The sequence below is a fragment of the Taurulus bubalis genome (assembly GCF_910589615.1).
Source record: "Taurulus bubalis genome assembly, chromosome: 15".
NCBI classification, from domain to species: domain Eukaryota; kingdom Metazoa; phylum Chordata; class Actinopteri; order Perciformes; family Cottidae; genus Taurulus; species Taurulus bubalis.
This window is the reverse complement of record NC_136603.1, coordinates 16823454-16880776: the sequence shown is the minus strand read 5'-3', so window position 1 is coordinate 16880776 and position 57323 is coordinate 16823454. Positions and strand designations below refer to the sequence as shown.

The 57323-nt window shown below is 41.5% G+C and overlaps 3 protein-coding genes across 3 annotated transcripts; 1 reads left to right on the top strand and 2 right to left on the bottom strand.

The window, feature by feature from the left end:
• Window positions 1-686: 686 nt before the first annotated feature.
• Window positions 687-18744, bottom strand: kpna3 (karyopherin alpha 3 (importin alpha 4)). The gene is made up of 17 exons (XM_079230322.1): window positions 18671-18744; window positions 16186-16230; window positions 12752-12841; window positions 9202-9231; window positions 9058-9110; window positions 8859-8954; window positions 7488-7573; window positions 6436-6522; window positions 6167-6336; window positions 5825-5869; window positions 5581-5712; window positions 5362-5490; window positions 4702-4806; window positions 4351-4422; window positions 3899-4061; window positions 3546-3640; window positions 687-3464 (listed from the first exon to the last, which is right to left on the bottom strand). The coding sequence occupies exons 1-17, from the start codon at window positions 18737-18739 to the stop codon at window positions 3366-3368; spliced, it is 1566 nt and encodes a 521-aa protein (XP_079086448.1). The 5' UTR covers window positions 18740-18744; the 3' UTR covers window positions 687-3365.
• Window positions 18745-19540: 796 nt separating this feature from the next.
• On the bottom strand, window positions 19541-25039 carry spryd7b (SPRY domain containing 7b; the record flags this gene model as incomplete). The annotated part of the gene is given in 7 exon segments (XM_079231278.1): window positions 19541-20446; window positions 22527-22629; window positions 22903-23069; window positions 23429-23545; window positions 24743-24882; window positions 24884-24981; window positions 24983-25039. Coding segments are annotated over 7 exon segments (780 nt in total). The 3' UTR covers window positions 19541-20348.
• Window positions 25040-26364: 1325 nt separating this feature from the next.
• trim13 (tripartite motif containing 13) lies at window positions 26365-27872 on the top strand. The gene has a single exon (XM_079231228.1). It carries the CDS (start codon window positions 26388-26390, stop codon window positions 27579-27581), a length of 1194 nt encoding a protein of 397 aa, XP_079087354.1. The 5' UTR covers window positions 26365-26387; the 3' UTR covers window positions 27582-27872.
• The last annotated feature ends 29451 nt before the right edge of the window (window positions 27873-57323 follow it).

Here is a 57323-nt window from a genome sequence, read left to right as displayed (position 1 = left end):
TACCTCCAAAGATGCAACCAATACAATTGCCACACCATAAACCAGGGGCCTGAGTCTGGATCTAGCAACGTTTGTGTTCCACTTTGAGGCTAATTATCTTATTATTTTTGCACGTTTCGGTTACAGACTTTGCAATAAACCCAAATTCAGCATATGCAGGTTGAATTAATCATAACCCCGGCGTCAACGTGTTCTCCAACACACACACACACCGGAAAAATGTGCAATTTCCAAAACAAACATGTTTGTTACAAAATGAGGTGTTTTTAACCATAATCTTTAGCACCAAATCTGCCAGTGAGTAACCTGTGCAGCCTAATATACTCAGGTTGTCGGGTAAATTCACAAACATCACCTGAAGAAAGACAAGAGCCGAACAGGCCCCGTTATTTGATGCTCACAGATCTCACCTGAAATGTAAAGGATGTGCCACAGAAAAGCAAGTGTATTAAGAGTACTTAACATTTCTGTTTGACAAGATAAGATGGTCAATTGTAATCTTACCCGTGGAGAAGGGAACGCAAACTCATGAGCTCAAGTGGGAAAGGGAGTTCCTCTAACTCGCATAAATACTGGGAAACCATCCCCGCTAAACGCTTCTTTCACATTCCCACTTATACAGTTTGAGTTTGACTAATTGTATGTGTGAATCACAACACTTGAACGCACGGAGGATCCAACGGCTAAACAGCAAGTTTATTTTGGTTAGGATCAGAAACAGAGATCATGTCCTGAGGGTGAGATGAGATGAAAATCCCCTAACTGAAGTATGGCAATGGTGATTCGTGGTGTTCGGAGGGTAAATGAGTGGGAGGAAATGTATGTTACAATGTTCAGTGAATTTAAATCGGAGGGGAGCAGTAACTCTCAGCAGAGAGCAGCATTGACCATTCCCATGGCAAACTCCAAACAGGGAGGCCACATATTACCGTAGCTCCCTTTTCAAAATTCTCCAGTTGATCAAATAATTGTTTCTATTCAATAAAACCTAGTTTTAGTTGAAATGAAAAACAAAAAGGCACAATGATTTTCAACTCAATCTTGTCTTTAATATGCACAAGAGTTGAAAGCATCAATGAGCCACCTTAAAGAGAGAAATTCAATCTAAAATTTATAAAAAGATATAAACAATCAGAGGCCAAAACGCTGTCTGTTGCTTTTTTCCTATTATTTTATTTAAAACAACTTTTCATTAGCAAGTAAAAATCTTGCAACAAACATAAGCTTGTATCCAATTCAGATACAAGGCAACGAAATTGTAAATCTTTAAAGTGGCTCGGTCTAGTCTGCTAGTTCATGACTGTACACCCTCTATAGTTTTGTTCAGTAATAAACAGCTAGTCCCAAAAACAAGCCTGGGCTGCTCTTAACAACCCCAATATTTAAACCCCAGTGTGACACCCCACCCCCCCACCTGTTCGGACCCCCTCTCAGTAGTTAGCAGCCAACAGGAGGATCATAAAGTCTTCCAGACCAGGGCCAGGTTCAAGGTTTGGCACCGTGAACCCGCACCCATACACCAACTGGGACGGCACATCTTAAACAGCCCGTCACCACTACGAAGAGAAGAAAACAGCCTGTTCCAATTTATCAGCATGTCATCACAATACATATGCAAGTCAAAAATAAAAACATTGAAACAAAGAAATATTGCTTCAACAACAAAATAAAACAAAAAAAAACCTCCCCAGCCATCTTTGACAGTAAGGTTATCGTCCATCCAATCACTGTCAGCTGCAGCAGCTTTGTACAGGCTTTATGTAAATATAGTCATATATTCATTAGACGGCAAGGAGAGATTCACATCACATTTTTGTACAATTATTCAAATTGAGTGATGACATGTGACCTCTTCATCGAAAAGTAGTTAGGTACTGTAATCAGGACCTGTACTCGTTATACAAGTCTAGTTTTTAATGAGTCTAGGTCCCTTTCTGCAGGCAGGCATCCAGATGCCTTCTCAGACGTGTGCATAAGACTAAAAACAGACATATGGAAGCTCCATCGACTCAACCAGAAGAAGTTGAAACTCAAAATAGTTGTTGAAAGAGAGAATTTTAAATAATTAAAATAAGCTCAAAAGGTCAGATAAGCAATTTGGGTCGATTTTAGCTTGGCGTTTTTTTTTTTTTTTAGCCCCACCCCCCCTTTTCAAAGTTTCACATTACAGGGGAGTCCCAAGCAAGCACTTCACTGGATCACAGGACGTGACTGAGCTCATGCTGCACAAGTGGATGTCCTGTAGAGTGCTAAACGCTACAGTCGACATGTTCCTCTTCTCTGAAGTCTCTGTTTCGTCACCTAAAAAGGTGCCTCCTCCCGTGACAGGTGTTCACATCCGTAAAAAACTAAATTGTTGCCTCTCTGCTGAACCAGAAGCAGACCATTAGCAGGTTTTACGGTTGTAGGTTTTGAAAGAAATAATTATGGCATTTTCTTCACATTTTTATGATTTTCTTTTTCAAACAAACGTTAAGCTTGATAATTCAACAGATGTCACATTCAAAAAAAGTGACGCCATTGAGTCAGAAGTCCCGTTAGTCGGTTTGCCACGGAGTCCTCTTTTTGCCTTGGAGCCCTTAACGCCCCCCCCGCCCCCCTCAACACCTGCCCCAGGACTCTTCTGGGAGGGCAGCAGGGGTCCGTGGTTAATCATGGCTAAGCTCTGGGATCAACTCTTTAAACTGTGGGAGAGAGGGTTATTGGGGTGCCTGGCCATCGGGAATCTGTGTGACTAAAGTGTGCCAACGTGTGTACTTGTATGTCAGTGTGCGTGTGTGTATGTGAAGTTACACCAGAGGACAATCCAGGGGAGGGAAAGCACAAAAATAAGCCACAAACAAACAGCAGTATTTCTTCCCCATAAGTGATATGATGGCTTCTAACAGAAGTATGCACACAAATTCTAAGTGTCAAAAAGTGTGTATGTGTGTTTGTGTTTGAAAATGCTCTTGTGTTTTAGTCTTTGTGTAGACTTGACATTTGGCAAATAAATCTTGCCAGGAAGGCTTTTTCTTCCTTCTGGTTTTATTTCTGTGATATTTAGATGCCGCACTGGCAGAGAATATCGACAACCCTCCTGATGCAGGTGGCCAGGTGGTGATGGTGCCTGTTGACTGACCAGGACTCCTGTGCAGGGTTGCAGTGTACGGTGAAGGATGACCATTAACAAAACAAAAACAAAACAAAAAAAACACCCCACAGTGCAGAGGTGGGTGGGTAAATCCTTCAGTGGTGAGTTTCCATGTTGAAGTGATGCTAAGTAAATCCTTCGGTACCAGGTTGCCAGGTTGGAGGAGAATGGATGAATGTCTGGGGTGATTACACAGTACCCGTGCAGCTGGTTGAACCAAACATCCTGGCTTTTAGAAATTAAACTCCTTCGTTTGCATGTTGGAAGCTGGATCAAAGTTGAAGGTCCCTCCTTGAGTTGAGTCGGGGATCAAGCTGGGATCTTCATCGATCTGAAAATGGACAGACTTTGTGAGATCACAGGTGTTGACTGAGCAGGAAAAACAAACCAAGATCGCCGGTGATGAACTTACATCTTCTCCTGAAAAGTACTGATCAATAATCTCAAAGGCTAGTTTGTAGATGTCCTCATTTTCATGCTGCTGCAGATTTTCAATCTTCTCCAAACCTGAAAAACCAAAACAATGATGACATTTCATCTCAGTAATAACACGAATACTGGAAACTGCAGGAACATACAAAGTTTAATTATGCAATCGAGAAGGCAGTCAAAATATGGACTTGTAGTTCTTGAGAAAAAACTAAAAATACAATTTAAACCAATTCTCCCAGAATAAAAAAGAAAAATTTAAATGTATGAGAATTAAAACAAATGAAGGGAGCAGACTGAAGCGTGATGCAAGGACACCACCAGCCAGATACAGACCTCCACACTCCTCTATGATCTCGGCGATAGTGCTAGCTTCATCTCCCGCCATGATGAGGATATTCTTCAGGCCGTCCAGGACAACCTGCACCACCTGGGAGTCTTTCACCGACAGCAGGTTACAGAAGGGAGGGATTACGTTCTGCTCCACCAGGAACTCCACCTACACAAACCCACACATACCACATCCATACTTGATTACAACACAGGTACATGGTTACAAGTGTGGAACAAGCCTTGTAATGTCATTACAAAATCAACTTCACCTAGTTTCATCCTTCAATAATGGGGAAGAGTATGAAATGGTGAGGTAAACATTTACTTATTACATTATGGAATATTACACAACATGCTATATAGGGTTTCTGCAGGTTAAATAAAAACACATTTGCAGTAAATTAATTCAAACAAGCCCCAGGTATCTTTATCACTGGTCCCAAAGCACAGCTCACCTGGTCTTTCCTCCCACTGATGGTGAGGTTGCTGATGGCCCACGCCGCCTCCTTCTGTGTACCAAAGTCACCCTGCGGAGAGACAGGCTGTCACTAAGATGCGCATATAGCCGGTCTTTAATAAAGCGGAGGCACAGACAGACAATCTAGGCTACGTTTGAATTCAGTGTTCAATTAATTTCTTCAAGAGTTGTTTTGCTTCTCTGGCTCTGGAATGTGTCAATGCAACTGAATACTCACAATGGATGCCAACAGTCTGTGTTATACCATGTGTTGTGAAAAATGAATATATAATAATAGAGAAGATGAAGCCTCAGGGATTTGTTTTCCGTTCCTCCACCTAGCACAAACCTTGGCCAGTTGGTGAATAATCATGGGAATCAGTCCAGCATCTATCACAGCTTGGACCTGCTGCTGGTTCCCAGCTGTGATGTTGGAAAGGAACCAGACTGCTTCCTGCAAACAGATGAATTACAAATGCTCAGAACCGGCTCCATATCAGATATTCTTCCAAGTGCCCTTTTTTTTCATTATTGGGCCAGTAAACATGGAATAGAGATGTTGATTGAATCCTTTTTGGGATATTTTGTTATTTAAACTCCAGTGTTATCCTCTAATTCCAAATGTATTTTACCCTTGATTGTGGATATAATCTGGCTACAGCCCCTTCACAATTAAATCAGCGTGCTCCCATTCAATCAGGGTACAATATATATATATATATATATATATATATATATTTAATTTGTTTATTACAAACAATGAACAAAATAACCTACCAACTCTACCGTCAGCTAAAGTGAATAAGTAAGGGGATACATACAATAAAAAAAACCTGCAGATACATAGTTCCTGACAGGAAAATGGATAGCTCTCATAAATGTCATGAACCTCACTGCAAATCGACGCCGTAGACACTTTAACTCTCATTTTCATACTAAGCCATAAGAAACTGGGAGACTTACACAATAGAAAACAACAACATGAAGGTTGAGGCTGTGGTTGTGATACCTTGTTGATCTTTTCTTTCGGGTGTGTCAGCAGGTTGGGGAAGTGTGAGAGGACGTCACAGTTGAGCACAACCTGTGTCTGCTCGTCTGTCCCTGTCACAATGTTACCCACTGCCCTCAGAGCTGCCGTCTGCAGTTAAAAGACAAAGACAAAGTTTCATCTCAGTGTAGCTAAAAAGCCATAGACTAATGCATTCAAATCCATAAAACAAAGGCTTACCTGAACTTTGACCTCTTGATGACTGAGGAGAGGCACAAGAAATGGAACGACTCCAGAATCAATGACCATTTGGATCTGCTCGTTGCCTCCGTCCGTCAGATAGGACAGAGCCCACACTGTGTCTACGAGGATCTAAACATGCAGACACACGGAACTCGTAAAACAGCACAAAGCAAGAGATTTTTCTGTCGATAAAAAAAATCTGTAAATACAAAATGACATTCCCCTTCGCTCCGATACTTACATTTATATCGGTGTGATATATTAGCACACAGAGGGCGGGCAAAATCTGTGGGGAAAGAAAAGTAGGTTGTGAGTGGGTTGCATGTAGACAGAGGAATATATGGATCAGATGAAGGCAACAACAGGGCATAGTGAAAAGACCAAAACTAAACCACAGAGAATAGCTGTCAAATCCAGACTTCAAATGTCACATAGAAATTCCCCTGGGTGAGCAATCTGCTTTGGCTGCTGAAAGAAATGCTGCAAAAACTCTGTGTGACTCAGCCTGCAGAGACAGTCAACGCAGAGCAACACATCCATCTGTCTGGCACACAACAGCCTGCACACATGCACAAACACCCACCTCTTGCACGGTTTCCATCGGTGGTGGTGGATCCTTGTTGCGGCAGAGGTTCACAATGACCCAGGTGACGTTGCGGAGGAAGGTGATGGGGACGGATGGGTTGATGAAAGAAAGCAGGGGCTTGACCACGCCCAGGTTGATGACATAATCCCTGCACTGTGGCCCATCACCTGGGCAGGCAAGGGGCAGAGGTCAACACGACTCTGAACAGACGCTTCCAAGCAGTATATACGCAGAAACACGCACTTCAACTACAAGATACCACTTACCTATAATATTTCCTAAAGCCCAAACAGCCTGTTCACATACGTTCTGGTGGGGAGAGTGTAGCAGTCGCAGGAACAGGGGCACTGCATCTGGACACACAAACATCAACGCATCTAAAACTTGTCCAACTCCTACGGGCCAATCTAAAGCTAAGTAGCGCAAAAAGACTTGCAGAGAAAAACTGTCCAGACAAAATTAAAGGATTCCTTCCTTTGCCTTATTCAACGCATTAAATTGCTCCCCAGGCGCTTCACTAGGGGCAGACCACTGATCCTTAAAATACTAAGGATGGGTCAAATGCAGAGAATACATTTCATGTATGTATGTAAAAGTATGTACTATGACAAATAAAGCTTCTTCTTTTTCTTCTAAACCTCGTCTCCGGAGTGGTGAGCATGTACACACAGTGCTTGATTGACATCGTCGTGACTCCCGCAAGTTTTGTTTTACCTCTTTAGGCCAAAGAGGTGAAGCCTACCTCACCGCTCCCTCACTCATTCATTACCTCACTCGATTCCCAGAATATCCACCAAATATTATCTAAACTCAAGTTAAGCTTTGACTAGGATAAATTATTCTACAACATGGAAGTTATTAGACCAAACTAAAGAAGAAAATATATGATGAAGAATTGTTATTTAGATGCTAAAATACATGATCTATGTATAAGTATCAATTACATACTGTGTACCTTGATTTAAGAAATTGCATACAATTCATATTACAGAGTCCAATTTAAATAAAGTCAAATATTTTATCTTTCATGTTGTTTTTAAATCAGTATTAATACATTCAGGGTAAATTTTAACTAACTGAAGAGTGGAGTCCATTAAATCCAATGAAAGAATTGCCACGAGCGCTTGTGATTAGCTGGCTGTTACAGAGACAGTCGTTGGCTTTGTTTCAAAACAAATTATTCAGTTATCTAATAAACACATAATCCCGAAAAATGACTGGCTGCCTCATTGAGTGAAAAACAAACATGCCAGCTCGGCAGATTTCAGACATTATATAAACACAGACTGCAGGAAGACAGAATTCGGGGTCAACTTACTGGATTTAACCACAGCCTGAGTCTGTGCTGATGTCCCAGAGGCAATGTTGGTCAGAGCCCAGGCCGCCTCAAACTGAAGAGAGGGGCTGCAGGACAAAGGAAACTAAACCAGTTAATAAACAAGTCAAAGACATAAAGAAAGCTCATTTAGTTTCCACAAAAGAGAGCGATAGTTATAATGCTTAATATTGATGTCAATCTTCCTGAATTCCCAGCTGCCATTATGTGTGCCACCCTCCCCTCTGGACCTTTCACACTCGTCTTTTTTTGGCCTGCCAGTACCAAACGGGCTGTCGAGAGCAATGTGTCTCAAACCTATTTTAATCAAAAGCTTCTTTCTTATCAGGACAAAACGTTTTTCATTTTTATAAAAAAAGTTTAATCATCACTATCTATATGAAATTCTGGTGAAAACACAGTCCGAGTGGTAAAGAATACGTCAGACACCAGATCAGCGGTCTAGATATCTAGCGGTTTGGCACTGGAACTGGTGCTGTTCTCAAAAAGAAAACTATCATGATATGAATTTAAAAAAAGATTTATGCAACACAATATACTAGAAATCACACAATCGCAGATTATCCTCACACCACCCACCAGCCAAATGCTAGTAAATCATGGCAAAGGGTGTTAAGTGTGTCTGTTCCACTGAATAATTCATCAAGCAACGAACTGTGATTTGGATTTCCTACTGGTGTCTCAAGCGTTGGCATAAGCGGTGAAAAACCGTTAACAGGGTGATGCAACCAGCCATTGTGGACAGAATAGTGGAATTTCCTGGGGCTCATCTTCATGCTGTACTTTGCATCGTGGTTATGTCATTAGGCTGAGCTGGCTTGCTTGGCTTTCTGCCATAATGCTATGGCAACATAGTAGACAATTACTTTCTCTTGATAGAGGCACATGGTTCATACTGCATTTGCACATTAAAAATACAAGTAATGTCCAAAATATAAGATGGCGCTCCATGCGAACAAGATGCTATCAGCTGTTGTTTACCACGGTAGGTCGTTACAACTTCTTCTTTACAAATTCTTCCACCATAACTATTCACCCCCGTCCCCTCTCAGTGAACACAAGGTCCTGGGAATTGGGGAACTCAGAGACAGGAATGCTGTTATATTTGGCTTGGCCTGAGAGGACCAGCTAACTGCCCTGCGTGCTTCCACACACTCTCACATGTAGACACAGTGGGGGGGGGGGCACGCGCACGCGCACACGCACACGCACACACACGCACACACACGCACACGCGCACACACACACACGCGCACACGCACACAGTTGGGGCAAAGGTTTGATGGAGTTCAGTTCATCGCAGCGCAGATAAATAACACTGAAGACAAACACAAACTGTTTGGGAAGACTTACTTGTCGTCCCTTTCCAGGCATTTTACTAAAATGGGCAGGATCCCAGACTTTATCAAGTCGTCGATGGGAGGGTTTCTGTCACTTGAGAGCAGTTTTCTGACAAAGAGCAGGAAAAATAAATCCTCAAGAACTTCATGTACAATTATTTTATTTTTGAAACAGTTGCTGTCTGCGTGAATGTGTTCTTTCAGTCACTCACCTGGCTGCCTGCACAGCACTGAGCTGGATAAGTGCATTATCACTGGTAGCGTTCTGCAGTGACAAGGAGTGACAGTTTAGGAGCCATTGTTGGTACATTTGGGGAAAAGCACATTATTAACAGAAGATTTGACTGAACTCTCACCTGTAAGATGGCATCAAGCGTCACGTTTTGCTGAACAAAGAGAAATGTAGAGGAATATTAGCACGTCAGAGTGAGCATATTCTATCATCAAAGGTGAACCACTCCAACAGTCAATCTTAAGACACCCAACTGCAAAACTGTGCATTTCCCTCATGTCATTAAGGTGTTATAGTGTTACAAATCAGAGGTGTCAAAAGTATTCACATTCATTACTCAAGTAGAAGTATAGATACTAGGGTTTAAAAATACTTCTGTAAAAGTTGAAGTATCAACTCAAGCTTTTAACTTAAGTAAAAGTGTAAAAGTACTGGTTTAAAAACTACTTAAAAGTAAAAGTAATGTAAAGGGAATGTTTTTTTTCCATTAAGGACAAACTCTTAAGCCATGTCTCAGGGGCCTATAGTGCACTACCCCACCTCCCCCAAAACAATCATTTTTATAAAGGCCATATTGACTATAATGTTTTAAAATGTTATGTTGAAAAATGTGGGATGCACTAGGCTACCCGTTTCAGCTGCATATATGCCCATTTAAAATGATCACATTTTATTACAATGCAAATACATTAAAGCATCATATGTGTACTACTGAGCATTAACATGTGTTTCATGGAGCGGAAGACATGATAACTAGTTGCCTATAAGTATTGTAATAGTGCAAAATAGGCGGCGACTCCGACACAAACACTTAAAGCTGTGGTTCTCAAACTTTTTCTGTAAATAACATAATTGTGTGACTCATCTGTGCTTTTATAAATAACAGAATGAAGAAAATTGCAATCACTTTCAAGTAAATCAGATTGCCCCATCAGACAATGTTTTGTGTAAGTTCTATCTGTGCAAAAAATTACTCATATTTAGTTACTACTAAATAGCTCATTGTGGAAAACAATAAGCTTTTAATTTTTTTTGCCAAATAAAACAGAATGAGTCCAGATATGTGAGCCATCACGTTGTATCAGTATTAGTGGCTGCAGTGACCTGCTTTCCTCGACACACATGTTATAAACGGGGTTGTAGATTTGATACGGCCTCTCTCAATTCATGCTCAATATTGAGCTTAGATCTGTTTTTTTATTTTGAGAAACGCAACAGCAGGAAAAGACGAGCTCACAGAGCTCATGGCGTCGCGTCAAATCGCGCATGCACAAGCGTAACCTGTTAACGGCCTTACCGTAACCATTTACCCGAAAGTACAGGCATTTGTCCATGTATTTATTAATGACTTAGTTTTAGATCCGTGTACTTTGTACTTTTGTAATATGTGAAGCCAGCAGCTCATTGTTGGTAGAAGACACAAGCACTTTGGCTCGTTTCACCTGGAGCAGGAGAGCTGCTCCGGGTTCAGAGAGCTGCTCCGGTGGGAGGAGAACTCCGGTTGCTCCTCACAGGAGAGCCACAGGAGAGCCGTTTAAAACACAGATATAGCGGTCTACTTTTCACGCGACATATTTTTCGACGCTCCCTGTCCGCTGGTGTGTGTGCTCAGCGCTCACCTGTGTGCGCGCGCACGTATCTGTGGGCAACGGGGCGGAGAGGTTTTTTGTGTGTGTGTGTTTTTGAACGATGACAAACCGGAGTGAAAACAAACCAAAATGAAATAGGAACGAGGCTATTTTTAAAATGTAGGGAGTAGAAAGTACAGATATTTGCGTGAAAATGTAAGGAGTAGAAGTAAAAAGTCGTCTGAAAAATAAATACTCCAGTAAAGTATAGATACCCAAAATTTATACTTAAGTAAGGCAACAAAGTATTTGTACTTGACACCTCTGTTACAAATACAAATGGTGTATCTAAATTCTGCTCAAATAAACAAAGTAATAAAACATTATTATATTATGAAAAACATGAGCAGATGTTCTAAATACTTTTGCAGCGTCACAAAAAGATGTTATTTAGAAGTCTAAATTGAGACTTGAGCAGCTCTCCCCACAGCACCTTGATGTATGACATGAAAATTAGCAATATGCAAAATAGTTGGTGCCCGTCAATTGAAATGGATGAAGGCGATTACAATGAGCTGCACCCTCTCTTTTCCCGTCAGTTTGTTTGCGTGCGAGTCTGAACGTCCAATAGGACTGCAAGAATAAAGTGTTGAAGTGCCACCCCTCTTCCAGGTTAGCTTGTTTCAGCATCCAGTGATATTTTGATTAAATGACGTCTCTACTGGCTCTAAAACGTGAAAACCTCTTTAACAAACAATGATAGCGTTAGCTTGGAGACTGTGACAGTGCTTCGGTGTTTAGCACACACAACTAATATCAAGAGATAACAATAACTATGTATGAAACAGCTTGGCTGTGTGGCGGCACACAATCATCCGGTTTTTGAGCAGGACTCAGCATTTCCCTTCTCACTATACTGCTCGCCACGAATTTAGACCGTTATTTCATCTTGGCTCACCCTGCAGGCCATTCATCATCATTTCATCTACTAAAAGTATATAGTTAAAAGTCAAGGGCTTTGGAGATTAATACATCTTGGGCAGCATATTGCTACACTCTTCCCACATACAGCATAGTAAACTATATGGAGAAACTACAACACTGAAATTACATTATAGCAACGCGAGAGAGAGAGAAAGAAATAAAGAACAGACGTGGACATATTTGTGTATTGCCTACTCTCCAGTAAATACAAATAATTAGAGGGTTGTTGTTTTTTTACACAAATTACAAAACATATCTTTACAAATATTCCTTCAATTATCTGCTATATGTTTAAGATATTAGTCTTTGGTGCCAAACAAATTCCATAGAGGCTGATGGCATTTCATTTCATTTGTGGTGTTCAAATCCAGGGGGGACAAAAAACAAACAAACAAACAGTTTGTGTTTCTTATCCTGACAAACTGGAACATGAAATCTGGAAAAGACTAATTGATTTTCAAAACATAATTTTTCATCCATCTAGATTTGTTCATCACAAAACAGCAATCGGCATGACAGACACAAGTAGGTCAAAGAAAATGACCAAATAAACTCACCCTCATCTTGTAGCTTTTGTAGAGCCTCCTAAGCATCTTAAAATCAGCAAATAAAGTTTACCCAGTTGTCATGGAATTGTAGACTAAATTGATATTGGACATTTTTAAGATCATTTGAAAATGCATTCCATGACAACTGGGTAAACACCATCTCCGTGAAGTGTGTGACGGGATTGAAAGCTCTAGAACAGCCACTTGTCAGCTGCTCTTTCCATGATTGAGAATGAACTTTCAGTCTCATCTAAGGAGAAAATGTTTTTTTGTAATGTGGGTGAAATGGCCCCATGAAGTTTGGAGCGATAATAAATAATAACCGACAACAATAATAACACCAATGCATTGATATATAATTTGCACTCTAAAGGCTTTTATTTGGGAGAAATTCCCATTGAAAACAGAACTTTCCCTGAAGACGCATTTTATTCTTACTGAAGCAGTTGCCGTTTCTGGTGTGCATCCAATGCAGCTTGAATTAAATACACTGCCCACTTGATTTTAACGCTTCTGATCTGTTATCCAGAAAGTCCAGTCTGACTAAATCTCTCACGCTCCAGCACATACTTACTCCTTTGAAGTCTGAGTCGACATCAGAGTCCTCCAGACTCTCCTCCTGCGGGACATTTCTCTTCTTCAGTAGATGTTCGTCTCGTTTGTTCTGACAAGAAAAAAAAGACAGAAAAGCAATGAGGAGGAGATGAAAGTGTTCATTAATGCATTCATGAATTTATAAAGTGACAGTGAATCTAGGCCTACCTCAAAAAACAAATATTCCTCCCCAAACTTTATGGAATGTAGCCTGCATGTTAGAAATTCCGTAAATCAGAGAAATCTGTCTGCAGGCTGGTCCAAATAGCAAACATGCACACGCATATCTTTGAGGGACACTGACCCTTAATCCTCTGACCTGCTGCTAACCACACATTAATTCAGCATGGAAACAAGACGACACATGCACATACAGACGGGGAGAAAGACCCACACGTCCTAATCAATATACAAGGCATCAGAGTCAGCGGTAGGAGGAGATTCCCTTGCCCTACATTCCTGTGCATCATGCTGATGTGCGTCACTGATGACTAATCAGCTAGTGCAGTGCTTCTCTCTGCTCTGATCCAGCTAAAAGGAATGCGCTAGACTTGAGAGCACCTCAGTATTTCATAGCAATGACGTTCTATGTCTTAACATCCCCAGCTCTGTCAGCATTCTCCAAACGTCTGCTGATGGCTGTCCTGCTCTATGTGCTTGTTTACCTTCTCAGACTTTCTCTGAAAGCACAACGCCTCAGAGTTTTGTTTAGATGGCCAGATACCAAGACATGCAAGTGAATCTGGGCACCATCTAACATGGTGTTTACATGCCATCATTTTCTTGGCAGCCCGTCACTTTTGTGCCATGACGAGATGTCAACAACACATTTCTACTGAGGAAAAGGTTCACTTCAAATGATATAATTTTGTGTGGCACCAAGTCCCTGGAAACAGAGGGCTTCCTCTTCCACAACCAGCATATGCCGTTCCTACTCCAGGACACCAACAGGGAACAACTTCAAATTATATCATATGACTCAATAGTGGAGCGCAGCTTCACAGGCCTCACGATTTCATCAATTAAAATTTGACTGTCAATGATTCGAATGCACAAATTCTTGATGATCTCAATGTATTTATTGCATCCTCAATTTTTTATATGACTTTGTGTGCTCCGGCCTCAGTGAAACAGATCAGAGAAAAATGTGTGACCGGAAATAACAAAACACAGTAAACACTCACACTGAGCTGAAATGGAACCAAACTCCCAATTTTGTCACTGCATTGATGCAGAATTGTCCACGTATGCATCTTATAATCTTAGAAACCTCTATAACTCAACTAATGCAGATAAGACATGTGGGTAAAATGTATCAGTCAGGCAACAGATGAGGAAATGCCACTACTTAATTTGGCCTTTGTAATGTATATAACTCTGATGGATGAGCCATACTGATATGTTCTTACTTTATTTCTAAAGAAAGTTATTTTTTAAGGGAAAAAAGGTTGTTGTGATGCGTCTTCCTTCATGTTGACAGATATCACATTCTAACAGAAAAAAATACTTTGAGTGAGGCTAACATGTGACTTATCTATCCATCTGCTACAAACCAAAATCAGCCTCCAACTGAATATTTTAAGCTTGTTTGTGAACAAAAAATGCATTTGTAACAGCAATAAATATCCCACTCTATCTCCAAGTGACTGTAAACGAAGCAAATCACATGCTGAAGTCTTGGTTCAACTCCTTCTGACTCTAGTGACTTGTTTTCATAAGAAAAATTCTGATTATACTCACCAAAATGGCATGACTTGTACTACCAGGGGTTAGGTTTTGTGATGTCTATAGGTCATTGACTTGGGCAATCAGTGATTGCCAAGAATATACACTCAAATAATGTCACAAATCCAACAGTGGTCAGCTGAAGTAGATGTAAACACCCCCTTAAATTCAAGCTGAGAGTTGGTATTTTAATCTGATAGTCCTTGTTGAATGAACAGCGTGAAGGCCCAAACACACTGAACGCGTCTGATATACGCTTTTTGATGAAGTACACCAATTGTTGTATATGGCCGAACACATAAGTGTTATGAGGCAGGTTGCATTGACATTTCTAGTTCAACCTTGTTTTGGTTTTGGAGTGTCAAATGAGGACCTAGCGAACCAAAGCTGTTTTTCTGCAGCCACAGTACCCGTTTGGAAAAAGCTAAAAGGAATCAAAAGCTATGGATTTTTATCTCGGAGGACGATATTTTTTTAAAGAAATAAATTATTAAGGAATCATTAATAACACTGTTGCATAATATTTGCGCTTTCAGGGCTAAGCAAGATAAACGTTGCCAGCAGTAGGTCACATCAGCTATCACTACTTAACGTAAATTACATTTGTCACTTGATGTACGGCCAAGAAAAAAAACTTGGTTGTCGGTTTTGTGTGCCAGGACCGTGTCTGCACTGATTTATGAGCGTCACTCTGTAACACCATTGTAATACTGCATGAGGGTTTTGATAGATTCCAACAACTTTAAAAGAATGATACATAGTCTATCCAGTGGATAGCATGATGCCAATTACACATTATCTAGTTAAATTTTCATTCATGTCATATCAATATTTGATTCTTATCCACTTTAGATTTTTTTAACTAGGACCTTCATTATTTAGGTCAAGTTAAAAGATTAGGTTCTGTCGTATACAAACGTGTGGCCTAAACAAAAACCTTTTCCTTAAAATTCCTGCTGACTCTGTGGTGTTGGTGCATCAATTGAGGCCCGTCAAATGCGGCAGGTAATGTATCGCTTTCTGTGCGTTTAGGCCTTAAAAAAAAAGGACCACAGCAACAAAAGATGTCCCATGCACAAACTGCACATTGTACCATGTCTTTTAAAAGTATGTGCCCCTTTGTTCATGTTTTGCTCCAACAATCAACACAGACAATAGCACTACATCAAAAAAATGGTAGCTCTTCTTTCCTTTCAATTCCATCCTCGTGCTAGAACTATGAGTGCAGCAAATCAACTACAAACACGGTAGCCCGGGTAAAGCCGGATCCTGGCCCAAATTCTGTTGCAAGGCAACATCATTCGTGAACTTGCTCCGTGTTTGCCAAATTGAATACATGCCAGGTAGAATTCCTTGTACCCCGTTTAAGCTAATTTTACTGTTTACCTGTAAATCTTTTAAACAACCTATTTTTCCCCTGTGACAATTTCAATCAGAAGAGAAGCCCCAAAAACCTTTGTTTCCACTATGAAATGTGGAATGTTAAAATAATGAGCCTGTTCACTTAAGGCTTAAATATTATTCACAAACGGCTAGAGTTGCCAGGTGCAATGAACTTAAATGCCCAACCCTGCACTTAAGAGTTTTTAGCTTTTTTCCAACTCGACTGGTCTAGGATTTGAGAAAGATATACAATGCTTTGAATTAGTGTGTGTGTGTGTGTGTGTGTGTGTGTGCATCTTTTCTTACCTTTCTCAACTCAACAGTCACCTCATTTCGATGTCTTCTCATAGTCTGTATTAAAGAAACCAAAAGAAAGAAAATAAGATAACAATTGTTTAATATTTAACATATTCAACCAGTGGAAAATATATACGCAAAATTACCTAATAATTCATCAAATACAATTTTACTGTTTTCCAATAGATTAGACACTTCATTACTAAAACATGTTTTGGGGATCTTGCAAACATTTTAAAATGAAAAAACTATAACAACATGGGGCAAGTAGATGACGTTTATTTTCCATTTTAGACATAAATGGGATGGAATCCTAAAAGCAGACACCACCACCAACACAATTGAAGGCAAGAGTTGAAGAAAACAAAAACACACAGTACAGCCGAGGAAAGACTGCCTGTTGGGTTTGCATTTCATCCTGAACAGTTTGAAATGGTTTAAGATCTTGTGACTGTTTGAAGAGGTTCATGTTGCTTTCCTAAATAGCCCCTTACGTAATCTGGGGCAGTCATAACTCAGGAGGCTGTGGAGCAGCGAGGTGTCTCCCAAACACTCCAAAACAATAATGTCCCTTAAAACTATCAGACAGCAGAACATCAAAATAATAATCATCCAGCTTAGATGTCAAGAGCAGTCCAGTTCACTTTAATTGGCTTAATTTGCCTAATGTGGTTGGTTTATGTACCTAAAATATGAACTGTCCCAAACCAAAGAATATATGCCAATAAAGACTAAATTGCTGAAGCCCATAGAGGCACCGCAGTCAAATAACTCAGTTAATGAAACCAGCAATTCAACAAGAAAGATATGATATTTCAGGGTAAAATGCTTGACCAATCCAAGACATGAACACGTTCTATATTATATCATGGAAAAGAAAGGAGCTTATGGCCTGCATCATGTGAGACTTCACTGCTTTGCAATTCAAAGCTGCTCCTACCTATGTCAGAAAGGAAGAGCAATCTGTTATGCCTGACCTAAATAAATAAAACCCAAACTGGCATGTCCTCCCCTCCTGTAGTCCGACTCATCCATTTAGAAAAACTACAAATCATGCAGAGACTCTTAAGACGACCCAGGTCAGACATCTAAGATGCCTTAAATAGCATTAGGAATGCACTTGGCAAAATATGTCAGTCTGTCATAGTAGCCATGTGCTTGTCCCACTCACTCCAAGTTTCAAAACAACCACCTATGGGGCATCAGTCTGTTCTTTTAAGCATTTGAAGGTGAAACGGCATCCTGACAGATTAGGATTTTCAACATAGCTTTGAGTGATTGTTGGAAAAGGCTCAAAGTATATACATAACCCATAGAACTAATGATTATGTATACTATATATCCTCAACAAGTCTAGATATGTGTTACCCGGTTAGCTTCCTTCACCTCGGCTTGTCTGAGCACAGCCTTTGACAAATGGTTTGGTGATCATAATCAATGGGAATTACAGACAAATGCTGTAAAAAAAATAATCTTTAAATCGGACTTGTTAGTCGAATTTTGCTGCAACAGCCATCATTTCACTGTAACGTGCTAGATTTGACAGCAGGTGCATAGTACACCGGGGTGCCTCCTAGGATACTCTGCGACTTGACAAATCACAAATGTGCTTCACCTTTACGTTAACACAGCAACGTCAAGTTAAAGTGTACCCACTGAGAAATGTGCCAGATAACATTATACCGTTGGACCAAGTTATAATTAATACTGCTAACTCGATGTCGTCCAAGTCTCGCAGATGGATTCAAACAGTACATTCTTGCCCGTAAACTGTGTCATTTTGGGCCGTGTTCCTCACCAAAGCAGACAGCAACACTAAGGTCACCGCATCGCTACCGTTTGGAGGCTCAGCTAGCAGCTCGAGTTAGCTCACCTGGCTCTACAAGCTAGCTGCTTGACAGCGAGCTAACAAGGAGGGGCGGTGTTTGGTTTGGGTGGATGTGGACCGGTCGTTGCATTTCAAGCTAAAACGATGCTTCACGGATGACCACAGACATGTATGTGACGTTACCACGCCGGCGTCGGTCGTAACTTAACCTCAGCTGGTTGTAAAACACAGCAAACGTCAGATCTCGGGTGCCGGTCGGGCCCAGCCGCGCTCGCGACCGGCGTCCATCCGACTAGCTTCCCGGCGCTAGCTGGCAGTGACAGCTAGCTACATCGCCTGCCCTTAAATTCTCAGAATTGAGACGGTCCGACTGTGATGTTACTGACTCTTTATACACACTAACTGTCCATAATTGGGAACCCACTAGTATAAGTCGCACAACAATCACCACAACAGCGTAACTGCGGGGGTTTGGGGGTATTCGCCGTTAACAAGACAAGCCAGTGGACACTTTTGATGGCGAAATATTGACGGTAGCTAACGAGCTAGCTAGCTAGCTGGCAGCTGCAGCCGGGGCCAGGCTCCCCAACGAGGCCCGCGGACTTACGTCTCTCAATGCAACGCTAACTCGGTCTCTTTTACGCTCGCATCGGCGTGTCAGCTCACCTCGACATCGCGCCCTTTATTTTTAAAGCTCTTGATGCGGTGGTTATCCAAGCCGGCGTTTTCTGCCATGGCTGTATGGGGTATAGCGAAATTAGCTCCGGCTTTCGGGATCTCCTCCGTGAGAGACGAGGCTCGGCAGCTCCTGTGCTGCTGCTGTTGGCTCCGGAGGGGAGGGCACGTAACAGCTCGCCGCGTGATAGGAGGAGCTACTGACGGGCTGACCTCTGGGCTGCAGTCCAATAGTCAGAGAAGTAACTCCTAACGCCTAACCACTTTTCCTTGACCTCTGTGGAAAACGTCACGGGGTTAAGGAAAGATGGGAAGAATAATTCATGAGGAGTTAGGAAAAGACAACCGCGGAGTTTAGCAAATCCGACTCCACTTTCACTAAGCGACGTAGTTATGACGCGACGGCAGGCGATGTTAGTGACGTCAGTCTGCAGCGTTGAAACTACAATGGTGTAGTCCATCTCGGACCACAATAAAGCGCATCTTAAATACTCCGTTTATTCTAACAGTGTTGCGTCATCCAGACGACATAAACAACCCGGTTCATGGTTTTACTTTACTAACGAGGTTGGAATAGAAATGAACGAAAAAGTATGAAAGTGAAACCAAGGTATTTTTCACAGCACAAAGCTACTAAACTCTTTTTGTTCAGTTTCAAACATACTGAATTAAATACGTTATCCCACTAACAATGTGTGTCATATGTGTGTCTCAAATCCCTTTATGTTGTAACGGTTTATATAGAGATTATAATCTGATCATACAAATATGCAGACAGGAAGGTTCCTAACCAAAAAGGACTATTCGACTGCAGCCCTGGTCACAACAGTGAGGCACAGAAAGGGACTCAAACCAAAAGTGTGCCTCCAAAACACAAAAGTTTAATGAATCAACAGTATTTGGATTTGCTTGTACAACAACATCATTAGTGCAAATAAAGATAAGCATTTGAAATAGTTAACTGCCACACTTCGGCAGCGGATATGCAATGTCAATACAACACAACAGATTGACATTTCTAACCCACTCATCTCTAATCAGAGACAGCCAGCACGGGCTCTGGTGATCGGATATTTAGGACAAAATACATCAGGGGAGGGAAGAGTGGAGAAATCTAGAGAAGTTATTTAGAAATCAAGACAATACATATGAATGTGGGCCATTTAAGAAATGTTTTCTAACCATCACCTCAGTGAATAGTCAACCTGTCTGTCCCCTGGGATGTGAACTGGACTACTGTTAGAATTCAAACCATCTCAGTGTCAACTAAAATTATAACAGTGACATGAATTCAAAAAAGTGTTGAAATATCCCTACTTTAACGGTATTTTCTAAATACAGAAGGCAACATAAAAGTGAATGGGATATTGTTGACTGATCAGTATCGCCAGCTGATCCTTATTCCGTTTACAAACTCACACCAAAAAGACATATCACTTTGGTCTGTGACTCAAATAAATAAAAATAAATATAGGGTGTATGCTTAAATGTCAGTATGGCATTTGGGAGATAATAAATCAAAAACACAGGAATCTAGCAATGTCACAGGAACAAAGCAAAAGGCATTCAAGCCACACATAGTATTATCCAATCAAGGTCAAACTGAAGTGTCACAGAGGTTGCTATGAGATGTCGGGGAGGGAGACACCGTAGAGGCTGAAGTGCTCCTTTAGAAGATCTGTTGCTCGAAGAGGATCTTCTCAAATCCTTGTGGAGCCGTGTGATAGAAGTCACTAAACTGGCAGTCCAAGATGGCACTGTCATCCACTGGAACAAAATAAGGGAAAGACATAAGCACAAGCTTAGATATTGTATACTTGTTCACCTCTAACTGCTTTTTTTGTATATTAGCATGCAAAAAAGAAAACAGTTTGACATCATCTCTGGTAGTGCGCAGAACCCATTAACTCAGTATATCTCTGAAGTTAATGCAAATACAATGAGTTAGATATTCAAACCCCATGCGTGGCCACATAATGCGTCTATAGTCAGTGTTGATGGGTAAATATAACACAAATTATAATAATTCATAGTTAAAATCAGACATGTACTCAGGGCTCACCGGATAGCTCTTATGATACTTAAATTGAACTGATGACAGAGTCAAGCAAACATTCCAACAATTTTATTCTGCAAAGTTATTTGCTCTGCAGAAATTAAGTCGAGTGTCTTGTGACAGAAGCTATTTGAGCATAATCTCTCCGCATACAATGTTTGTTCAAACTGAAATCGGTTATAAATCGGTCCTCGGGTAGAGACGCAGCATCCCCTCCAGGCCAAAACCTCTCCCAAGCCAACTGGCACAGCAACTCACTGTGACCCAGTTTTGTTTTCCAGTTGTTAACCTAAGGTTTAGTACAAGCAGGCAGAGGTCTCTTTCATAACCTGTAAACTACTGCACATGCCAAACTTGTATTTTCTATGTTTTATAGTCTTGTATTGTTTGGCCCCGAGAGAGGGCGAGCCTTTTCTGTGGACCGGACTCACGCACCTTATTGTATGATTCTGTAACTGGTACCTCTTGTATTTTTATGAGGAAGAATAAATGGTGGAAGTCATGGAACAGAATTATTTTTGCACGTCACAGAGTTTTCTCCCGTGTTTAATCCCTCACGGCTTCCTGGGGCTGCCTAAATAGGCCTGAATCCACTACAGTGCTGTTTAACAAACAGAAAGTGGAGATCCAACGCAAACCCGAAACATCTACTGGAAATCTGAGGTACAGACAGAGCAGATATTTTGAACATTTTAATAAAGGAATGCAATCATTTGTTTCAAACGAGGGATAACAAAGCAATGCTACTGTACCACTGCAGCTCAAAGAACTCATTTGGTGAACGCTGTCAATTTTGGGGTTGACTATCTTACCAATTCAGGATTTTCAATTACCAGCCTCATTACATCTTACCATTTATATTCAATCTAAATATAGACTCAAAGTGCAATGATAGATCAATCTATATTTTATGGCAGCATCAGTATTCAGAAATGCACCGGTAGTCGCAGTATGATAATCCCATAATAGAGTTCAGTTTATATAAATACTTCTTAAATAGTGAATATGCCCTTTAAAACATACATTACATTAATGCATACATACATACATACATACAACACATCAGCAAATAATTGGAAAGTATTATACAAGAGATTACATGTCCTATTATATATAGAGATTATATAAATGTAAACATCCAGGGTGACTTTCTGATCATATGGATATATTTTCTAGCCCAGAAATATTAGAAGTGCTTTACAACAGAGTGTGTCGGCACCAAACAGTTCAAACAAATGAGTCATGAGTTACAGTTTTTACTGCATTAGTGTTGCAGTGGGACCGAAACAGGCGAGACTAAGTACCAAAAGCCTTAATGTTTTCTTTCCAACATAAAATCGGGGGTTGATTTCACAGACTAACTAAACATCGACCTGGAGAAGGTTTAGGCTAGGGTTAGGATTAGGGGGAAGACAGTCAACAAAATCCTCCTTTGACCACAATAAAACCTGCATGTTTTAAATCTCAGAGGAAACACTGTCCCTTCCTGCTAAAGGCTTTTTTTGGACGAGTACACGACACACTCTCGGATGTGTGGAATCAGTTTGTGGTTAAATATGCCAGTGAAAAACTCAATTAAAACAACTAATGAGCCCAAAATGAGCAGTGCAATACAACCCTCTAGTGGAATACAATGGTAACTTCATTAATGGGATTTCTGAGAGAGCAGTTCGCCGGTCAATACAGTCCACATACATTTTTATTTTCAATTAGAAAATTAGTCAAAAATGATCACAAGCTTAAAAAGCCATAGTAAACTAATCAGCATATGGAGCCAACAAATAAACTCACCATAAACAACGGGGTAAACAGTGCCTCGGATCCCTGAGGCAGGACAGTGCATGTTCTTTCCATTCAGATATAAATTCAGCTCCACATGGTCGTATGTGATGCCCTGAGAAACACAAACAAAACTGGAATGAATCACTGAATTAATTTATTTTTCTTTGGAATAGATAGACTGACTTGCCCAACTCACTCCAGTTCCTTCATAATATTAGTGTCTACTCTATGGCAACGTACGCCTTTCAGTTCTCATGTAATTGACAAGACGCGAAAGAGGTTCTCCCCTTCCAGCTTCACTAGCAACCGGCAACACTTCAACCTTTCAAAGATCGGGACATCAAACACAAATTCAGGATCAAGTAAAGTAATAAGTTGCTCTTACCACGATGTCACCCTCCTGAGGGAGGCTGTTGGCGGGGAGGCGATTCTTCTCTTCATTATTGTGGTACACAGACCCATCATGCCTCAGGACCAGGCTGTTGGTGTCTCTGCCCATAGGCACTTGATTAAGATTCACTTTCTGTGTAGCCACACCGATCCCCCACACACCTGGAACACAAAGCACAACGCTGAGTGTCTGCTCCTTTGAAACACTTTCAACCACAAAGACTGAAATGTATAGATAATTATGACAAAGACCAGCTTTAATTAAATCGATGATTTGTATGCGTAGCACATTCGCTGGAGCTGCATGTGTGTAGCAAATTCCTTGTGCTTCCAAAAATGGTCTTTGTAAGTGTACAGAATTACAACAGTGAGCATGCAGTCACAAGATGCCGCCGCTACTAAAAACTGCAGCGTGTCAGCATCAATAACTCCCACGAGTAATGCACCAGAAAACATCAATCTGGCCAGAAAAGAAGGAAGCAGTAGTATGGAGAAAAGTTGGTCGTCAGACAAGCGCTTACCAGTGGACTGGATCTTAAACTCAAAATAACTTTTGTTCTGGTGTAGAGGCGCGTTGGCTAGACAGCCTCCAGTGCCACATATCCTCCGGCCGCTCTTCACTATGACAACATCTGTGCCTGCAAAACAAAAAAGGCAGTCAGACATCTTGTTGGAAAATAATTTAGCAACCATTTTGAAAGTGTATTAATCTGTTGTTAATTAATCAATTGTTTAGTCTATTAGATGCCCATCACTATTTTCCAGCAGCCAAAATGAAACTTCAAACAGGCTTGTTTTGACTCGGCAACAAAATCATCAATTTTCAATCAAAAATGTCAGATAAAAGCAGCGAATCACAAAGGAGAAGCTCGAAACTGAAAATGTTTGATAAATAACAAATGAGAATTGTTGCCGGTTAATTTGATTGCGAATCAATTTACCGACTAATCATTTTAGCACCAAGCCAATTGCTGTTGGTTATTTTGAATAATCTCCATGTGCAATTTGAAAAAAACTGATTTTCCTCAAGGTAGGGGAAGTGTTATACATATTCAATAATCAGTGTTGCAGTTGCTCTTGGTAAAATGTCTATTAATATTGATCAAAAACAATTGAGGAACATCATCCCCCTCAACTCATTAAGGTGGGTTTGTTTTCTAATTGTTATTTCTGGATGCTTGAAGTTGAAGGACAGTGAATAATTTGACACCAGATGAGTGATCAAACGAATCTGTTGCAGCGGTGAACCCCATCTTTAAATCTCAGTTCAAGACTGGGAGCGAGGCTTTCTGACGTCACAGGTAACGTGGAAGCCAAACGTGGGCCAGGAGGAAAATCGTCCAGCGCACCTTCACCAAGAAATGGGCTTCTCGGTGAAGAAGGGGACATCTTGTGTCCATTATCCAAAAGGTGGCGTGAATTTATTTTAGCATACTCCTAATTTATGGCTTTTCAAATGAAGAACGGATCCTTAAAAGTTTAGTCAAAGAAATACGAAATGTTAATTGGGATAGCCGTAACCCGAGTCTTTGGGTTTGGTTACAGGAGCTAACGTGAAGTGTTGAAATGTCACGAGCCTGCAGGAAGTCACGTTACATTCAAAGGAAGGTGTTACAACACGAAGCTAGACCGCTCAAAAGCTTTTAAAATCACGTAGAGCTGCAAAGGTTACAACACTAACTAGCTTAGCAGCTATAGGTTAGCTCATGCTAACGGCGGAAGTAGCGAACCATCATGGCGCGCGCGCGCGCACACACACACACACACACACACAGCCAACACGGCGCGTGCAGACGTCTCCAGCTGTGACAATCAGAGAGACAACACTCGCTCACCCATGTGGTGGGTATCTAACTGGACGATGGGCATTTCTTTGAGGGGAATGTGCCCCGATCCGCCATCTCCGCAGCAGCCTAGACAACACGTAAACATCGCGGCCATACTCGCTCCCGATAACATCCGGAAACAAAGTCGCGCACCCTCGGACCAAAGAGCGCTCTGCAACTAAAACGTCAGGCATGCGCGCGCACAACAGCGCCACGCGGCGGCGGAGGCGAGCGCTGCATAAACCCTGGACCACCCGACTGTATCCAATCACAGGGGCTAAGATAGGCAGTTGCTCCTGATGGCATGGAAACAAGGGAAGAAAATCAAGGTCAAAATTTCCACACGTGACTAAGTAACTATTGGGTATCGATGTTACATAACCACGAGTAAGATGATTTTTTTTAACATTTTTTTTAATGTAATAAATGGTTACTGGGTGAATGCTGAATTGGTGATGCCTGTTAATAATCGATGAGCCTCCACACAGGCTGAAACATAGAGCTGGTATAATGTTGCTGACGTGTTGTGTAGTTTGTCTCTTGGTGTCAAGATGTTGTGCCAATTGGGTGCGCCATTTAAGTTTGATTACATTTCAGTTGACGCAGCTGAGCGCCTTCACTTGCACCTTTTTCTTTTCTTTTTATTACCGTGTTATATAACTAAAACAGAGCCTGAAGTTGGTTAGTGTCAAAACATGTGACGCCAAAACTAAAACCGTTGACAGTTTTTCACGCCGTAATGTTTTGCATAGCAACAGCCCCTCCCCCACCGGACCGGCAGGGATCCTCTGAAAATTACCCAACAGGGACGAGAACGAAAAACCACCCGACGTCCGAAATGAAACGCCCCGAAATTTTTAAAAAAATCACTGGCTTTGTTGTTTTCAGCGAAGCAGCGCGCGCTCCCTTTTACATTTCCCCAAATACAGACGAATCCGCGCGTTTAGATTCTCCGCGCACGCCACCGAAACGGTTAACTCTCAACCCGGAAATGGCGAAGTCTGCACAGCAACAAGCGCCATGATTGCGTCGCGCCGTGCGTCTCAGCAGCTGGTGAGTGATTATTTTGGTCCAGTGGTTGCATGTTACTATGCGCTGGCGAAATCTGTCACAGCCCTACTTCACCACCTCGCCAACAGGAGCCACGCGAACCCCGTCTGTCGATGATTTGTCGCATTGGATTGGTTGGACGGCGGTCATTTAGGGCTCATCTGCGCTCACCTCTGCCTGGCTATTCTGTAACGCAAAGTTATGGGGAGACGGAGGGGGGGGGGGCAGTTTGTTTTACAATCTTAATTCTGTAACGATGTTGACTTGTATCAAGCGGTGTCACGACTCTTTTGACGCCAGCTGGGTACATAATTCGTCCCAAAAAAGAACGTTACGTACCGCTGGGCGGCCAGACGGAATCTTTTGGCGTGGCTCGTGCCAAGCTTTTACGCGGGCACGGGTATGGAAGTCAGTTTCACTTTCGGGATGGGAATACTCCGCGCGCAGCTGGACCATGACTGCAAAACCTGTATCCTTTGCGATGCCACGGCATTGCCGTGTGTACTGTATTGCATGTGGTGCGTCATCTATCAGTGTGGGTGTGTAGCCCAGCTGATTTATTTTGGCTTTCTTTTGACGCATGGATGTGTGTTTACAGGGCACCATGGAGCAGCTGGAAGAGGAGCTCACGTGCCCAATCTGCTGCGGTCTCTTCGACGACCCGCGGGTTTTGCTGTGCTCCCACAGCTTTTGCAAGAAATGCTTGGAGGGACTCTTGGAGGGGAACCGAGGTCTAGCGTTCAGAACGCCTTTCAAGTGCCCCGCATGCCGCAAAGAGAGCCCTCACAACGGCGCAAACAGCCTGCCGATCAACTACTCTCTACGGGGGATAGTGGAAAAATACAGCAAAATAAGGCTCATGCCTAAAATGTCTGAATGTAAGCAACACTGCGGCCAGCCACTAAACATATTTTGCGTCACGGACTTGAATCTAATTTGTGGGTTTTGCGCAACACAAGACGACCACAAAGGACATGCATTCTGCTCCTTGGAGGAGGCGCACGAGCGGGAGAAGGAGGCGTTTGATGTGCTGCTTCGCGGGCTGGAGAGCTGGAAGAGCACCGACGTGCTGTCCTGCCTGGAGACACTGCAAGCCGTTAAGAAAAAGGCGCTTCTGTCTGTGACCAAGGACGCAGAGAAGGTAACAAACTACTTCGACAAACTCATCAGCACCATCGAATGTAAAAAGAGTGAAATCCTCTCCGACTTTGAGACCTTGAAGCTGGTGGTGCTGCAAGAATACGACCCGGTGATCACCGGGCTGAGCGTCACGATGGAGGACCATCAGCGGGCGCTCAGCTTCGCCGAGTCCTTCAAGAGCGTCGACGACCCGCTGCGCTTCCTGCAGCAGATGCGGGAGTTTCGGGAGAAGTTGAAGGTGCTCCCCAAGACACCGCCTCCGCTGCCGTCCCGGGAGGACGCGGACTTCGCCCCCCTTGTGCGCAATTTCGATGTTAAAAAGTGGGACTCGCTGAGGCTCCGAGAAGTGGACAGGATCTCGGTCCCGCACGAGAACGGCGCGTACCGAACGGGGGGCTCCCGGATGGCGGCGCCGAGATGGATCGCCTTCAATGTGGTTTTGTTGCTGTCGACGACAACACTGCTGCTGCAGTCGCCCGACCTCGCAGCCTACGTGCCCTCGTATGAACCGTTGCTCGCTGCCGTTTCCTTACACTACACCCACACCAACGCGTACCTGTGCGAAATGATTGGCATGTGCGCAGGTCTACTGGATGCAGGTAATGGGTATATCTGGGACCTAATGAACTCCTTTGGCAATTTTATTGCTAATTCATAAGTTGCTTTAACGACTTGGCGGTGCTACACATTGTCATCAGAGTGCATTACATTTGGGTCAGATGTGCACCGGAGTACATGGAAACACTTGTTTACTTATTTGTTTACCGTGTCTCCTGTTTGTGCCTTTTTTGTTTTGCCCAAGCTCCACCAGCCAATGAAGCCATATAGATTCCAATATAGTCAAACCTTATACAGAGGTTGCAGCCTATGTTTGCAACAGAGATTCAATCACATTTGTTTTTGTATACATGTCACATTTATAAACGTCCAAGGTGATAAATAAAACAGATTCAGGTCACATCCGTGAGTGTGTTTTTCATGTTAAGCGCAGCATGGCAAATCAGCCAGCTCTTTAGAGACACAATCTAGCCTTGTGAAATAAGCAAGTGTGTGTGTGTGTGTGTGTGTGTGTGTGTGTGTGTGTGTGTGTGTGTGTGTGTGTGTGTGTGTGTGTGTGTGTGTGTGTGTGTGTGAAAACCAAATGTACAGTTATCATCGGCTTCCCCGCAGAGCACGTCCTCCGTGATGCTGCAACCTCTTCAAGGTTACCTCGTTGCATAACAGGGCCTGCGTAAGAAATATTCACCAGGCTGCAGTGAGAGAGGAAGAGGAGGAGAAGAAAAGAACACGGTCCATGTATGTTTATGATGTTTTTTTTGAAACCCAAACAGCTGACTGCTCTTCTCCCCCCCCCCATTGACAACAAAACCTAAGCAAGGGTGCACTCGCTCTATTTCCACACAAGAGCTATTTGCGGAGGTAAATGTGACTCATTCGTTGCATGACTTGTCCTGTCTATAAAGTCAGACATCTGAAGCCCGTTAAAGTAAAAAAGCACTGGCCTATTTTTTGCTATATGCATTTGAATTGGTAAAAAAAAACAACTGACACTGCAATCCTGACATTAAAGTGCAATTCAGGGTTGCGCATTGAGATTTTTGGCCTATCACCAAAAACGGTCTTTATTAAAATAGGTCAGAGCAAAGTGAATTGTGCATTGATCATTGATCTTTCTATTTGTTTAGTCATTCATTCTCCCGAGTAAAGCTGCATCTTTGAAAAACATAAATCCTAAAATCAGAGCACAAAATGAATCCGTGATGTCAGCACTGGCCATAATTCAGGATGCACGTCATGGCACGCATGTACATATATATAGCCTTCTGTTGCCAGGCAAACATAGGATGAAAATAAATGTACCACTCTGCATTAATATTTTAATTTGCACTGCACGCAAAAGCCTGAAAAAGGTCAACTCAATCCAAATTCCCAAAATATATATATTGTGAATAACTGAGACTTTTCATATTTAAAAAAAAATGACCGTAAAGCCAGGGTGCACGGCCAGACATTGAGGTTTAATAAAACAATATTACAAATACTAAATAACTTTATGTGCATGCGATCAACCACTTAACTAAATATCCAGATAATTGAACAGCCTACACAGTATAGTGTCACACTCTTAATTCCTTTTTCATCCATTAAAGTGAAGAGACATTTTATTATTACTGTGCATCTTTTTATTTCCTATTGCTAGAAGATAATTTTTATAATGTTCACGTTTTCTGGAAAATGTGTTTCCAACCAAAGTACATGGTCGAACAAGAGATGCGTGGTATTCAATATACAATTACAGCCTGCATGTAATTACAATATGCACGACCGATATAAAAGGAGCTAAACGTTTACAATAAAAAAATCACAATAAAAAAATGTGAAGTTTAACCGATGTGAGACAAAATGTGGAACTTCACGCCGTACATCACTGTCGAGACAGCTTCCACACTTTGATGTAATGTTTTAATACGCAAAATGGTCACACATTCAATTTAAATAACTGCACTAAAGGGAAATATAAAGTAATAATTTCCTAATTATTGCTAATAAATTACGTTGACGTGGTTTATATTCACACACATGGAAAATGTCCCTATTGCAACATAGTGTGATTTAAAAACAAAGCCTATTATCGTATAAAGGCTAATGTTATAAATATACAATAATATATAGATATAGATATGGTATTTCTCAATTTGAAAGAAATGCACGCTTTGCTGCAGAGGAAAAAATACACTCAGAAAATGCGCAGAAATCTGACAGTTTTTTTTCTATTATGTTTACATTAATTCACCTTTGTTATATATTCTAATTCACGTTTATTTATAATTATAGTTGCGAGAACAAATACAATAATTCAGAATGATCATTAAACAGGCCCGCAAGGCCAAATGGCAATAAAAAAGAAATGCTGCAGCTTGTTCAGTTGCAAATAATCCACCAGTTTATCAGAAAATCTCCAAATTATAAAATGTAATCAATAATTAGTTCGTGTTTCATTCGCATTTCATGTTTTTATGCCAAGGCAAGTGGTCCGAGCGACTTTGTAAAGAAGTGTAACCTCAGCCAGTTTCTTCTCTTCAGCTTAAATATTTTTATTTAGCACACAAGTTCACATTTCATATGTGAACATTTTATAAAAGACCGATTTACCAACGGATGCCATGTTGTATCAAATGCCTGTAAAAACATTTCATTTTTATTTAGGTAAATCTGACTCGAGATTATCGTCACCGGGTGTCCTACATGATTGCGTGCGCATCCGACACCACTTAAAATGGAGGAGTTAAGCCATGTTCCGGGACAGCATATCATTCGTCCCTGCGTTGCAGTGAACATCAGAATATTTCAGATCTTTTCGTGCATATTGCAGTCACGATACACCGCAATGTAGAGAGACTGGGATAAACGAGCAAAAATAGGTCTTAAAAAACATTTTCCAAAAGGGAAAGAAAATCTCTACTTTTACAAACTGAAATTATTTTTGATGTTTAAAAAAGAAAATAAATTGTTGCGTTCACTACAGTACGAATGTAATACTTTTAATCCGCAACGTTATTGGCTCATGGTGAACAGGCCGGACATCCCATAGCGCTGCAGCAGCACGCGGGCCTACATGTGCACGATTTCTTCTTCATGGATGGAGGACTAGATCAAGCCTTATGTCAGTCAAAACGTGTAGTGTAACGGGAAGACCATCAAAACAATATAACAGCATTGTGTTAAACACTAAGTGTAGCAAGTCATGTTCAAAACACATTACAGACAAAAAGCCAATTCAAAATTTTATTTCTCAAAGTGGGCAGACAGAACAGTGAAATGTAAAAAAAGACAGTACATATTTTAACGATTAAAGCAAGTAAGTATTGAACCGGTGTGTAAACAATGTACCTGGACGCCTCTCTCAAGCGCTTGCTGCCACGGAGCTCATTGTGAGTGGTCAGCTTTACTTCAGCAGCACGATCAATACTGGAGGCTTCAGCGAGAGTCTTAACTCCAATATTTACGTGCTGCTACAGTAAGGCGACCAGCAAAAGAGAGGAGCAAATCCAAACAACTTTTTATCATCGGACAAACAATTGTTGACGTGGCGATATTCAAACAGTGGACACCGAATCCGAGAGCGACGGTAAACGAGTCTCGGCCTCAACGGGATTGAAGAGCCAGGTCGTGTATTCAGGCTTTACTGCGGCAGCACAGCATGGCCTGCATCTCAGTGTAACCCACAAACCATTCCGTGCTGCTACAGCTTCACCAGAGCTGCCGTCATGGGCCCTGAACTTCCAACTTGTGTCGTCTTCTGTGGCACTTGTCTTTATTCTTCAGGCTGCTAGTCCACACAGCAAACATATTACCCATTATTTATCTCCCTAAAGACATCCAGATGATCAGCAGCAGATTTAGGTCTTCTGTCCACTCCTAAAGCCGGCAAGGAGGTTCACCACCTGAAAAACACACAACAGACAATGCAGTTTAACGCAAGCATGAGGACGGACGGTCAGAATTGCAGTGCTCGTTAAATATCTAATTTCAAGCTATGGGGAATTTCTCTGCTGTTGTTAACAGCCTCCACTCCTCTGGGAAAACTTTCCACAACATTTGGAAACCTGGAGATTTGCACCAATTTATCCAAACTGGGAGGTTGGGCATTGATGTTGGTCGATAACCCAACATCATCCCAAAGCTGTTAGAGGGGGTTGAGGTCAGAGATCTCCACAAACAAGTTAAATTCTTCCTCACAAAACTCAGACATGGGTCTTGCTTAATGCACATAGGCCCCGTCATGATGAAACACAAAAGGGCCCTTCCCCAAGTGTTGCCACACAACTGGAAACACCATTGAATGCTGTAACATTAGGATTCCCCTTCATTGGAACCAAGCAGCCGAGGGACTGGTTTGTCCACGTGCTGTCCATAGAGTCCTCAAGTCATTTCACATCTTCAATTGGTTGCGTTTTAATAAAAATAGCAGAACCATTTCAGTCTGTTTACCAGCAGTGAAAGCTGTACACATCTTAAAACCATTAGGAGGAAAAACTGCATTTGCAAATCTGACTTAAATGAAGTGGTTTAGAAGCATCGGGTGCAACATTTACTTTTTGTCCACTGGCCGCATGGCTAGTGAATGTTTAAATTTGACCAGACACTCGATAGATTACAATGGTTTGTTTGGCTGTTGAGTGGAGAAAGTCTACCAGCCGCTTGTATATTTTAACAGCAGTTGGCGAGTGGACAGTGCAAATTCTATACACCGAGCAAAGCTAAACAATTCATTTTTTTCAAACAGTAATATGGTAAAATAAATAATTCATAGTTTTGGGTCAACAAAGCCCTGTGAAAACAGGGGAGCAGTGTTGACAGGGGAAAAAATAGCAGTCTGCACCTTAAATGACTCAGAATATCACATTTTCTATGGAAGTTGGTCAAAATACCGTGGAATTTCCATGCCCAGTAACGGCCACTTGTGCTACTGACGGGTGCTCCAGAAACAACTGGTTGTAAAGTGAGCTTTCTTTCTGAGCCACAAAGATGGCTGCATGTCAGAGGGAAAGTGCAGTATCTCATTCAGTGGTTGAGCGCTCTTGGGTTACAAGCCAATTGCTGCTCCACTGTCCTCCGCTAACTATGCACCCAATAGACATCACATTATTTTACCTGGAAGAAATATGAAGCAAAGACTTTACAAAACAGTTTTACAATGGCGAAACAAGCATCTGGTATTCAAAATACACTTTGACCCTTTTAATGAAGCAAGAGGATCAATGTACTGGAGGAACTGCTAATCTCAAGTGAGAAGAGATAGTTTGTCTGTTTGTAGTAGTGTCTCCATTTAGCAAATGAAATCCCAACCAGCACCAGAGGTGTTGTTCAATAGCTGACCAGACAGAAAAAGCCCACTGGACGGATCAATAAAGTACCACAAAAAAAAATTCTACTTTTCTAGCAAGATGTTTCAGACTGTAAACAACAACATATTTGAATCTTAAAACAATCTTTTTTTCAACAAAAACTAGTTTGTATGCAAAGGCACTAAAACTTGGTCCAGATAATAATCCTGAAGGAGATTGGGTCCAACAAGCGTGTTGCCACTAGAGGTCTCAATGGACCTGTAATTATGACCTTGGTCTGATAGCCTGAACCCAATAACATATCTAACATAGATCACTTAAAAAAATAAAAAATTTTTTTAAAAAAAACACGACTTCACTGACAAAAAACCTGATGTTTGTGTACACGTACACACACACACACACACACACACACACACACACACACACACACACACGAAAAGATGAAAAAAAATAAATCATCCATGAGGGGGGCGGGAGGGGGGGGGGATACAAATAAAAAGCAACAACAATTAGTAGCTTTTATTGTTCTGTTCAAGTTAAATACTTGTGGTTATGAAGCTGTAAGCACGAATAATTTAAAATAAATTAATATGATTTGAGGGTTAGCAACACACACATATTGCTTTTTGGATAAGCATGAAATAAAACTAGTTTACATTTGGTGCCAATTTTACAGTAATTTCTAGCATCTCAAAAATGTGTTTGCACAGCCGTTGCAAACTTGGTGGCACCGTCTGAATGTAAAAACCTTCCAAAAAAAAAAAAGAATGCCACCTGATATATTTATGCTGTTGAATTAGTTCAGAGAACATGGAGAAATATTTGTTTAGTTTTTCTGGTTTTAGTTTAATACAAAAGGTAACCAATAATAATCAAGACATTTCATACACCACAAATTAGATTGTGGTTTATTTACAACTTAAAATCAGGGATGTATAACTGTCAGATATTAGTCCTCGGCTATTAGGGTTCAAATCACCTGTCAGGGTCCACAACCCCTGCCCAAAAAAAAAGTAATTACAATTAAGGACTACAGCTAAGGCAGCTGAAAACAGCTAAAAGCCCTTCCTGTTGACACTCAGTGGCCGTGCACTGTATCCACACAATGCCAAGTGTGAAGACATGGGAAACAACATAAAATGTGCCCAATCATTTCCTTATCGTCAATGTAATATGCTCATGGCAATTTTTAGACTGTATTGTACGATTTGAACTGCAGTAGAAGTCATGAAACAAACATTTGACCTTGTCCATCCTTAAATTATTTTACAAAAATGATAACTACTAACCAGGTAAGTTGTGTATTTTCCTTTTCGGCTGATTATTTCTCCAAGTCCAGATGGAAAAGTTCACATCAATCAATCTAACCTCTCCCCATTTTTCTCCCTCTCCTTTAAGGGAACATGCCTGGACATGTCACCTTCACTGCTCAGCCCATTTAACCCATTCTTATGACATTTGCTCTCCTTACAATGGCCTCAAAGAGTCACCTGACCTCAAGGTTGAAGGTCAAGTAACCTCCTACACCCCATCGGGTACAAGGACTGCAGACGACAACCCATCAACTCACCAAAAGTGGTCTGGGCCGGCTTCTTGCCTGTGTTAGAACAGCTTCTGCCAGTATAAGCATAAACTAAGGGAGATTTACATTGACGTCGTAAGCTGTGCAAAATGACCTGAATGGCATTCACATTTATCTCCATAAAAAGAGCCATGCAAATTTGAGTTTTACATTGTGTTCATAAAGCTTTCAATCTTCAGCCACTGAGACATTGAAGGAAACTGCAGTCACAACAGCAGAGTTTGAAAACACTAAATTGAAATTATTATATTAAAAGTAGTTACAGGAAATATATATATATATAAATATATATATATATATATATATATATATATATATATATATATATATATATGTTGTTGTGCAAGCAACATGCACATTAAGAAAACCATCACTTTAAAAATGGAAGCCAGATAAACACCATAAGGGGGCCAAATCACTGTTCCCCTGCTTGACCAGAAAATACACAGTAGAAACATACTGTGTTCACTGTGCCACAACTTTATACGGTGTGATAAGACATACCTACTGGGGCAGCATGTACACAGCAGGAGATCTCTAGAATATTAAATGCAAATACAAAACCAATTAATCCGTAAAAACAAAGTAACCAATTATGATGACCTATCAATAATAGGAAAAATAATCTTTTATAAAAAGAAATACTTTGCGAGGGTGTGTAATTCTCAAAGGAACCCAAGAGGTGCTGAAAATTTGTTTATGTTAAATCGTAGACCAGGGATACTACCAATGAAGAACTACTTTGTTCCATACAAACACTAGCCCTGTAATGGTGTTAATCCTAGAAAAACCTGTTATATTTGCACAACCAGCCTAACATGTCCAGCATAGCACAGGCAGTGACTGGCATTCCCTGGAGGCTACAGTCATATCTTATCAAATTAATTACAGTAAACTCCAGGAACATGTGAAAACACATACCTGGCATCAACAAGAGAGTAAACCCATTGCACGGGACACACTAGCAGATAGCGAGCGTGACCTCTGAGTCATTGTTGCACTCAGGTATACACCACCCACTCCATCTACTGCCAGGTATGAGTGTTACAGACGGACTCCTCGGGTACACAATATCTATGCTAATGTATTAACTCTGCATTGGCCCAACAATCATTACACTTGTAAAATAATGTTAAATACAATTTGTTTTGTGGGTTTAAATGAGTTAGTGAGAACAGGTCTCACTACGGGACAGTGCACGTCTTCAAATATATTTTTAAAATACTTCCAGTGAAAGTGTGGACCACATTATAAAGGTTCCTCGATAACCAACAGCAGTATCGGTCATCTAAACACACCCGCGTGTTCACAACGTGTCTGGTGAAATATTTAATCTGAACACGCAACTGCCTCTACTGTAAAGAGTTATGCATTTCAATCTCTCCAGTTATTTACTCCTTCATTTTAACTAGTTAAAGCTTCCCTTGACTGCGCAGAAATAAACAGGATGCAGACTATATTGTGGCGCAATTTCAAAAGTACGATCAACAGACTTCATTTACACTTTACTATTAACATGACACTACAACAACAACAACAAAAAAAGACACAGCGAGAACCAGCAAAACCTTTTGAATTACAGTGAACCACTACTTGCGTACAGAACCAGCCGTATGGATGAAATTAGGATAAGCTTACATTTTACATGCATACATAAGAAAGAGCGGCAAAAGAGGAAGGAAAGCTGAAGTGTGAGAGCTGAACGGCGCACCCATACAATTTCATAAACACATACTTGTTTTGTTTTTTTGCTGCATATTCCAACTCAAATTAATTTAGATGCTTAGAATAGTCTAGTTCACAATGTAGAAAATGTGTGTTTAACACAAGACAACCAAAAATATCTCCTACAAAAAAAAACTGAGGGTTTTCAAGGACTCTGTTGTCACACTGCTGATAGGGCTTATATGTTGACACAATATATTAAAAATAAAAAAATAAAATTACATGTTAATACTGGCGATATTATTCTTTGATGATTTCACCACATTCCTTGGTAGGCTTGACCTACCTACTTTACAATTACACACCAGCAGATCAACATGTCTGTGCTGATATTAGAGTCACAAATACACCAAAATTGTTTCTTGATGTAAACTGTAAAAGCTGACAAAACAAATTGTTGGTTCACATTGTGTAAAAATAGCTAGTCTCTCTGCACCCAGCAGGTGAAGTATTACCAGCTTACCAAGTTAGGGCTACTAAAATAAAAATGCACAAACTAGCCACCAATAATTGAGGATAATTATATATTATTTCCAATTGAACTGCTCACATAAAAGAATACGGTTGGCTAATCTAGCACCCTCAGGTGAAGAAAAGACTGGTGCAGCAGAAATGAAAACACCATGCGTGTGTGTGTATAGTCAGAGGAGGCACGTCAGATCGTACTGCCAGTGCTGTTGAAGCTTATCATATTACTCTCTAAAATGCAATTATCAAGCAGAGAATTCACCAGCACTATAACAGCTGACATATTCCTTCTAAACAGTCCAATTCCATAAGTACTTCTGTCACTACACAAAACAAGGGAAAGTGCAACATTTTGAGTGCAACTGCAGAGGATAAAAAGATCTGATTTTTGGAGATTGACCTTTCGACTTTATTTTAAAAGCTGCTAATCGACGACCAAAATGTGTTCACATCATAACAGATGATCTTACTTTATAGCAGCCCACAAAATTCCACTAACTTTTTTATACACACACACACTACTTGAAAAAGGTTAATGTCATCTCTAATATCTTCACCCTTTAAGTGAAAGAGATGTAAAGGCCAATGCAAACCTAGTCATGCAGCACCTACTGTATGCAAAAAAACAAAGGCAATTCAAAACATATGCTTGTAAGAAGCATATGCTGCACTGCTGTCACTGGGGTTAACAGCCTTAACTTCATGGCTAATAACTAATTTTCACAAAAAATAAAAATTCACACCTCACATTAAGGCTTACCAAGATGACCACATTTGAAACTATTCCTGAATTTAACTCATGTCTACAAGCGACCGATGCATATAAAACCCTTTTGACAGCTTTTATTTAATACTGCTGAGGCATAGAACTGAAACCAAGGCCAACTTCTGGAAAATAACCAACAAGACATGTGAAAACCTGTTCCCATCTCTGCAAATTTGAATACTATAAAGTTTGTGCTGAGTGGTGCAGAAAAAAGGAAGAGAAGGGTGGGGATCCTTTGCAGACTGGCTACAACACATGTGAGCAAGTACAAGAAGAGAGGCACAGTTTCACCAGGAAATGGGGGTGGGAGCCCATTTTGCCGGAGGGGTCTGAGAAGACAGAATGATGAGTCACAGAATGTCATGCTAACAGTCTGAAACATCACAACGGGGCTCTACAAAGAGAGTTCAGAGGCAAATACCAGAGAACGGAGGGGAGAAACCTGTAGCATTTACAGGAAATTAACTGTAGGCAAGGAATAAAAAAAAAACGTGGTAAAATACACCAGTACTAATTTGACAATTGCATACAGGTACAGTGTCCACAATACTGGAATTCCTCTTCAGAAGGAAATTATCAAAATATTTACACCAACTTCACCTGTATGAGCACACTAGATACCCAACCAAAAACTAGACCGCTGGTGTGTAAAGGTTTATATATTACTAAGATCCCTGATCTTAAAATCTCACTTTGACAAAGTGATACTTTCTAGTGATTAGATCTGACAAATTGAAATCTGTAGTTTTTATGAAACAGAAATATCATCAATAAACATGTGCACAGCAGCTGATATTACAAAACTAAATTACAAAAGATTTTTCGATTAACTAAATTGTATTATAATAATCATGGCTTCAACTAAAATATTAAGTTCCGCCTGTAACCTATGTATTTTAGCCTTTTTTTTCATTTTAACAAATAGGCTGAGACTGTAACTCGTAACATTTTTAAAAATGATTTACACACAAGTGTATAGAGATATAGAGATATATATATATACATACACATACTTGGCCAGAGGAGCATTCATTAATATTCCCCCCCACAGAAAAATATGGTATTAGAACTATTTGACTCGGCTGACAGCGATCTTGCTGAATTCATACAGATGGTTTCAAGTTTTAGCATGAAACAGATATAGTAGTAAAATGTATACGCACATACAGAGTACTATCGTAAAGGATGTGAATATATCTGATAAAAAAAGACAATACACTTAATTAAAATAATTATATTTTCCTGCACAAATTTGACAAAGATTCTATCTGGTGGTGTAAAAAGAAAATACTACAAAAAACATCTTAACTCAGGTGTAGTGACCCGAATAGCTTTTGTTAGAGTGTAGATCAATTTATTAAGAACTAGCCATTTTCAAAAATCCAATCTATAGTAGACACAGCCACACATGTAGAAGGATAAGTGGAAACTTTGGATAATATAGGCTGCCCATCCAATTTCCACCATGTGGTGTATATTAAATAACAAATGTGGTTATTCCTAAAGCAGATAATTGTCATACATACAATTAATTGCGTTTCATACACACACACACACACAATTAAAAGTGTTATTGTCAGTCAGACACAACAGATCTCATAGTAGTTAGTTATTTCTTCCTCCTCCATCTCTTTGCTCTGCTGTGAAAAGTATTTCCCCTCATATCACATTAACTAATTTCCATCCAACTAAATGCCCGTTAAAAAATAAATTAAATAAATATGACTAAATAAAGTGGATAGTTTCATCAGGAAAATGCTGTCCAATTTCCCCCAAAAATATTATACTGAGGATTCAATTTGCAATTTCAGTGAAGAATGAGCTATGCATAAGACTATGGTATTTAGTTTAATTTTCATTCTGGTCGTGCATATCTAAGAAGTGGGAACAACTCTTAACCTAACTGCTGCAGAATATGTATGACAAAATAAAAATCGTGGAAAATGCTATTAGTAAGCACCCTGTCATTTGTAACTGGGCAAAAGGGGAAGAGGCACTGGGTGGGAAATCAACAGAGGTCGTCAATTTGTTAATTAGTCATACATTTAAATACCATACTTGACGATGTGGACCCGTTTTTTGTTGAAATATATGCAACACTGTAACAGATAGCGAGGCCTCGCATTATGTAACACATTAAACCGATCTCTGCTTAGAAGGAAGCAGAAGGGGCGGGTTTAGGCGCATAATTATATGGAGCCTCTCTTCGCCTCTCTTGTGCTTCATTAGACAAGTACTCATGTTCCTTATTAGAAGCATAAAGCAGGACCTAATGTCTTACATAGGACACATGTCGTAATTAATGACTAGGTCAATCGTGTCCCTCTTTACCAAACCTATGAGACCACGTCGTTTTTTTTATTCAGGGGACACAGAAAGAGGAGCGAGTTTAGGAAGTGCCAAAAAAGCAAAAGGAGACAGAAAGCAATGTCTGAAAACCTCTCTGCATCAAACCACGATGAGTCCACAGCACAACGAGCCACGACCTAACAATCCACGCTTTATTTTCAATAACTAATTAATTCAACTTTACTGCATCGTCAGAGGTTATGACAGCCATTCGTCTAACGGAGCTATTAAAGTTGAAACATCAAAAGCAGCGACCTATGATTGTTGTCAGCTGGCTGAGAGCCACATCGACGATGTCCAACGTTATGTTACGTCAAATATTTTAACAGATACACATACAACGCACTAACGTCGATTAAGACTTGGTAAATTATTTGGTCATCGGAGTTAGGTTAGTACAAGAGATAACGTCCAGACTGCAAACACGTTAAAAAACACTTTACCACCTCGTGATTAAGCGTAAGGTCATAGAGTAATACAATGACAACCTTAACCAAAAATAAGAAAAAAAAACGCTTGCAACAATACTTGCAATTTACCAGCTCGGACAAACCGTCAGTCTCAGTTAACGAGCTCGGTGAAATGAAGTTACCCCAAAAGGCACCGTGTGTCCCGGCGTCTCGCGCAGACCGTTTCCCTCCCGAGCCCGGCTCGGTGCCGTGTGCAAGTGTTGACACTGCCGACTGTCTCCTCCGCTCGAGCCCGGCTGCTTTTGCACCTCCCGCTCAAAACTAGGCTCCAATGCGAAGGGGAAAAAAATACTCCATTATAATTCAACTTTGATTCATAACCCCAAAGTTAAGTGTCTCTTCCTAACACTATTTTTTAAATACATATAATCCGTTCCCCTCCTGAATAAAACGGACCGCTCTATGAGCGTATTTTTCTTCTTCTTCTTCTACCGTTACAGCGAAGTCAGACATCCCTCCGTGCTAGCACGCTAAGCTAGCAGGCTAGTTGCTACGAGTAGTAACGTTACAAGCTGGCAAAGCTGGCCAACGTCTCCCCGCCACGGTCGGTCTCTCCTCCTCTCCACGTATTCCTCTCCTTAAGCCCGCCGAGTAAAAAACAATTCAAACACTTTGTGGCGTCAATTACCTGCGTTTCCTCTGAAATTACGCGATGCCCCTTCTCTAAAGGCGCTGTTTTAATTTTGAGCGCCCGGTTTCTCCCCCGTCTCAGCGACAGCTTTCTACATTCGCAGCATCCTCTCTCCGCAGCTGCTGAGGCGATCGCTGCTCACTCGAAAATGGCGCCGAAAGATACACTCCTCATTCAAATTCGATAGAGCCTCCCATTTTCCCCATTGGCTGGATGCGGACTGGACTCCGCGCCGCTTATTGGACGCTGAAAATGCACTCTCGCGGCCCACGCAGCGCCAACAGAGAGAGACGAATTAACTCGTTAGGTCCCAAACAACATTTACAGCAATCGCCAGGGCGAAAATGTCTACGTTCAAACTTGTTCAAACCAGATTCATATTCTTATGAACTGAAATAACACCTATCAAAAACATTGTGCAGCTTATACAAGTCACAGAATGTACCACAACAACTCTCTGCTGATACAACATGAGATTAAGAGAAAGTGCAATAAAGTCAATACTAGTGGCATAGATACACTATGTTCATAGCCCAAGATAAACATTGTATCGCCTTTATTTTAGTTGCATATAGTTGTTGCATAAGATTCCTTGTTTATTTTATACTGAGCATCGGCATTTGTCAAGTTAATATAAACGTTTAAAACTTTTACTGGAATTTCCACAGCCTTTACCTGTATACATGATCATGTCCATGGTACCAACTGAACTGGACAGATACAAAAACAATCACTATATAGGGATTCACACCAAAACAAGCAAAACTGAGAGTTGCAATTGGCCTTGTGGTTAAAATACACTGTTCTTTACTTAGATGACCCAGATTAAAATGTGTCAGCTGTATACTATTGCACTTTAACTCACTGATTATTCCTACAGGTATAGCATATATCAAAATATAACTAAATACTTTTATGCTTTTTGTCAGAGTCATAAAAACACAGTTTGAACTGCACGTAAAAACACTATTTAGTCTACAGACATTTATAAAAAGCCTTTTGGCATATTATCATATAAGATTGCTGAATATGTTGCAATACTTTTCTTACCATCTTTTATAAGAGCACCATGAATGTCCAAATGTGTTCCTTATTTACAAAAAGCAGTAAACACAATAGTGCTTGTCTTGGAGTGACAGGCCTAACAAAAAACAATCAAGAAATATCCAAATTATCACAGCCATACATGACAGGAGTATAACATCTAGTAAATGCGTATTGTAAAGTCAAGAAGTAAAGGAAACAGTGAGATTACTCCTAAAACCAAGGAGATGCAAACCAAATCATAAAGGATGTGAAAAAGCAGGAATAAAAGCAATAAATGCCCTAACTTTGAGGTAAAGGGTTAGGGTCTGCTAAACTATAGAGGCCCATCCAGCGGTTATGTTATCCGTCCACGCTCTTCTCGATCCGAAAGTGGTTGGGTTATTTTCAACAGTTCAAATGAGGACGTTTCTTTCTATTTTAAATTGCTGTGACATCATATTGCCCTCTCTAATGTCTTTAACTTGTGACTGATATATTTCCCACACCTTTCAAAGGCACATGCATATTTCTTAAAAGAAACCCACTCATCATGTAGCTGACATTGCATGGCATAACCACTTCTCAAATTAAGATCAGCCTGGCGACACCACATGAGTACACACACCACTGGTGTGTGCATGCGACGGCAAAAGCAAGGATGGGTTGGGCCACAATAACCCTGTTGTTATCATATCTTGTGTAGCATGTGTACCTCGGGCAAGATAAACAGAGACAGCCATTTCATCCCAATGCGCACATAATAACAATACATAACCGTCTGCTGCTATGTCAGTAGTTGGCTCCACCAGGGTTCATTGGAGAAAGAATTAGCTGCAACCTGCTTTTAGTTTTTATGTGTGCCTAATCTTTTGAATGCAACTTTAAGTGAGCTAACAATTCTACATGCCTTCTGGAAATGTCTACACAATCAAATATGTCCTCTACTTTTTTCATAGGGTAATGGTATTTTAAACCTTTATATTTTAACTTTGATCCTCATCAAGAAACATATTGTTTCTTTGCATTGCCGTGTGTGGTTGTAAAAACATTAAAACAATTTTACTTTGGAGGTCAAAAGCCGCCTGGGAGAGAGAGGGCGCCCATTGTGTATGCATTCTGGTGTAGTGTGGACAATGGTGCGGAGAGGAAAAAAACACACTTGTTTACAGATAAACTGGTTTGGACAGGAAGCCAGTAAGGAGGAGCTATGTGTTGTTAAACAGGCATGTGGAGAGGCAGGGATGAGCCAGCAAAAACACCAACGTAAACCATAGGGGAGATCATGATGCAGTGCTCAAAGACATCACACACACACACACACACACACACACACACACACACACACACACACACACGCACACACACACACACACAAACAGTCCTATCTACAAATGCACATGCAGTACTGTACATACACTGTTGAAAACTTGCCAGAGTTTTTTAAAGATTACACAGTAACCAGTCAAACCCCTTCAGTGACAGAAATAGAAATTGTGATTTCTTTACCGTAGTTTCACTATGAGAATTAACAAGATATGTGGGTCCCTTTAACAGTGCCAAACAGTAGCCAAGTTGAGCCTGGGTGAATACTATACAGTTCATCCTGCATTGTGTCACCGTCACATGAGCACACACTGCCTTCCATTAGGCAGGAGATCCTTATGACTCACGAAAACACAAGTCACATGTCGGTACACAAATTAACCACGCTACTCAGACTGCTCTGTTATCCAAAACAGTTTTTCTGCAAGCCCAAATTAAATCACATCATAATACATCTCTTCATTAGGGGGGTTGAGGCAGAGTGGGGCTCTCCCTTGTCCTCCGCTAGACGAGCCTAACAAGAGCCACAGTGTCATGTATCGTGGTGTCTGGCCACTGCAGGCCTAGCTGGCTGCAAAGTTGCCACTCAGGGGCAGTTTTAGTTCAATGCAATTTGATTTCATGTTAGATGACATGCGTGCATGGTTGGCTGTTACACTCAGCTGCTTCTCATTCAAGGAGGAGTTGTACTGCTTCTCTGACTCTCTCTCTCTCTCTCTCTCTCTCTCTCTCTCTCTCTCTTTCTCTCATGTGACTCAAAAGATGGCATTTCACACCACCACCAGACATGGGACTGCATCACATCTGATGATAGGGAAATAGAAAATAGCAAAAGCTCAGCTCCCAACATGCGTTTAGAGTTAAAAAGCAAATATTTCTAGTTTGGTGAAGAATATCAACTGAAGACTGAACGAAACTAATTAAGGGCAGAGGTGACACCGAACTAGTGATGAGCACAGCTTTAATGTCAACATAACGCACCAGCAAGTGACTGACCCTTGTTGAAGGTGCACTATGCAGTGGAATCACCTTTTGCATGGGCTCATGAGGTGTAGGTTGACATGTGAGTTTGCACAGCTCTCTGTGGCACATTGCTGTGTTAAATTAGGCTTTACAAATTAACAATAAGTGTGCAAATTCCTCCTCCTCTTACTGTAGATGTGAATTCAAGATTGTCATCATATTTAACATAGTTAGTTCCATTCACAGTTTGAATAAAAACATAATAGAAACTATATTCTGTCCTTGTGTGGAGAATAAAAATCCCCTTATTTTTTATTCCTTCATTGTAAATATCAACCCGTACAAATGGAGCTAAAATGTGGGGATATTTAGCAGTGTAGGAGACAATTCCCTCTGAAAAAAATTCATGCAGCAGTCAAAATGAGCAGCACCCTGAAACAAAGTACAAGTGGCTATAGGCGTACTATATTAACGTAGGCTATTCCCTCGTCTTGCTCCTTTGAGAACACAATGAGCCCCACTGAGAACTCCATACTAGAGAGAGACTCTCCATTGATGTCTACCCGGCTCCCCTCCCCCTCTCTCTGTGAGACATCTGTAGCAGCTGCCCCCTTGTGCTCCTGTCAGCAGGGCAGAGTGTGTGTGTTTGCGTGTGTGTAAGCACTGGTTGAGGTGGGGAGGTTAGCATGGGGCGTGTTGTGACACCTCCCCTTTTGGAGGGGTCCGGCCCGCACACTTGTGGGACATCACATTCATCAATGGCTAATAGTCACTAGCAGGTCACCCTGAAAACATAACAGAGACCTCTGACCTCTTTTTAGCACAAAGGCTGCGAGGTGGTCACGTTAGCCCCATGGCGCTATAAAAAGGGCACAAACTACTTTTTTACATCAGCAATCAAATTAAGTGAGAATAATTCATTGAGAAGTCTAAAATGACATCACATAGCATAGGGGACAATTAAGGCGAAGAACTCGGCTAGCTGCATTGGTACCATTGGGGGGGGACTGTGAAAGTAAAGCGATGCTCCATTAAGATATTCTTTGGTTTGAGACTTTCCATGAAAAGTTGTTTATGTTAAATCGAAAAAATAATCAGCAAAAACTTCCCTGTAGGGCTTGAAAAAGCTGAGTAGTCTGCCAACACAGTCACTGTCCAGATCCTCGAGATCAGCTTGACTTCTCACCAAATTGTGTATTTTAACTCTGTTGTACAGTTAACACCACGAGGCTTTCTATTCTCGTATGGATTAAATACGGTGTTTACCACACTAAATGTAGGGTCATGTGCCAAAGAGATCACAGGATCCTCTGTAGAGGCATTTCAATTAGACTAATAACCTCAGAGACACGTATCCCTGCATCAGGAGTCAAACATCCATGGTTGGGGTGTGTCAATCTGATGAGAGACGTTTTTATCAACAACAATTGGGACACATTTAAACTGCCCCACAAAACATTATTTAGAATGACTTCTTGGTCTATAGTATTTTTTTATTTTGTATTATCTTGACGATTGTCCACACCCCTCAGTATTTTTTTCTTTCTTTTTGGAGGCAGACTGCTGAGAGGGATTACAGAGCAGGTTAAACACAAGCAAGACCTAATCCTTGGCATGCAGGGTTACAGAAAGGACTCAAAGAATAAGTTTTGGAAGCCTGATATCTTTTGCCGGAAGCTGGTGATTGAAGATATTGGGTGCCGACATTTTTTTTTTATCTCTATGATGATGATTGTGCGAGAAATTCAGCCACGTATGGTAGGTGCAGCAACTTTACGACCACATTTGGACTCTCCCCTTAGGCGCAGATGGAATTAATAAAAACAAATGTTTCATTAAAATAAAGAATTTAACAAAACAGTTGACAGTCAAACATAGGTGTACCTCGGATCAATAACCATGCAAGAAAAATATTAACAAGTCTCAAAATATTGTTCAGTATACATCTGCAAGGCCAGTAGACTATGAGCTCTAGTCACATTTAAAAGGACAAAGAAGACTCAATTTATAAAAAGCATCCCACTAGACTGTCCTTCAAGTTACTTTTAATGGACATTATTTCTTTCTTTTTTTCTCAATTTCTCATTTTATCTCTTACATTCAGCACAATATATACTCATGCTGTGTTTAGTTGACGGCATGTAAGTCCGGAGAGCATTTAAAAAGCACTAAAGCCTCCAGTAGATGAGTGCTATACAGCAAGCCTACGCTCATACTGCATCAATATCAGCAAGTTAACGTTTAGTATTAGTGTTAACATGACAGACAAACTTTGACTGCAGCCTTCCTTATATTGATACGCTTTCAACTGATTTTATTCTCTAGACTCATTACGTTCTCTTATCTAAGACTCCATTGTCAGCATTGTTGTTTTGAGAACTGGGAAAGTTTGTAGGCTATGTGTTCGATTTATATTAGTCACCATCACAATCAACTAAATGTAGCTGACAAAATGAAAGGTTTCTTCACACTGAATTGCAGTTCTACGCAAATATCACTCTGACTCACTGCACAGTCTGTAGTATATTTTATATTATATATTTTCTTATGCTGAGATGAATGTTTTCTAGTGAGATGTTTGTATTTCTTTTCATATTTTTTTTCAAGCGCATTGAGCTAATCAAAGCCCAATATCAATTAAAGTATTTGGCCAATATTCACAAAAATTGATAGATTAGAGATCGAAGTTTCAAGTACTTGTATTTGAAGATCTTGCTCTAATGAAGAATAGTGTTCAGAGAGGAAAGTGTCTCTTTTCTTCCCAAATCATAATGGTGGGCGAGACCTTCAATTTTAGTTTGAATGTAACCAGGTCATTTCACAGCAGTTATCACTGATAATACCAGTACTATTCATGAAAATGTTAAATTCCGAACAGCATAAATCACTGACAATGAGTTTGGACAGTTCTGTAGTCTCTTTTTCATGTTCAGCTTGGATGCGTTCGTGTATGTGAACAAATAGGACTGGGGACAGGAGGACAGGGAACAGGAGGACTGGGAACAGGAGGACTGGGGACAGGAGGACTGGGAGGACTGGGGACAGGAGGACTGGGGACAGAAGGACTGGGGACAGGAGGACTGGGAGGGCTGGGGACAGGAGGACTGGGGACAGGAGGACTGGGAGGGCTGGGGATAAGAGGATTGGGAACAGGAGGATCGAGGACAGGAGGACTGGGAGGACTGGGAACAGGAGAATTGGAAGGACTGGGGACAGAAGGATTGGGGGTTCTGAGGACAGGAGGACTGGGAACAGGAGGACTGGGAACAGGCAACGGATAATCTCTTCTTTCACAGTTTGGCGACTCATTCTGTGGTGTTTGCAATTTAACTGTTGTTGGGAGAACAAACTGTAATTTTAAAACTCAATACAGCTTTCTAAAATCAACACTTTAAAAAATGATATAGGTGCAGTACTTACTTGTAATACTTCTGTTAACCACCCATCACTAGTTTCAACTGTAGATCTCCATCAAAGGGGTTTCCTCCCATTGAAAGGGCCATTGGGCTTTTCCTTATCCAAAACAAGAGTCAAATTGTGTGTCAAATTATAGAGGGTGTGGCATTCTGAACAGATTGTAAACCCCCTTTGGCATATTTGTGATTTGTGGTAAGGGGCTATAAAAATAGAATTGACTTGACGAGACATCTCGGGGATCGGTAAACATTCATGGAGTCGGCTGTTGCTGAGAAACTTTGTGTATGAAAATTAAACAGCAGCCTCCTTAGTGTTCCACAGTCAAGTATTTTTAGCACGGAAACTGGAAGCACGCTATTGACAGATACTTGGGCTACACTTTCCATTCACACTAGGGGTTGTATCAAATTAGAGGCTAAGTTGCCCGGCCACGACTACAGTGTAATAACACGGTCGTAAACAGTATTTAAGGTACACAAAGACAAATTCTAATTCAAAACACTCCATTTGTCCCTGGAGGCACAATTTGCAGTACCGCTATATAGGGAAAACGGTTTTAAATGTAAAATGCATGGATAAACTGCACACATAATGATACCATATGTAATTGCAAAAATAAGCAGTCTATATGAGAGTGTAAACAGCTTCTGGAAATGTTTGATAAGCTCTAAAAATCCAGACTTCAAGCTCCCGAAGACAAAACTAATCTACTCATTGTCCTGCTTCTGGACTACAAATTGAAAATCCCCGCGGAAGTCCCTCCCACCAGAGTCCAGTGTTGCACCTCGATGATGTAACCACTTTCCAAATATAGCGTGTTGCTGCTGGCGAAAGCGGCTCCCGCATTGGCCGAGGCCGCTGTCAGTCGCGTGACGTCACCCGGCGATCGTGTTATTATTGTAAACAGCCCGCCTTGCGCTCCACCGACGCTCTGCGCGGAGCCGACTACTCCATCCAGTCCTTTGTTCGTGCAGCGAAAACACCGACGCGACAAAGCGCAGTGATCGTCCGCCCCGAACTGCGGATCAAACCTCAAAGCAAAGTTAGACACATCCACCAGAATGATGACACCACATCTGTTTCACCTAAACCGTCGCACTGCCGCTCGCGTTGGGGTGGGGGGACATATGTTGTGTCGACCACCAGGTTCTGCGTGCAACCGGCGACGGCTCAGGGCTGCTTGCATATGAATAACAATAATAAACTGCTCGCCTGTCAATGCACAGCACGTTAACGTCTCCCCGGACAAAGGTGATCCACATTCACCTCATGGAAACTGTGTTCACATTGCGGGAACTAAACCGACAAACACGGTCTTTTACATTGACAGCCTCGTTGTCAGTGGCTCCTAAATGTCCAGTTCTTTCTTTCTTTTTTCTTTTTTTAAAGAGTACATACTTGTCATTTTGGAAAGAGCATGCATACCCCCCCCCCCCCCCCCCCCCCACACACACACAGTGACTATACAGGCCTTTAACTTATACTATACCTCGTCAATTCGACCGTTGAAGGGACTTTTTACTTTGTGTCCCGCGTCGCGGATAATCGATCAACACGACTTTACGTTAGCAGTGGACAACTGAACGGCGAACTCAACTAGTCGAGAGGTCACACAGCAAAAGTTGAAATGACTCCACTGAATGTTTAATGGTACTTACTCGACAGCCTGGATGCTCCTCGGAATGATCGCCCGCATCTCCCTCGCTGCCAGCCGGCCACTGGTGACACCCATCACCTCGACATGTCCATCCAGCCAAGTTTCCAACAAGCTTCCATTCTCCGACTAAGTGCAGTTTCAGCAAAGCTTCAAGGAAGTTGTTTCTTTTGTTCCAGTGTTTTTTTTTTGGTTGCGTCAATGTTGCGAAAAGGGGGAGGCGGAGCGGTGGATATACGGAGAGCGACCGAGAGGGAGAAAGAAAAAAAGAAAAAAAAACACACACACACATCTGAGCGCACTGTAGCCTAGTTTGCACGCCTTGCCAATAACGCACAGAAAAACCCCTCATCCAAATCCGCGATCAACTCGTCTCATCAGCTCAGCTCACGTGTCTGGGACGAGCAGCATCCCTTCAGAGTGAAGCAGACAGGAGGCTTCTCGGTGCCCGGGTCTGATAGGCTATCCAAGATCAGGCTACTACAGGTCGGTGCGCCCCGTGCGCGCGTATAGAGGAGCGGACACATTTGCACAGCCTTGTACACTATATGCTTCCTTGCTTGCAGTGGCGCGCAGAGGCTTCCCGTCTGTTACTTGGTCGAGCCAGATCAAAACGAGAGCGCATGCAGCCTTCACGCCTTTCGACTTCAAATAGTTCCCGGACAGTGCAGGGCGGTAACGAGATGCGCAGTAACGCGTTACTATGAACGAGGAGTAGGAGAGACTTACGATGTTCCTCCCCACTCCAAAACTTTCAACTCTCATTCAGCCTGAGCGCCAGACTGAAGTTGAGTAATTACGCCATATCCATTCATTTTCTTGACAGGTTAGTCGCTCCCTGTCGCACATTATAGGGTGGCAAAAAGTTTACTTTCCCTCGGTGGAAGCAGGTTTTATCAAACAAAATATACGTGAAGACAATTTGGACATCACTAACAGGTAATTGGATTCTCAGCTTTCTGACGGCAGCAACGCAACAAGTAGAGGAACGACTGAGACGTTTTGCCCGCATGCTGTATAGGAAACCGATGCTTAAACAAACCCGGCGACTCTTTGAGGTAACGAGCCCGTCGCTGTTCTTGGAACCAATGGGGAGGGAGAGCTGAGACGGCTTACTATGCAGAAATAGGATCATGTTGGTTCATCGGATGAAAAGGTGAGCTCCCTGTTTCCGCGTCGCTGTTACAGTGGCGTTGCGTCAGGAAGTTGTTGGTGTCAGTGAAGGCACCACCGAGACGCCCTTCTCTCCATCCAGACGACAGGGCGACTGTACAGCAGCTTTTCATTTGATAGTTCACGTATCAAATGAAAAGCAGCTTGGTGCCTTCAGCCCCTACATGCCCTTGAACATATGCTGACCTCACAGCGCCAGAGGCTGTGACAAAATGTTTGCTGCCATAGAAGAGAAAGGCTGCAGATTTCAGTGAGGATAGAAGTACGTATCCAAAAGGTTGCAGAAGAAGTACAAGAAAAAAGACAACTGTGAGGAACCCAAAATGCACATGAGAGTGTGGAGGCTTTATGAACCAAGAGGATTTGTAGAAGCAGCTCATCAGAGATATTCCTGGTGCACATACTGTATATAGGCCGACAGTTTCAGGTCTGATGTTTATATCCGGGCTTAACGGAGCTCGTTAGAAGCTTTGTGAAATTGAATAGTTAAAAGTAACATAAAAATAAAATAAAATTGAAACATTGGGTTGATCCTTTTTGAGAGATTTTGCAAAAGCAGCCCTCGCAGACTGAGAAAAGAGAGTTGCTTGGAGCATGCACGTCTGATTGGGAAAACATTTTTGGAGTTTTGAATGAGATTGCAATAGAGATCATGCATGTGGCATGAAAATATAACTTTTGTACAATTAGCCACCACTTCTTTTTCAAAGTGGGACGGTATGGATGAAGCATGAGCCTTGGGTCGATGGTAAGATAATGAAATGCGCTGATGTTAGAAGTATCAATGCAAAAGCTTATTCTTTTATCAGTAACCTAATGAGGTACAACTTCACTGACACCGTCCGTATTGTCCAAAGGGACTGCGTCACCACAAGTGAACAAGTGAGTGCATATTTTAAAGTCAAACAATCTTCAGAATCTTTCTCACACTTTATCCCGAAAAGCAGGTGACACCGAGCCATTACGTCATGCGCTACAGGTCATCTGTTACACGGACTGGGCAACACATGCCTTTATTGTTTGTCCTGCACAGGCAAACAATAAAACGAAACATACAAGGACAAATACAAATACGTAAGCCATATTTGTCCATTCCACACGCACCAACGTGTTACTCGTTTGCCTTTTAAGACTTATTGAGTGATTACGCAGCTACTATGCAGTATTTTATGATCAATGTATTCGGACATCGCAATGAAATATATGCAGTCTTTATTGCGCGTGGACACGTATCACGTATAGTTGATTAGAGGATGAAATACTGATATTCGGTTTGCGCATGAATAATTAGCCTGAAAAGCCATTGAATATTGTTTTCTTTGTACCTTTATACTTTTTTTAATTTGTTTACCATTTAAATGTTCACTGCTCGTTGTCTCGAACCTATGCACTACAAATATATTGAATTGTCATAAGCAGATTTTTTGAGTTTGCACCCACAAAAATGAATAAATGAAAAGCTGAAGCTGAAAAAACAGACTGACAAGTCACAATACACTGATAATTACTCACATTGACTGTATGATAACCTACCTTCTGGCGTTCTGTGCCCAAATGAAAGTGAGCAATTTACAGAGTTGATACAGCCTATTGTTAAGACGCTGACTCTCTCTCTCTGTGTATATATGTGTGTGTGTGTGTGTGTGTGTGTGTGTGTGTGTGTGTGTGTGTGTGTGTGTGTGTGTGTGTGTGTGTGTGTGTTTGGGGAGCGTCACGCTCACAGTTATGCAGTATTTGAATATTCGCCCGACGTGTGGGCTGATGCACAGTCAGAATGCAAAGAAGAAACAGTAAACAGACGCAATAATCTGATGGGTTGCGGTTCCACTTAAAGGTCATCGATCAACAACAAGACTGCAAAGAGAGCGCTAAAGTTGTGGAGAGTTTTCTTATCATCCCTACTTTTAAATTTGTCCACCAACCTCTTTCTTCTAACCAAACTCGCACGTTGCTCACAAAAGTGCGCTCTCTCTCTCTCTCTCTCTCTCTCTCTCTCTCTCTCTTTCTCTCTCTCTCTCTTTCTCTCTCTCTCTGCGTCTTTCTGCTTCTGCAAGTTGTTTTACTGTTGACTTTCTGAAAATATAAGACAGATGCGCCAAAAGACACCATTATACTTTTTTGTTCAACTCCGAGTTGCACGGACATCATTGCCGCCCTCTCTTATCTTAAAGCAGGAATAGGTGCCACATTGCTTTTGCAATCAATAATTAATACCTTTTCTTGCACATTTAGTGCATCAACATCTGCTTTTGAGAGATGGATGAATACAAATAATATATGTTGTAGTCACAGGAGCGTCTCTTGCAGCAACCTCAATAAAGAGCCCGCCTGCACTTTGGAGCAGTTGTTTACTAAATGTTCAGGGTTCGACTTTATTATCGATCATCTATCTGAAACATGTTCGACATGATCAAGAGCGGAGGAGCAGAGCAGTTAAAACTCACACCTTTTGCTTTACTTCGTTCAGATATTTATAATATGAGGAGAAACTGAAAGGTCATTTTGTGGGCGAGGAATCTATATGACTCAAATTGAAAAAGTCAGTTTATGTGTCTGTGTTTGTTTGTGTGGTTTCTCTCTCTGTCTCTCTCTGTTTGTGTGTGTGTGTGCTTGTATGAGAGACATGACACACTGATACAAATCAGCTCTGCTCAACAATGTTGCAATTTGTCACACTGTTAACAGGTTTTTAGGTTCTAAGTTTTGTGGAAATTGAAGGAAAAAAAGTATTTCTTAAATAATCAGTTTAGATAAAAAAAAACAGAAATTAATTGGTGTAACATTAATTGTAGTTCAAACTTACAAGCCGCTGTTCGGTCAAATGTGATCAGTCAAGTCCAAGTAAACAGCTGCCCTGATTGAATATCTGATCTGTTAAATTAAAAATTTCGATCTCAAAGATTTTGACAATCGCAGAGCAGGCTTCATGCTTCTCTCTCATGCTACAGACGGAAAATGCACTGGCAGCATGCAAATATAATCAGTGTCACTTTGTCAATATATCCTTGTCAGCTGCACAGGGACTCAACCAAGATCAATGATGTTCACTCAATTAACCTGATGGATAAAACGTCAGGGGGGTTATGGATGTGAGTGTGTGAAGCTCATTGCTCCGAGTGAACACATTTACGTCCCAGAGAGACTGTGGTGTCTACGGGCCCAGAGCGGAGACAGTGGGTGAGGCCTGTCCCTTCTAAAGCACCCTGTGTCCAGAGCAGAACTAGGTCAACGGAGACCGCTGGTTGGTGAGTTGGAACGATGCTGCTCTCTCACACACACACAGGAATGAAAAGGAGGGAGAAAAAAAGCAGGAGAAGAAAATCCTTGCCTTCGATTGAGGGATAATTAGAGACTGTTTGACCTATTTGTCCCCTTAAATAAACCGTTGGCCATTTAGTTGCGAGTGGGTTGAGAGCACGTTGAGCCCTCGGACCCACTGGACCCCTCCTATTATGCTTTTTTAATGGCAAATCACCATTGCATTTCTCATTGCCATTGCATTTCTCTCTCACAACTCACATTCAGATGTGTGGTGTGCAAAAGCAGTCAATTACACAGCCTTTGCCATAACATAAAGCTGTAGGGTGTTTCTAACGATCCAGCTTCAGTAAAGATCTAGATCAAACTATAAAGACCATCTTACACTGTGACCACACCAGCCAAGCAGGACTGGCGTCGCTGTAACGCCTGGTTAAGTACTCTCAACGGCTTCTGTGGTAGTTACCGCAGGTGTCTCCAGGACCACATTTTGCCATGATGACACACACAGACTCACAAGGTGATATTAAGACCAGCGTCGCTGTTGCAGCTGATGAAGATGCCCAATTCAAGCTTACAGTAAAAGCGCTGTTACAAGCTGTTTTTAAAGGATATGTTTACAAGTTTGTCTTTAAAACCACACATGCCCCCTTATGCACGTATATATGCTGTTTTCCTGTCCCTCTTGAAACAACCAGTATGGCTCTGTCAGAGAACCTCCAGTTGTCACTGAGGGCCATATCTCACTGTGCTATAAAAGCCGTCAGTAAACAACTTAATAGCAAAGCTCATGCAAGGAGATTGAATCACAGATGCAGTGTTATTGAGCTGTGATCCAAGTAATCAATTACCTTTATATACATTGCTGAGCTTGTTATCTACTGTGTTATGTAGTATGTAGTTATGTAATGTAAATAGAAGAAGCTGACACAGGCTGACAGGAAGTCACACACGTAGACCCTCAATGCAACATGACTGTATGGACAAAAGGTGTCCCATATTCACAGAGTGCTTATGGGCCGGTGTCCATAGGGACAGCTGCTCAGTCCGTCAGCACAATGGGAATCAACAGGTAACTTAGCGACTCGGGCCAAACACCTTTTCCACAGAAAACCTGAACACAAAGGCTAATCACAACAGTATATGTTCCCTTTCTGTTGACCTACAAAGGCTCACCCTTACTCAGATGCATGCAAACTAACCTACCTGAAGAACCGGATATTATGAAGAGACTGCCCTTTAAATCTTCATTCCCGTTTGAGAGCAGGACTCAGGCGCCATTTGCATGCGTACAGTATGTGTGTGTGTGTGTGTGCACAAATGATAAAGGCGGCAGAGAGAGAACACACAGAAGTGACCAAACATATCAACTGTTGGAGGGCTTCAGCTGGTGCCTCGTGAGGGAGGCCTATGACTAAGATCGGAAGAGAGTAGGAGTGTGCCAATGTTGCCATACCAATACTGCAGAGGAAAACAAAAAGGAGGTTGGAAAGAGTGGAAGGTGATTGGACCGAGCACGGCTACACCAAATAAGACCAAAAATAGGCAGTGTGTGTGGAGTGGGATGGCAGTGTAATTCACCCTCGTTTATGTAAACATTTACATTTTGATGAACACTTTGACCTCACAGGCATAATTATACTCAGGTATGTTGTGTGCTTTTCATACATTATGTACAGTATGTATGTGTGTGTGTGTGAGTGTGTGTGTGTGGTTGTAAATTATTAACTTATTGTGTTCATCAGGTCGTCTGCAGGATGCCAGGGATGGGATAGCCAGCATGTGTTTCTTCCTATAAAACACAACCCAAAGTGTTGGGACTTAAAGGGGAAGTAATCACTAAAATAGCATGCTTCCTCTTCTCTGTTCTATCTATATCTCTCTTGTTAACTTAGCTGGACACAAGTTATTGCACGGAAGCCAACTTCTTAAGGAAGGACTAGATGAGGCTCTGCAAATGTACAAGGCCAGCAAATGTGTGTCGCCCTCACAGTTCTGCTGTTTATTGATACATGGCTGTGAGTAATATTCCCTGCCAAGAATAGATGGTGGTCAGAGCAAAAAGAGAATTTCACAGCTTCATATTTGCTGCTTCTTTTATTTAATCATGCCTGACCAAATTGTTCCTCCATTGTGTGGACTCACACCCTCACATCACGACGAGCCCTCCCTCATTCCCTTCATATCTCTCATCCCTGCTCCTCTCTGTCCCACACTACATGCCTCTCTATTTATACAGTTGAGTCAGTTTGCCACTGACAGCAGTGAGCGATACGGAAGATTGAATCATCGTGTATTAGAAAACACCAAGCTTTCATCTATCAATATACTCTGTGAAAAAGGAAACACTGAGCGTCGCTGGCAGTTCATCAAAGCGTTTAAAAGATATGGCCGGAGACAAGGAAAAGAGGGTTGCAATCAGATCAAATGAGTAGAGTTTTTACAAAGAACGCATCGCCGAGTGCCAAGTGGAATGTCCTCAGCATCAGCAGTAAGGCTTCAGAGAAGGAGAGGTGTATCACTCCAGCAGGATACTGGTCCATAGGTGTCTGGTTTCAGATGGCAGGCTGCTGGGAGCACAGTGTGGAGCACAGCACAGCCAAGTGGACAACAATGGAAACATGCAGAGACACAGGTGTTTCTACTGAGAACCCCAACGCGTGTGAGCATGTGTTTATTTCTCCATGCGTGAATATGTTGCAATGCATACAGCATATGTTCATACGCTGTATGTAAACAACTGCAATACATGTGCTTGTACTGTATGTGTGTGTGATACCTGGCAGATATTATGGCTGTGTGTTTAATGTGTTTATAAGTGTGCTTGTATTAGCTCACTGGTATTGATTCCTTTGCACTCTAGCTGCACTTTAGCTGCACTCATGCATACTTCCCTCAGGAGGGTAACACCTGTAAATGGAAACGAAGGAAGTATTCCCTAAAAGAGAGACGCGTGGCTCTGTGAAGACCGCACGAGCCAGAGCCGAGCCCTGTGGAAAACAAAGAGTGAAAATTCAGATCAGGGTCATTGTCTCTTCTCTCCCTGTGTCCATTCCCCTGTTCTCTTTCTTTACAAGTATCTCTCTTACTGTCTCCTGCTCGCTCTCTCCCTTTAACTCACTGGAGGATGCTAACCCATCAGGTCCCTTGGCTCCCCTCCATGGGATGATGTCATTTTAGATGACATCACCATGCAGTGTATGTGTGTTGGTGCTATGTGTGTGAGTGAGTGTGTGTGTGCGTGTGAGTGTGTGAGTGTGTGTGCTCCCTCCTCCTCCTGCAGCTCTCCCTCTGTTTCTTTCCTCTGAGGGAAGGTGCTGTTTGACACACACCCGCGATGCCCAGACCATCAACCAAACTGCCGTGCTAGCACAAGTATACTTGCAGAGAGCAGAGCAAGGAGGACGAGGGAGACGGACACACGTGCACAAAGAAAGAGGCGAGCTCGTCTTTGGAGCAGCCGTGCTGTGATGCGAGGGCAGAGACAGAAGAGTGGAGGTGTGGCAAAGACTCTGAGGGGCAAGTTAGTTTAATTACACAACATTGCTGCTGCCATAACACCACAAAGCCCAGGCATACAATTAGGTTTAAAACTAGTACACAGAGGAGTACCACAGACTGTCTGAACTTGTTTGGCTCTTTGTCTGTTGTTAACACTGATATATTTAAGACTTCACTGTATGATGCAAAATTCGGATCCACGAATGGCTTTAAAAGGAGTAATACACCATTTTGGAAATGCG

Excerpts from the sequence above, each read along its gene's own strand:
- trim13 (XM_079231228.1), top strand. The coding sequence starts at position 26,388 with ATGGAGCAGCTGGAAGAGGAGCTCACGTGCCCAATCTGCTGCGGTCTC.
- kpna3 (XM_079230322.1), bottom strand. The coding sequence starts at position 18,739 with ATGGCAGAAAACGCCGGCTTGGATAACCACCGCATCAAGAGCTTTAAA. Across the intron at positions 5,713-5,824 it reads TATATCACACCGATATAAAT|ATCCTCGTAGACACAGTGTG; the intron begins GTAAGTATCGGA and ends CTGCATGTTTAG. Across the intron at positions 5,491-5,580 it reads ATCAAGAGGTCAAAGTTCAG|ACGGCAGCTCTGAGGGCAGT; the intron begins GTAAGCCTTTGT and ends TTTTAACTGCAG.